The sequence below is a fragment of the Pinus tabuliformis genome, chromosome 9 (genome assembly GCF_031772625.1).
Source record: "Pinus tabuliformis cultivar Carrire ecotype Pingquan chromosome 9, CPIR1, whole genome shotgun sequence".
In the NCBI taxonomy this organism is placed as follows: Eukaryota; Viridiplantae; Streptophyta; class Pinopsida; order Pinales; family Pinaceae; genus Pinus; species Pinus tabuliformis.
The window spans coordinates 618,163,361-618,235,449 of NC_142307.1; positions in this window are offsets into that span (position 1 = coordinate 618,163,361).

The window sequence follows — 72,089 nt, forward strand, 5'->3', positions numbered from 1 at the left end:
AGTTGTAGCTCTCTGCAGGTTGCAGCCTGCGTACTGGTAAAGTCTGCTCCAGTACAAGACATTGTAAAGAGAAGTTTCTAATTAAAAAGAAGATAGAGACAAATTGCAGCAGGGGGTTTTCACCCACATTGGGTTTCCTCCTTATATCTTGTGTTCTTGTGTGTGACTGTCTTCTGCTCTGCTTCACTGTTTCTGGTACTGTTTATGTGCATCTGAATCACAGATTAATAACTGACATCTGAAAGATAATTCAAATTATAAGTCTAATTTATATACGCTGGTTTCTTTATCTGTAGTTGCGTATATATGCGGGTTGTTTTAACTGAAGTAGCGTATATCATCTGGAATTTAAAAAGGAAATATTTGGCTTAATAATACTGATTCACCCCCCCCCCTCTCAGTATTATTTCCAACAGAGTTCTAGGGCTCCATCTATCTAACCCCTTGCTCCGCCCTTCGGTACCTCCGCAAAGGGGTACAATTGACCTTCGCGTAGACCTAACCTATGGTTCAAGTACTTTTGCGTTGCTAATCAGCGTATATAATAAGTTTCCAAGTTATCATTAAGTGGTTAATTATCTTACTAAACAATCACAGTTAGCACCACGTAAACAAATATTATTACTTATGTTTGATTAACCAACGTAATTACATACATTCGCACATCACATGAGAATTATAAATTAAATTCATACACAATATGACAAGATGCATTAACAAGAAACAAAGACATAGAATTTGTAAAATACTTATGTTTATTGATATCTTCATATGATTACAGACTCTATATGCCCTACGCACACAGCTGCAGGGGTCCATGCACTCAACTACATACTTCCACCCTAGGCCTCTGCACACTCAGCTACAGAGCCTCTACCTACACTAAGACTCGAAACTTACACTTCCCTTCTTATCGCTCAAGAATTCTTCTACCACTATGACCCATCTCCCTTCTCAGAGCTTACTTATCTCTTTTTATACAATCCCATCGTTCGTGGACCATGTGTAGATCTTTTACAGCTGTCTTTACTTTACAAAATAAGGGCAGACAACCCTTTATGACTCATGACACCTTCGCGCTCCGCGACCACAAAATGAAAATTCCTTACAACTTTATCACAAAATTTGACCCAAAGCATGGGCTTTGAGCCCCAAAACTATCCTTGAGGGATCCCGTTCCCAACAGGTGTCCATGTCCATCCCATAGGAAACTAATGTTGGGCACAGATTGCATCAAGTAGGTACATGGACATATAGAATCTTGCTTGCTCATTCTTGGGCAGACTCCGAGAATTGGTCACATGCAATTTCAGCTGAGGATCCAAAATATCTGACCAACTGAATAGCCTTCCTTCATTTTCGAATAGATCCAAAAAACAACCCAATTCTACGGAATGATCTTTGCACACTTTTGACCATACAAGTAGCATGCAAAGATGATCAAGAGTTGGTAGGCATTTCTGATTGACTTAGTCTTATATAGCTGATTAGGTGTAGACCTAAAATTCAATGGCTCTTTCACCCAATGCTTCATGATGTATCTATTTTTCACATTGTTGTTGGGGGTATAGAAAAGTGCATCCATGTGGTTCATAGTTGTGGTAAGTGATATCTCTGATGATAGTTTTAAGTCCTAAAGGTAGAAACTTGTGTTCCACTGGCACTGCTCAGTGTCATCGTCTCCGGATTGGTATGTGAAACAATCCAGTGAATGATGTCCACACATGGGAAGGTGGGGTACTTGCATGCAACCTTATAAAATCCTAACTTGTGGATGTTGACACCAACCTACCAATCTTCTAGATCTTCCTTGAAGATGCCTGTGAAGATATCCTTAATTTCATGTCATGTTATATTCATTTCCTTATCTATGAACATTTGTGTGTCTGCATAGAATGGCAAGTTCATTGACACCTGTTCAACTACGTCCCTAGTGCTACTCTCAGCGGTATCCTTTGATCCAGCTCTCTTGGAATCCATGTTACTTGTACTGTTGAAAGTTTCTCAACAACTGTTGTACCTGGAGATAGAGAGGAAACTCATGGCATGCAAACATTAGCTTGAAACCAAAATCACTTCAGGGACAGACCAAGCAACAAACTGGGCAACTGTTGGGTAAGATTTCGCAATTCTAGGATTCAAAGTTGAGGGACTGTCAGCTGGATCTGCACATTGCATAGTCCCAACTTCCAATGAGAAGGTTTTGCTGACTAGAGCTACACAATGCACAGTTCAGTATGGCTCGTATTGGTTCGGACTGCGCATTACGCTATCCCAGCGGCCAAGCCTCTAGGATTGGCTCCTAGAACTGTGTAGTACGTAGTTGGAGCTAATCACTGGTAGCCTCTGCACAATTCCTCGAGCCAAGGTGGAGCCTTGAGATCCAAAAATGCGTAGTGCATTTTGGGAAGAGCTAGATCAGGCCAAGGAAGCCCTGATATTCCCAACGAAAACATGAAAATGAGCATATCTTAAAGTGTGAGTGATGGTTGGTGTAGATCTGACTGAATGTTGATGCATGAAATTGAAACAAGTGCAGGAATCAATCATACTAAGGAATAATGAATCCCATGGAGAGAGTCATCGAACGACAACCGCTAGTGAAAAAATGGGTTATGCATGCGACACTTAGGAAAGGCAATGCAAAACTTTAAAAAACACTTCTACAAGCTAAAACAAATGAAAACAACAGTGGTCATTCAATAAAACGGGTAAAAGAACACTCTCACAAGCCAAGGAAACAAAAGCAACAAAAAAACAATGTAAACTTTGAAACGGGAACTGATACAATTACCCATTTCGTAGAGGTAGCAAAAAAGTGACCCAATTTTTAAAAAGGGTGATGCAGAATGCACATATTTTTTTTAAGCATAGCTTTTGGCACTTTAAATTTTTTTTGTACATTAGTTTTTAGAATGTTAGTGATTTTCATGCTGATTTAAAAAAGTGGTGATTCTACATCAGGCCCTTTTCTAAAAGGCCTATTTTTTTACTTTAAATTTTTTAATGTATGAAATGTAAATAATTATTTTCTAAATTTAACAATTTCTGAAGTGGTCTTCTTCTTCATATTTTCTTGTTTTTATTTTATTTATTTTTTTTGTAGTGAGTTTTTTATTGTTTTGCATATTTAAAGAAGAAGGTCGATATTTTAAAGTTTTGATATTCTATATATTTATACATCGTTATTTAATCTTTCAATGCACATCAAATAATTGTCTCTAAAAAACAATATTTTTTAACACTTGAGATAAAAATCTTTTCAACACAAATATAACTAAAAAATTACTCATTTTGATAATTTTTTGCTAGAAATGACATGTCAAAATCAGAATTTTTATAGGAAACATTTAACAAAAAAATGGTTAAATAATAGTTTTTTTATGAATTTCATGTCAAAAAAATAATAATAATCACCGGTTTTTTCAAAAAATAATGATTAACATAAAAATTAATGCAAAAATCACATAATACAAATATTGAACACATAACAACATTAATTGAATGCTTATTCTTCTCATAAAATGTCAAAGTCAAAACATTGCAAGTATAACTAATTAATAGTTACAAAAAATGAGCTTCATTTCCAAACATAACTTAAATTTAATCAACAATATCATGTAATCCAAACTCTTCATCCTCTAGAGTTTCATCGTTGTCTTCTTCCACAATATTTTCTGCTTCATTTTGCTCATATTCCTCTTCTAATGGATGTTTGATGTCTGTGAATCTCCCAATGTATGCCTTTCCGATCATTCCATGTAATGGTGGTTGAGGTTCCTTTGCCATTTTTCTGCACGTGATTCACTAAAATCCTCTTTCTTCAACCCAATTTCTTGCATTGCATCTTGAAGAAATTGAAGAGCATTAATTCTTTGCTGAATAAAATTGCACTGTACTCGATCTTTTTCAATGGAAATGTAATTTCTTCCTTTTTGAAGGCAACATGCTAGTGTTGTACCTAATTATCAAGCACAAAAGAAATAATGAAGTAAATTAGTATAATGATTTATAAATTAAGAAAGAAGATATTGAAATTCAATTCCATATAATAAAACTTACTTGAGCCAGAAAATAAATCCAAAACCCATTCTCCTTCATTTGAACATATGTCTATAAGATATTTAATCAGTAACTGTGGTTTTTGATAAATGGTAACTATCTCTCCTTTTGCTTCTTTGTCTTCATATGTTAGTTTTCTCACAACAACATCATAAGCTAGTACTTGGTTATGACTCTTTCCAACTACCCGATTAAAAATCATAGACATATAGCTATCATCTTTTTCCCAACTATCAATATAGATGAACTCACAATCATTTATAAATGGTTGATATTCATGGTTAAGAATATTTGAATTTTTCCTGTAACATGAAGTAGTAAAAGTTCAATTAACTTGTACATAAATGAATTTTTTAACATTAATCAAATATACATTTTCAACGTCTTACCAAGTAAGTTGCACCCTTGAGTTTGTTTCCCCCTTGAAGATTGACAATAAAATTACCAATTGTGTGTCTGAATGAAATGTCACAAATCTCCATATGACGATGATGTGACTTCTAGAAATCCCACAACTACTTAACTAAGAGCTTGATAAGTATAAGGGTCACTATTGAACAAAAACTTAATTACGGAGGAAGGCAACACCAAAGGAAGGAAATCACGTAGAACTAGGGTTTGGAGTAGAATATTGGAGTTGGGTACCATGGAGGGGCGAGAAGGGGGGATTTCTACTCCCTCCTACAGTCATGTAGTCTCTAATCATTTCAAGAAGCCCATGGAAGTGGAAACCGGGTATACAGAAAGAGGAAAACAGGTAAACAGCAGAGCACAGAGTATGGCAGAAATGCAGGAGGAAGTCAGAAGGGAGAAATGTACAGAAGTAGACAGTCAAAAAGCTAACCCCATAATTCGGACAAGACCATGTAAACCCAAGGCTTCCATCACACCCCGAGTGGTGTTAAGTGACCCAGCCCTACAGGCGCACAGGGAGCACATGGACAGTTATGCAATGATTTGAAAATTCATGGGGTTATGGCCTTTGGAGAAGAACCTAAACACATGGATAAAGAACCATTGGAAACCTAAGGGAGATATAGATCTGCACCTTGGATCCATGGGTTTCTTCACTGTTTTGTTTACTAACCTCAAGGATAAGGACATAATATTTCAAGGAGGACCCTACTTCTATGCGGCTGCAGGTCTCTATATGCATCCTTGGGTGATGAACTTCGTCTCGGAGCGAAAAAAATTTACTTCAGTGCCGGTATGGAGAAGACTTTATTCCCTACCTCTAGATTATTAGCTGTCAGAATCACTAAAAGCCATAGGTGATAAGCTAGGGCATTTTATAAAAATATCAGAGGCCACACTACACAAGAAATATACCTCCTTTGCCAAAATATGCATGGAAATGGACCTTTCTGGGGCTTTGCCGGATGAAATAATTCTAGAATTTTTTGATGAAGATTGGGTGTAGGCGGTGGATTATGAGCATATATCATTCATATGCGCAAATTCCATGAACACGGGCACCTCTTCAGAGACTGTCCTTTAAATAAGATGGAGAGAAGTTTCAAAGCAACCTCAAGTAAAGAGACTGAAAGCTTTACCAAAGCAGGAGGCAAAGGAAAAGGAGGAAGAAAGAACCCAAAAAAAATCTATGAGGAAAAACAGCCTAGTCATAATAAGTTCAAGATATTAGAAGAAGAAGAAGGGGAGGAGAAAGCGAAACAAGTTTTGAAGGACAATCTAGTAGAGAAGGAAAAGGAGGACAGCATGGAGGATAGATTCGACCAAAATCAAAAAAAGGAGGATCAGCCCAGCACGATGGAACTTGATAGGGACCAAGAAATGACCTCAAGCAAAGTGGGAATGGAGGAACATGAACTGCAGGACATACTAGAAAGGGAACATCTCGATTTAGAAAAGTTCCTGGAGGAAGGAACTACCAAAGGAGTGGACTCGCTACCTCAAGAGTAACTTAACAGAGTACAATAGATCTTCCTCTGGAGAACTCATGCAAAGGGTTCAGGGGTAAAAATAAACCATGATAGTCAGGATAATGGAGGGGTCAAAACTATGGAAGCAACAAAGGGACAAGCTCCCAAGAATCTAGGAAGAAAAAGGGGAAGAAAAAGATAAAATGAGTTGATGATTGAATGTGGAAAACTCGTAATAAACTCAAGTAAGATGAAATACCTAACTAGTTACTCATTTAAAAATCTTTCTAAATGAAGCATACAACATGAAATATTAGGGGTCTAGGAAGTAAAAGGAAACAACGAAATCTCAGCAATAGAATGAAGGAAGAAAAACTAGATTTGGTTTTTATCCAGGAAACAAAATGTTTTATACATAAAATAAGAGAGATACACAGCAAGTGGCTTATTAAGTATGAATATCTAGAATTTAAAGCAGACAATGCAGCAGGAGGAATTCTTACAATGTGGAACCCTCAAAAACTTGGAATCCTAGATGCTGAAGCATCTAGAAACTACCTTTCAGTGGTCATCCAACCTTTGGGAGACAAGGAAGTTTATCTAATCACAAATTTCTATGGTCCTCAAAAGCTTGAAGATAAATTCAAGCTACTCGAGGAACTAAGAGAAAGACATATGGGTAGCCCATGGATTCCGGGAGGGGATTTTAATATGGTCAAATCTATTTCGGAAAAAAAAGGAGGGACTAGATCTCTAGGCAGAGATTCCATAGCTTATCAGAACTTCATTACCAACATGAAGCTAGTAGATACAGAAACCTCCAATGGTATCTTCACCTAGCACAATAAAAGGGGAGAGGCTGCTCAAGTGGCCTCTAAACTTGATAGATTCATTATCTTTGGTGACCTTATCCTCTCAGGCCTTGACTTGTCAACTATGATTCTCCCTTTTAGAGGCTCGGACAACTGGCCCATTTAATTAGAATCGTCCTTTATAGGAACGCCAAGAAATAGACCTTTTAGATTTGAAAATATTTGGCTTACCCACCTGAACTTCAACAGCAATATTGAAAAATGGTGGACAAAATATTTGAATGTTCAGGATACTAAAATGTTCCTTCTACAGTGGAGGCTAAAACACATCAAACTCGGGTTTAAAGATTGGAACAAGAATGAGTTTGGCAATATCTTCGAAGCAAAAAAAAATAGTTGAAGGAAATCTTCAGGAAATTAACCAGGAGCTTATCACAGAGGGTTTCACCAAGGAGGGTAAGAAGCAAGCTTATTCGCTTCATTAGGAATGGGAAGGCTTATGTAAGCAAGAGGAAATCTTCTGGAAACAGAAATCTAGAGTCCAATGGTTAAAGGAAGGAGACAGGAATACAAGGTTTTTTCAAAAATCTACAATGGATCACTGATCTCATAACAGGATTCTAAAACTGAAAGACACGCAAGGAAAACAACTCAATACCCATAAAGAAATAGAATATTCTTTGGTTAAACCTTTCCAAGTCATAGTAGAGGAGCCCCTCATAGATAGATCACATTTTATCAATGACTTCACTAAACACATTCCTAGGCTTGTGACAAGAGAGGATAATTATAATCTTAACAGGCCAATGAATGAACAAGAGGTTAGTGAAGTCATCAAAGAAATGAAAAATGGGAAATCTCCTGGCCCAGATGGTTTTAATGTTGACTTCTTCAAAGCTTGTAAGAACATAGTCAAGCAAGAAATTTTGGAGGTGGTAGAGGACTCAAGGAAAAACAAAATTGTTTTGAAAGCGCTCAACACCTCTTTCATACCCTTGATCCCAAAGCAAGAAAATGCTATGACACCAGATAGATTCAAACCCATAGCATTATTCAATGTGGTGTACAAAATCATCTCCAAAATAATTGCAAATAGGCTTAAGCCCCTTCTTCCAACTCTAGTGTCTGAGGAGCAAACGGGATATGTGGAAGGTAGACAAATTCTAAATAATATCATTCAAGCACACGAAGTGATCCACTCTTTGAAGAGTATTAAGTAGCCAAGCATGATAATACAACTTGATCTTGAAAAGGCTTATGACAAGCTTAGTTGGGATTACATAAGGGAAGTTCTAAAGGCTTATGGCTTTCACCATAATTGGATAAGATGGGTAATGGCCCTCGTCTCCACCTCAAGCTTTTCAATTCTGTTGAATGGCTCACCATCCAAAACCTTCAAGCCTATAAGAGGTCTCAGACAAGGAGATCTGCTCTCACCCTTCCTCTTTATTCTCATGATGGAAGGGCTAGGAAATGTAATTAAAGTTGCCAGAGTAGAATGAAAAATTCAGGGGCTCAAACTCACCATGAATTTGGATGCTTTGACTCATCAACAATTTGTGGACGATACCATGTTGTAGGGTACACCTACAGTCAAACAAGCTCTTTCCTTCCAACAAATTTTGAAATACTTTGCTTTGGCTGCAGGTACTGAGGTAAGCCTTACCAAATCAAAGATTTTCTTTTTTAATATTGATAATGCTATACAGAGAAACCTCACCAGAATTCTATGTTTTCAAAGAGAATTATTACCCTCCAAATATTTGGGAGTTCCTCTAACAGACATACCTCTAAGCAAGATAGTTTTGGAGCCTGTTATTAATAAACTTCAAGATAGAATTCAGAAATGGACAAGTAGGCCTTTGAATTTGGCAAGAAGACTAGTGCTTACAAAAGCCATCCTACAAATTGTTCCTATTTTCATTTTTTCATCACTTCCAGATCCTAAATAAGTGATGCAATGCATTAGAAATATTCAAAGAGATTTTCTTTGGGGCAGAGGGGAAGAGAAAAAGAAATGGGCTCTGGTAGCCTGGGAAAAGATCTGTAAACCTAAGACACGTGGAGGTTTGGGGCTAGATGATCCTGAAATTGTAAACAAAGTTCTAGGGGATAAAACTTGGTGGAGATGGCTTAAGGAATGAGATGCCCCTTGGGCCAAGGTTTGGAAACAGAAATATGCAAACAATTGGTAAGAAAGGGAGCTCATTAGAATGTCTGGAATAATCAAAGGCTCCCACATATGGAACAAAGCTTGGGAGAACAGAGCTATTGTTCAAAAACATAGTTTCTGGGAAATTAGAGATGGAAACCTTGCTTGGTTTTGGGAAGATAACTAGGAACAGGAACCAAAATTGCTGAGAGAAGAGTTTGACAATCTTAAGAATGATACCGATGACAAAGGGTTACAAAGGGTTAATGACTTCTGGGAGCATAACAGAAACGAAGGAAAATGGAGAGTATGGAAGAATCTGTTGTACAGTGAGGACTCTCCATTGAAGGCCTAGGCAGAAGCTCTCACAACTATCTTGGAATAGAAAAAGATTCTAATTTCAACTTCTTCTGACCAACTGAGATGGGGCAGAAACAATTAAGGTAACTTTAACCTTAAAGAGGCCAAGCGAATAGCCCTTGGGCTTGACTTTCCAAACCCTAATACAATCTGGAAGGACCTATGGAAGAATCAAAATTGGATGAAAATCAAACTGTTCATGTGGTTGGTGCAACACAAAAATATTTTAACTTGGGAAAACCTGAGGAAAAGAGGGGTAATTGGGCCATCAAGATGCCAGCGTTCCAAATTACAAGAAGAAACTATGGAACACCTTCTCAACCTATGCCCATTCACTTCTATCTTGTGGAATTGGGTAGCCTCAATCTTCAAACAGTTCGACAAGGACATTGGCAGCATCAAAAGCACATTGAGGAATTGGAGTAATTTCTCTACTAACGAGATTCTCAACAAAGCTTGGGAACTAGTTCCTGGCTTTCTAATTTGGGATCTATGGAATGAACGCAACAATAGAATCTTCAAGAACAGAAGTGATTCAGCCTAAAGCATTATGGATCAGATCATAGGATATATTAAAGAGATTGTTGGTAGTGTTATAAAAACCTCCCCTGAGAACCAACCTCAAGAACAGGATAGGCAGATTCTGATCCAGTTGGGCCTTCAAGGGCTCTTCCCCCAGGGAACAACCAAGAATGTAAGTCATATATTAGCTAATAAGGATCTCTGGCAACCCCCCCCCCCCCCGATATATGAAGTGCAATATTGATGGGACCTCAAAAGGAAACCCTGGCATTTCTAGATATGGAGGAGTAACAAGAGATGACCATGGATTAATAAAAACCATCTTTCACAGTCATCTGGGTAAAGCCACTAACAATATGGCAGAGCTCATGGCCCTAGAGTAATGCCTAAGAGTCTTAAAGGGCTCAAACTTACATAATACCATAATTGAAGCTGATTCTGAACTGATAATCAACTCAGTCAAGAAAATTTGCAATGGCTCAGTGCCAGACAAAGTTTCGAAAAACTAGAGATTACTGCAAATTTATCATCTTATTCAATCCCACCTGCGCACCATGAGAACCCTTAGGTTTACTCATGTATGAAGATTTGCCAACAGGTTAGAGGATATTATGGCTAATGAGGGTGTTCTATGTGCCAAAAGCAATAAAATATATGACTGGACAGAGACTCCTCAAGGACGTTTGAGGGATGAGTGCCACAAACAAGCATCAGCAGATAAAGAGATCAGCTAGAACAAAGGAAAAAAGCAAGATGATGTATAAGAAGGATGTTCTACTTGCTCAGAGGACCTTTAGTCATCATGAGGAAAAACTTGAGTAGGAGGTCAAAAGTGAACACAGGGGTTTACTCTGTTGATCATAATTCTATATTTATCAGTTTAACAGGTGGGAAACTATCTACATAGCAAGTCTGCAGTTTAGCAAGTGGGAAACTATTAATAGAACAAGTCTTCAAAGCCTTTTAATGTTTAGTGCCTAGAACTTCACTAAAGAGTGGGCAGGTCAGCATAATCACGAAATTATAATTCTTTTCGCATAGAAAACTGCTCAGTGGTTAACCCTCCATTTGGACCCGAAATGTATTTTAGACTGGACTCTATAAGACTTCAGGTCCGAAGGCGTAGTTAAGTTCCGCGCTAGTTGGAGACGATTTTTGTGTCCGCTTGCATCTGGTGCATTTCAGGCAGATAAAATTCCCAAAGGTTATCAATCCATTTAGACCCGATAAGGATTTTAATGATGTTTTATTATTTTTTCAAGTCCGTTTTTGGCATTATAGTGTGAGCATGTTGCTCACCTGATATTCACATGGTCCGTTAGATCTGTGGGGCATGATCAAATGGCCATGTTTGGGCCCGAGGCTTGGTTTGTTGGCTCAAAGCTTGGTTTGTGGGATCAAGGCTTGGGCTTGGGTTTAGCTTGGGCATTTGCGCCCTTTTTGTATATTATGTATCTTTTTTGAATTGAAATAGAAGGACCTACACTTGCTTTAGCAAAAAAAAAAAAGTATAAGGGTCACTATCATAGTCAATGTTTGGGATATTGAAACCATGGGGAATATCTGCAATAACTAGGGCATAATCCCTTTTAGGTATGAGTTTAGCAATGTCTTCACAGTCGCCTTGTATTATTGGATATTGAATAGTCTCAAGCCCATTCCAAATAAAATGAGTAAGAGTTGGATCAAGTTCAACATTCCTAAGACATTGCTTCTTCAGTCTTTCGATCTTAATTTTTTCAATAAAGGTTTTAAAACTATCTGGTGTTCCATTTACATCCTTCCTCATATTTAATAAAATAAACAAATAGATGTATAAGTTATAAAATAAAAATAGTATACATATGAATAAAAATGAATGTATAAATCAACATACCTTTTTAAATGCAAGATAACAAAAAGATTGTGTTGATGTAGAACTTGAATCTGGATAGTTGCATACAACATCATCCCAACTATATTCATTCAAAAATTTAACCATTTGTTCTTTTATTTTCATGTAAACTTTGTGATTGCATAGATAAAGTAAAAAAAGTTAATATAATGATATTTATAACAAATACTACTAAGAACAATATGTTATATTTAAAAGAAAATTATAATCTAGAAATAAGTAAAAATAATTCAACAAACTTACTTTTGAAATTCCTCTAACATTTCCTCCAATGATAATTCCCCTAACCTCACACGAGATAATATTTCTTTGACAAGTTTTTCATCCTTCACTCATTGCAATGCTCTCCAAGGTGTCATAGTCATATCTCTTGGAAGCTTCTTCATTTCAGGACCTGATTTACTGTTGCTGCATATCAATGGTTTAGACCTTTTGGCCTTCTAGTTTTTAATGGAAATGTTCTCCCACACGATAAAAATGTCATTAATCAATTCCCATATCTCTCTAGTTCTAAATGCCAACTGGAAAATGTTATCAATACCTCTGAATAAATCAGTATTTACTCTATTGCCTTTTGAATTGATTTTCTCCTCAATTTGATAGCCTATTTCCATACAACATTCCTTTCAGAAATCTACAGTAACATTTATCTTATCCCCACCACATTTTTCTTCAAATTCACTATGAATAAATCTAACCATTTGGATGAATGTCATAGACATCCTATATTCATTATCTGAATTATGATCCCATGCTACTAACTTTGCTTCTGTATATGATAAACCATCATAAATGATACATTTCATTGTTTCAAAATGTGGGTTATTGGGATAATCCTCCACCAATTGTATTTGAGCTTCTATAGAATGGTTACCCCCAGTAACATAATAATTGTATTCAAAACATTTTGACTTATCAAATGCTTCTATGTTGGGAACTTGAACTAGATCAACAACAAGCACATAATTAACCACATGAGCGTATGGATTGTGCCTCATCAATGTCTTCAAGTTGTGAACATGCAGGTGGTGTGGCTTTCTAATTTGAAATTTATATTGTTCTTCACTTTCCTTATATATTTGTCTCACATTAAGCTAAAATGTATGACCACCCTCAATTAAGTTTCTCTTTGTCAAGTTTTGTCGAATGACATTTTGTTTTGTTTTAATAATGCCATCCTCTAAATCAGCTCCTGGTGTAATGATTTCTCTGCTTTCTTTTGAAGTTTCACTATGATCTTCACTATTGGTAATGACTACTTGAGAATGTTCAACTTTACTTTTATTCCTCATAACATTCTCATCATTAACTAGAACAGATTTATTCTTGGGCATTGTTACTTTTGGTGTTTTACGACTCTTCTCCTTTCTAACATCAGTTCCAATGGCATCCTCAGTAACAATAACATATTCTTCAGTGTTAGTTTCAACTTCATCATCTTCCAAAGTAACATGTCTACCTTTGCTCGATCTGTCCACTAGAGGCATTTTTTTCTGATCCCTTGGATGTAGTTTTGTAGCATCATGAATTACTACCTTTTTGCTTGTTTTCCATGTCTTCTTTTGACACTGAGTAGAAACTGCTAACAACATTCATAATATCATGCTCTATGAAATGAATGCCTCCCAACATAATTGAAACACTTTCAACAAAATTCTGTCAAAAAAAATATCATATGTCAATAAAAACTAAGTTATAAAAATATAATGAGACAGTTACAATAACGCAAAATACAAATATAAATAACAATACTTACGATATTTTGTGTAATATCATTTACAATTTGTTTACAAAACTTTGTAGATACCTCTCTTGTGTCATACAATGAATATAATAACTGATATTTAATCCTTTCATGTGACTTGGGTGGTTTTGTAAGTATATAAACAACTTCATTGTCCGGTACCGAACACATGTCTATGACCTTTCCCAACACCTCATAAATTCCACTATCGTTAGGTATATCAGCATATAGATATATTTGCACATCTCCACTTTCTCTTTCTTTCACATACCATATATTTTCTAGAAGTTTCACTTCTTTTGATTTCTTCCAGTATGAAATCGTCTTCTTATCATTTGAGGCACTTGAAATATTTGTAGCTATCAGCTCAGGTTTGGTTCGTTCAACAGGGTTTTTTGATGATCCACCTTTAACAGTATTTGGTCCAGAAAGATTCACAAAAATATTCTTTGATGCCATTTTCTTGCAAAAAAAGACACATATATAAATCAATAAATTACAAAAAAATAATAACTTAAATTAACAAACAAAATGACAAATGATAATTAATTTGGTAAAACATAACAATTTAAAAAAAAAAAAAATACAGCCCCCTGCTGCCCCACCCCGGAAATCAGCATACCAAAGTGGGTAGAGAGTCAAGCACCAGCCCCCCTACCCCACCTTAGTGGCCCAACAGCCACCCCCCCAGCCCACTCCCATCCACCCCCCCACCCTAGCAGCCTAACGACTCGCCGCCCCGGCTAGCTGTTAGGCTACCAGGGTGGGGTGGGTGGCTAGGCAACTAGCCCCCCCACCCCTCCCCCATAGGCCCGTTGGGCCGTTGAGAGCATGATCGAGCCCACCACACCCACTGCGAACATAGTGGGTAAATCTGTATCATTGAAATTTTTAATTTCTAAAAAAAAAATCATTAAACTTATTTAATTTTAAAATTTTCACACAGGAAAAAAATAAACTAACCTTTCAAATGTGATAATCTTCTGTTGAATATGTTGTTGATAATAATGTAGTTGATCCAAAAATTCACTCCAAGTCTTTAACGAACCTCAAAAAACCTTGATGTGATGTGAGGAATTGTGATAATGAAATTTATTATATATCGGAAATTACCGAATTGTTTTACCGTACGGTTAATGTGGGACTAATTTGTTTTTATAAAAAAATTAGCATGTAAATTTTGCTATGTGATATAGGGAACTATGATAAAGCGAACATTACGGAATTGTTTTACAGCACGGAGAATGTGGGATTAATTTGTTTTAGGAGGTATAATAAAAATTTTAAAAAACATTCAATTGTCTAGTAAATATTATATAGTTTAAGTAATAAATTAATTTAGGTAAAATATTTAGCTTACAATTTTAATTTAAAATATTTATTTCATAAAATAATAATAATAATAATTAGTTAAAATTTTTCAATAAATTGTAAAAGAAAATTATGGAGAGAAATACAAGAAACAAATTTTTTGGAGGGAAAAATTTTGGCAAAAACTTTTGGAGGGAAACTTTGGAGGGAAATTTTCCTTCTTTAAGCTATATATTATCATTAGGAGAGTCTGCATGTGTAACATTCAACCGCTTTTGTTTGAAAGGCATGGATTCTTCTGATAGTGAAGTTTCACTTTGTGAAGCATCAACATCTTCATCACATAACAACTCTATTCATATTGACGAATATAACGGAAATTATTTCACTGTGAATAGATATTCAAATCTTCCACTTATTCCTAATCCTAAGGACTATGAGAGCAGCATTGATGAAATATGGGATGAATAATTTCAAATAAATAAAGAGTCACGATTTCCACTTAGTCCTAATCCTATGGATTAGGAGACCAGCAGTGATGAAGAGCATGACGAAGAATTTCAAAAGAATGGAGTGTCATGGTATCCACTTAGTCCTAATCCTATGGAATATGAGAGCAAAAGTGATGAAGAGCATGATGAAGAATTTCAAAAGAATGGAGTGTCACGATGTCCACTTAGTCCTAATCCTATGGACTATGACAGTAACAGTGATGAAGAGAATGATGAAGAATTTCAAAAGGATGGAGCGTCACGGTGTCCACTTAGTCCTAATCCTATGGACTATGACAACAGTAGCGATGAAGAGAATGATGAAGAATTTCAAAAGAATGGAGTGTCATGGTTTCCACTTAGTCCTAATCCTATGGACTATGAGAGCAACAGTGATGAAGAGCATGATGAAGAATTTAAAATGAATTGAGTGTCATAGTGTCCACTTATTCCTAATCCTATGGACTATGAAAGCAGCAGTGATAAAGAGCATGATGAAGAGTTTCAAAAGAATGAAGTGTCACGGTGTCCACTTAGTCCTAATTCTATGGACTATGAGAGTAGCAGTGATGAAGAGCATGATGAAGAATTTCAAATGAACGGAGTGTCACAGTGTCCACTTAGTCCTAATCTTATGGACTATGAAAGCAACAGTGATGAAGAACATGATGAAGAAATTGAAATGACTAGAGTGTCATGGTTACCACTTAGTCCTAATCCTATGGACTATGAGAGCAGCAGTGATGAAGACCATGATGAAGATTTTCAAATAAATAAAGAGTTGCAATTTCCACTTAGTCCTAATCCTAAGGACTATGAGATCAATAGTGATGAAGGATAGGATGAAGCACTTGATCCTAATCCTAAGGACTATGAGAGTAGCAGTGACAAAGGGCAAGATGTAGAATTTTCAATAAGTAAATAGTCACATTTTCGATGTAGTCCTAATCCTATGGACTATGAGAGAAGCACTGACAATGCACATGATGAAGAGTGTCCAATAAACATCGAGTCAAATTTTCCATTTAGTCCTAATTATAAGGACTATGACAATAGCATTGAAGAAGGGGAAGTTGAATAATATCCTCCAAGTCAGTATTTCAAAATCTCAAATGATCATAGTAAGGATAAAATTCCTTGGAATGATGATGAAAATTCGTATACAAATGATGATCCAATGATGGATATGTTGCTAGGAAATATTGTAACAAGGAGGAGCAGACATTTTCATATCAATCAAAGATGTTTTCATTATACAAGGGGTAGAGAAAAATATCTGACGAGAAGAAGTTCTATCAACTCTCTCATTTCAAGTGAATGTTGTCAAAAATATTGCTTGAAACATATGGATTTCAAGTTTGCATTAGGGAAAAGGAAGAGATATCTGTCAATGAATAAAATCATGCAAAATTAATATTTAGTGGGGTGCATGAAATCTACATTGTTAGGTTATGATTATCATATTGGGTCTTTATGTTACGGTCCCACCCTAACCCCCTTATTTATGTAATAGGATCAAGTCATAGTTATAGTCACGTAAAGAGTCAATAAAGCCCATATTAATAATTGTAAGTGGTTAACCCGCATTTAATGAAGGGACCACAGTTAGTTGCAAATGGGCTATGGTATTAGAGAGATGGTATTAGTAGGAACCATGGTATTTCCCCATGGTATTGCATGTATGAATCCTATATAAAGGATAGAGACTCCCCTCGAGGAGCATCATGTCTTATTTTGTAATTGAGCTCAGCTCTATTGGAGGTTGCCCCCTCGAAGAGGCAAGTGAACATTGCTTTCTGAATAATAAAATACTTGCTGTTGTTTCTCATTGTTCTATGTTCTAGGTATATTTCTTCGCATATTTCGTATTCTAGTATTGTCTTGCAGGTTAAGATCATAACAAGTGGTATCAGAGCGCTTTCCAGGGCCGATGGGATCTCCAATTTTTAACATAAAAAAAAATTCGCTAGAGACATGTTCCGGCATCTTTAAACCACGGGATCTGTCGTTGAGCACATAAACCTACGGATTTGGGGAGGCATGCACACAGGAAATACAAGAGGTGGTCACGCTTGTTGGACTCCCTTGTAACCCTTGTGGGTACCCCTTCGAGTAGTAGCACATTAGACAAAACCGCGCACGGATTATCTTCCAAGTACCCTCTGGGTATATTGGAAGCCCCTTAGCTCCCTTGAAACCTGGCCATAGATAAACCGTCGGTCGTCTTGCTACTACAATACACCGAGAACAACACTTGGATAGATTACTCAAGCATACGATAAGGTAGTTGGGTTGTACAACTAAGGATACATTTGATCCTCCTTGGTTAGTGCCTTGAAAAACTAGGCTGAGTACTATTGTCAAACCCTTATGTATATTGCGATCTGTAGCACCTGACACTCCTGGAGACCATAGTTCCTTTCTCTCTCTCTGCATCACACATAATCTTTGCCAGATCAGATCTTGTAAGTTGGGTTTTGTCACAGCAATAGCAATCAGTTCTGTCACTCAGATCTATCAGATCAGCCATTCAGATCTCTTAGATCCATCAGATCTGCCATCCAGATCTGAGTAGTTGTGTGGGTTCCTATACCTGGGCGTGATTTTCGCAAGACTTTTGGCAGCATTGAAATTTTTGGGATTCGGCTACTGCAGTATTCCTAAGCAAGGAGTAAAAATCCATTCGGAGTAAAAAAAATAAAAAATAAAATAAAAAGAGTCTGAGACACCCCCCCGGGGCGCTTATTGGTTACTTAGCCCATAAGAATCAGGATGACGAGCTGAGCAAGGTGGTACCATTCAATTGTTAGTGCCAAGAAATTCGGGCGGTCCCAAATTTCAAGTACATCAGGTCGGTGCATGGTACAAACTAGAGCTTAAGCTATGGTGAATGAGAGGATGGACAACCTTGAATCACAATTGAATGAGGTCGTGTCGCAACTGCAGAACTTAAATGCAAAACTCTCTAAGGGAAAGGTGGAGGCACGTGAGAAGGCATATATTGGCAATGAAAACAGTGAGGGTGAGTCTAGCCAGTCTCTTCACCTCTTTGGCACCCACCAACAATCCCATTCGCGACCACCCAAGCTAGACATGTATAAATTTGATGGCTCTCACCTAGCCGCATGCATAGCACAAATGGGGCAATATTTCACACTGAATTACATCCTGGATAATGCAACTCAACTTAGTGTGGGTATCATGTGTTAGTGCAGGTATCTTCATCCCTCCATCAGTGATCAAAATTCTCTTTTTGCATGCATTTTAGGTGTCTCATCCAATCAGATGCATTCCATTAGGTCATGGATCATCTGATGGTAGTGGTTCTTTATCAATTTCCCTCATGCTTTTCATCTGCTAGCCTATTTGCACATGTACAGATCATTTGTTGTCATTTTTTATTTCATTTCAGTTGCAAAAGTCATTTTAGGGTTTTCAAGTCTCATTAGGTCTAGGGTTTACCACCATGATCTTCAAAAGCTCAATAACAGGCCAGCAGTCACATGAGGATGTTCAATAAGTTCATAAAATCACAAATTTTACTCATGATTTTCTCCATAAAGGGTTTTTACCTCAAAACTCTGTTTTGAGGTGAAAACAGGGTTTTTCCATTTCTTGTACAAATTTTATGTAATTTTATCGTTTTCATATGTAATAAAGCATCATCTGCAGCCCTGGGTCACCTTGCCAAACTCCTACACTCCATCTCCTGCAAAAGAGACAAGAAAATCCAAGCATTAGTCCATCAAATGACAAAAAGAGAGCCAAATTGCAAAACAGAGTTTTTAAAGAATAAAGTGAAAAGGAAAACTTTAGAAAGTGGGTTTTCTAAATGAAAAATTAAAGTCAAAAGTATATAAAGGGACCATTTGTGTTGAAGACTTCATTTCTGCTAAAAGTGAGAGGGAATAAGAAGAAAATCGCATTTGAGGCAAAAAGAGGGAAATTGCAGCGAGTTTCTGAGATTTCTCTTGGCGTGGCACACCGGGCATAGGAATTACAAAGAAGCTTGAACGGGCGTGGCTCACCTGGGCGTTGGCGCAGTGCACCAGTCGACCAACTTCAAAACTCATCCAATCAACTTGCCAAAGCTCCAAATTTTTCTAATACCATCCCTTCAATGGCAAATATGGAAACAGATTCAACTTATGAAAGGGATGAGGAAACTGTGAGTGATTCCTCCCAAGAGATTCATGCACCAAGAAAACCACATAATGGAGGAAAACACATCCGGGAGAAGCCCACTACACTCAGAGTTATTGGCTTGTCCTCTTGCAGTAACATGTTTTAAACATTAGTCTTGCTACCAGTTTTGTGAGATGGTGGAGAGGGTGAAATACGACCATGAACTTGCTAGACTATTTATCCTTTATCTTCACAATGGCCAGGTGAACTTAGCAGGTGTTTCCTTCACTTTAACACCTGAAACTATAGCTAAAGCAATAGGTATTCCAAATGTGGGCGAATAGTGGAACAACAGACAGCTTGTGGGAAAAGAGCATTATGAGCCTTATATTAAGGCTAGTTATCAAAAGCAAATCTGTAGGGTCTTTCCTTTCAAATACCTACAGGACACTTATGCTCCACTCATGAAAATCATTATCAAATACTTCAGCTATGAAGGGATATTTTCTCGCTTGTACACTTATCATGTTAGATTATTGATGCATTTCACTAGAGTGAGGATGATGAACCTCTCCTATTTCATATGAAGAAATATTGAGAAAATGGGTACATTGGTGCAAAGAAAACCTCTTCATCAACAGTTCAACAACATTTATCACTTTTCATTGATCAAAATTTTTGTTTTTCATCAGCTGAGTTTGTTGAATGTTTCATGGGATACTTTCATTTCACATGAGGTTTTCAAAAGCCCTCAACTGACCCCATCAATATTTCAAGAGAAAGGAGGGCCTTCAAATCAGTAAGAGGTTCATAAGACTCAAACTACAGGTGTGCCAGTATTTTTCACTTATGAAAAAGGCATAAGGAGATTATTTGCAGCTGCCAAACGAGTACTATCTCCACCTGGGGTGGAAGGGGTCTCGTTTCCTTCATCAGACCATAGGCAAATGTTATCTTCACCCGGGGTGAAAGGGGCTTTCCCTTCTTCTTCAACAAAGGAAGTACAGGATAAAGGGAAGCAACCATTGCATGAGGAAGGGAATTTTGAAGGTTAGGAGAGAGATTTTATTTTGATTGAGGAGGAGGATACTGATTTGGGCTTCTAAAGCTCAAGACTTAAGGAGATCATCAAAGAACAAGAAGATGACATCCATGCCTTATCTCTTAACCTTGAAAGGGGTAAGTGGATTATTAATTACCTTGAGCAATGGAACAAGAAGTTGGAGGATAAACAGACAATTATGGAGCTACAAACCATAAGGGAAAACAAGCAAGCAGCAAAAAGGAGGAAAGTCAAATTGACACTGCTTGAGCAAGAGATTGATGCTGATCGAGAATCTTGGCTAGAGAGGGTAAATATGCACTTGGAGAAGCTGCTTGAGAAATCCAATAAGGAGAAAAAGATGTTGCGGCACATGGCTTATCACTATTTGGCACGAAACAAATTTGCAAAACAAGGATAAGGAGCCTAAAAGCCAAGTTGAGGAAGACTTTGAGGAGCAAGAAAGAGTAATATCAGCTCAAGATCTTGGCTAAAGCTTCATTGGCCCAGCATAGTACTTGATGCAGATCACTCATGCCAAATTTCAAGAAATTTGGCAAACTTTTTGGCAATTTTGAATTTTTCAAGGAAAAAACAGGTTTTTCCAGTAGGTGCATAGCGCCACCTGGCGCTCGCTTTTGATAGGGACCTCCTCTAGAGGAAAAATTTACATTTTTGGATTCCTTATGAAAAATTATGCATGCAAAGAAATTACTAGGAAATTTTGACAAGTTTTGGACCTCCAAAAGGGTCAAAAACACCTCAAAAATGCCCTCTCTGCCACTTTTTGGCCACACAGGAAGCAGTGTTGGGAGAACTGATTTTTGGAGGGGCAAATGGACACAAAATTAAAAAATTCCACTTGTCCTAGAAAGTAGATAGATAGACCTTTCCAACAAGCTAACTTGGAGAAAATTTTTTGAAGGAGAAGGCCTACAAATTCAGCTGGGAAAAAGCATTATGCACAGAAAAAGTGGCGCTACGCACAGGATGAAAAAGTGCCAATTTTGCTAAACAACTCTGTTTTTCGCCTAGTTTTCTTCTAGTTTGGATTTTTCTCTCTTATGGTCAAATTCAAGAGCTGACATGATGTAAATTGATGTAATTTGATGTAAAATGATAAAAATTGACTTGATAAGATAGATACATCAGTTATAGGTGGTTTGAAGTTGAATGAATCGGTTTCCTAGGTTTTAGAGGCAAGTTGTTCCACTACCTATTTTTGTGTTCCTAGTTTAGATATGGTTGAAACCACCCCTCTTCTCATGGATTCAACCCCTGATGGATAGCACAGCTATTTTGTAGGTCTATATGATGTGTTTTTTCAGTCATTTGTAAAGGTTTGACTCTTGTGAATGCTTTGAGCATTATTGTACATTCATCTCTCCAGTTTGTTAAGGAAATAGACCAGGGTTTGCAGTATTTTGTGGGATTCTTGTGGCAAGGTGATTTAGTATTGTTTCTCCTTCTGTGATTCAAGTTATCATTTGTTTATGTGTGCCATCATCTCTCTCTTTTCAGCTTAATTAAATGAATCAAGTATAAAGGTGGAATTCATTGATGTTGCAGTGCTCTACCTTAGGGTTTATTTGGTTTTACATGTTTTCAACTATTTGAAGAGGATTCATGATACTTTCATGCCCTCTCCAACTCCTAACTAGTCATAAAACTCTCCATTTCACTTATTTCAAAGTACTACAACATTTTCCTACCTCGCCCCATAGAAACCTCTGTAAGACTGGGTTCATTCCCCGAACCCAAAACTGCCTTTCACTTTTGATCCAGCAAACCAACATAAAACTCAATCAAACTCCTCTGAGCATATACCTAGCCTAAAATTAGTCTTTACATCAGTCATCTCAAGCCTCATTTGTTATATTTTCCTGAGATTGACAAGGAGAGAGCCCTCTCCCGACCTGGTAGGGATAGCTACCAAGTTAAGTGTAGTTTGATGTTACCCTAGACCTGCCTTTCTCAACCTGAGGTAGATTTAGGCCATAACATCATGTACTTGGACAATGAAAGATGGCAATGGTGGAAATGGCATCAACATTGCTATGGAAGGCCCTTGACTTGGGAGACATTCAAAAAAGCTCTTATGGATCGCTTTGACCATGAATCTGACTTTTTGGGCCATCTCACTAAGCTCCGACAAACAGGAACAGTGAACGAATATATTGCCACCTTTGACACCTTAGCTTTTTGCACTGGAGGTCTACACGATGAGTTCTACATGGAATGTTTTGCCAGTGGTCTCAAAGAAGCCATACAAGCCCATGTCTGACTGCACCACCCTAGCTCATGGTTGTATGCTTGCAGGATAACTCATGAAGTCAAACATGTTTTAGCGGCCCAGTCCACTCACCCAAATTTCATCGCCAAGGGTCGGGCCCCACAGGCTCAAAGCACTACCCAAACACTCAAGGTTCAAAAGGTGTCACCAGCAGAAATGGCAAAACGAAGAAAGCAAGGATTATGTTACTACTATGATGAGAAATACTCCCCCGGGCATAAATGCAAGGAGCCAAAATTCTTTCAAATTGATGCTAGTGATCACAGTTCATCGGAGGAAACCCCACCACTTGAGGAACCAGAGGAGGAAGAAGAGGACAACCAGTAGGACAATGTACCTGAAGAACCAGTTATCTCACTGCATGCTTTGGCAGGGATTTCTTCGCCCCAAACTCTCGAAATCGGAGGTTTTATTAAGCATCACCCAGTAGTAGTCTTGATTGATAGGGAAGTATACATAATTTTATCCATCAAAGAGTTGCGGAAGCAGTGCATTGTTTTTTCCAAGCAGTTTCTAAATTCTAGGTCCAAATTGCTGATGGGGGGAGAATGAAATGTGAAGGCCATTGTGAAAATGTCAAACTTCAAATGGGGGATTATCAGTTAAAGACCCACATGTTTGCCATACACATGGGAAGGTGCGACATTGTCATCGGTGCTGAATGGCTTCGCACACTTGACCTAATCATAATGGATTTCTAGGAGTTATATATGAGCTTTAAGCAGAGCAACTACACACATACCCTCCGCGGACTCTGGGCGGGAGCTCCCTTTATCATCAACTGACATCGGATGGAAAAATTGTTAAAAAAGGGCCACCATGGAGTTATAGCTCAATTTAATGCCATCCAGGCTTTCGAACCCAATTTTCTTCATATTCATCCTGAGATGCAACAGAACAACCATCTGCCAGTCTTTGACAAGCTTCATGAGCTTCCACCCTCGAGAGGGGAACATGATCATAGCATTACTTTGGTCCCAGGGGCCCAACCACCAAATGTGTGCCCATATAGATATCTATTCTCCCAAAAGAATGAAATAGAAAAAATAATCAAGGAACTCTTGGAAGCAGGCGTCATTCGTCCCAGCATTAGTCCTTATTCATCGCCAGTGGTCATGGTGCTCAAGAAATATGGGGAATGGCGTATGTGTCCAGACTTCAGGGCCCTTGATAAGTTGACAGTCAAAGATAAATTTCCCATCCCAATTGTCAATGATTTGCTGGATGAACTAAATGGGGCTCAATTATTTACTAAGCTCAACCTTCGCTCAGGCTACCACCAAATTCACATGAAAGAAGTAGACATTCCAAACTCATGAAGGCCATTATGAGTTCCTGGTCATGCCATTCGGTCTTTGTAATGCCCCATCCACTTTTCAGAGCCTTATGAACCACCTGCTCAAACCATATCTCAAAAAATTTGTCCTTGTTTTCTTTGATGACATCCTCATCTACAGTCGCACCTGGGCCACACATCTTCAGCATGTAGATCTGCTCTTGCAACTGCTCCACAAGCATAAAAATTATTTGTCAAGATTTCCAAGTTCTCTTTTGGCATGGAAGAATTTAAGTATTTGGGCCACATTGTGGGGCGTGAAGGTGTCAGGGTGGACCCCAAAAAGATCCAGGCAATGAAGGATTGGCCTGAACCTAAGACCTTGAAGAGCCTGAGAGGATTTTTGGGTCTCACATGCTACTATCGCAAATTTGTTTGCAATTATGGTCGCATTGCTAGGCCCCTCACTCAACTCCTCAAGAAAAATTCACTCCTATGGAATGATGAAGCATAACAAGCCTTTACAGCTCTCAAACATGCCATGTGTTCCACTCCAGTCTTAGCACTACCCAACTTCACCAAATCTTTTGTGACTGAATGTGATGCTTCAGGTACAGGTAGAGGGGCGGTCTTAATGTAGGAAGTTCGACCCTTGGCCTTCATGAGCCAACAACTAAGTGGGAAGAATCTGGGACAATCTACCTATGAGATGGAGATGATGGCCATCTTACATGTAGTAGATACCTGGTGACCATACTTATTGGGGCGACGTTTCCAAATCCACACAGACCATCAAAGCCTTAAATATTTTTTGGAGCAACGCCTATCCTCACCACAACAAAATAAATGGCTTGCCAAAATGCTGGGACATGATTATGAGATAATTTACAAGAAAGGGAACAAAAATATTGTAGCATATGTGTTATCCCACCAATTTGAGGAGGAAAGTACCCTGCTCGCAATTTCCCTTCCCATTCTAGAATGGATTGAAGAGGCTCACAAGGAATGGTTTTCACATCCCTGGCTCTCCTAACTCATTAATAAATTGCAGGCGGATCCAAATTCCACATCGGGCTACTTGTGGTAGGACGAGATTCTTCACTACAAGGATAGAGTCGTAATATCACCAATATACACCCTCAAAAGCTACATTTTGGTGGAGTTTCACTCATCTCCCACTGCAGGACATTCAGGCTTTCAGAAGATGTATGCTCACACTCGAAGATAATTTTTTTGGACAGGCATGAAAAAGGACATTCTTACTTTTGTAGCTGAATGCGACGTTTGTCAGTGCCACAAAGGAGAAACAGTCAAATCCCCAGGTACATTATAGCCATTTCCCATCCCAACCTCAATCTGGATAGAGATTTCTATCGATTTCATTACGGGTCTTCCAAAGTCAGGAAACAAGTCAGTCATCATGGTGGTTGTGGACAAACTTTCTAAGTATGCTCATTTTTGCGCCCTACCCCACCCTTTTACACCAACTTTGGTCGCTCAATATTTCATGGATCAGATCTTCAAATTGCATGGCATGCCCACTTCCATTGTGTCTGACCATGACCCGATCTTCACCAATAACTTTTGGCAGGAACTCTTCCGGCTACAAGGTACCCAGCTACAACTCAGTACTTTCTATCATCCACAAACTGATGGTCAAACTGAAGAAGTCAACAAATGTCCGGAGACCTACCTTAGGTGTTTCACTTCAAAAAAGAAACATCTCTGGGTACAGTGGTTACCTCTAGCCGAATGGTGGCATAACACCAACTATCATGCCACCACCAAAATGACTCTGTATGAAGCAATTTATGGTCAACTCCCTCCTTCCCCTACTTCTTATATCAAGGGATGCTCGAAGGTACAAGCAGTGGATCAACTCCTACAGAACCACACAACCATGTTGGCCCACCTTAGAGAGAATCTTCATCAAGTTCAAAACAGCATGAAGCAACAGGTAGATCAACATCGTTCAGAACACCAATTTCAAGAAGGGGATCAGGTATTTTTGAGGTTGCAACCATATAAGCAAACATCACTGAAAGAAAAGGGTTGTTAGAAACTATCTCCAAAATTCTATGGACCGTATCAAGTACTTCAGCACATTGGAGAAGTTGCCTACAAGCTAGCTTTTCCACCCACTACAAAAATCCATCTAGTCTTCCATGTCTCATGCCTCAAGGAAGTGATTGGGAACAATTGTAGAATTCAAACCAGTCTACCTGAACTGGATGAAGAAGGGTCAATCTGGCTCCAACCTGAACAGGTTCTTGACACATGAGAATGGCACCTGCATGGCCACATGATCAAGGAAGTCCTCGTCAAGTGGAAAGACACCTCTCCGGAAGATGCAACTTAGGAACCAGCCACTATTCTTCGGCAGTTTCTGCAGCTTCAGCCTTGAGGACAAGGCTATTCTTATGTGGTAGGGCATGTTAGGGTCCCACCCTAACCCCGTTATTTATGTAATAGGATCGAGTCATAGTTATAGTTAAGTAAAGAGTCAATAAAGCCCATATTAATAATTGTAAGTGGCTAACCCGCATTTAATTAAGGGACCACAGTTAGTTGCAAATGGGCCATGGTATTAGATAGATGGTATTAATAAGAACCACGGTATTGCCCCATGGTATTGCATATATGAATCCTATATAAAGGATAGAGACTCCCCTAGAGGAGCATCGTGTCTTATTCTGTAATTGAGCTCAGCTCTATTGGAGGTTGCCCCCTCGAAGAGGCAAGTGAACATTGCTTTCTAAATAATAAAATACTTGCTATTATTTCTCATTCTTCTATGTTCTGGGTATATTTCTTTGCATATTTGGTATTCTGGTATCGTCTTGTAGGTTAAGAGCATAACACTTTATTTATCTGTAGAAAGGCTTTCAAAATGTTTCATTCAATGGGTAATTTTCGTCTCCCAAGAATCAAAGAAATTTTGGAAAAAGATCCCACATTTTATTCATAAGTACGTCATAAACGACAGTTTGGGCCATTATCAAATACTGCAATGTCATGGATGAAAGATTTCTTTTCAAAGCATGGGGAGTGTATGCCAAATAGAGACACAATACAATTCCAGATAATTTCTCAAGATGAGAAATCTACAACTTATACAAAGAATATGCAGAAGGTGCTGAGGGACATGGTCGATTTATTACATATCAATATTTTGTGAAGGTATGGAAAAAAGAATTCAACAATGTTTGTATTCCTAAGAAGACAAGGATGGGGATTTGTAGTACATGTGCTTATTTTAAATAAAAAGGGGATAAATGTGAAGCGTTAGAAAGAGGTAAGCATTCATAACTTTAATTTTTAAAATTGTATAGTCATTAACTATGAAAACGTATTTCTTAATAACTTCATTTTATGTTTTGTAGATTCCATTGTCAAAGAATTTTAGGAGTATCGTGAACAACAAACAAGTGAAAGGAAAAGGTTGTACAAGCATCGAAAGAAGTGTTATGATAATCCAAATAAATATCTAGGTTTGATAATTGATGGTATGGACCATAAGAAAACACTTTTACCACATTTTGTTTGCACACCCAAAAAATTACAAGAGGAAAATTTTATTTAGTGTCACTTAGTCGGTTGTATGGTCTTCAATGGGAAAATGTTGCCAAGGGTGTACTTCACAGCTCCAAATATTCATAATGATGAAAATCTGAAAATAACCATAATTCATGATTTGCTTTCTCATTGGTCTGGTAATCTTCCTGAAGTTTTGTATCTAAAATTGGACAAGACTTGCCGTGAAAACAAAAATCAAATTGTTTTTGGATATCTAAACATGCTTGTTGAATTGAAAAATTTTCAAAAGGTAAAGGTTGGTTTCCTTCTTGTTGGGCACACTCATGACCATATTGATCAGATGTTCAGTCATTTTTCAGTCACATTGAGGAAGGATGTTGGGAGCTTTCCATCATTAATTGAATGTATTAAGAAATCATACATGCCCAAACCTACTTTTGATGTGTTGGAAGAAACTGTTGACATGCGAAGGTTATTTCTAGGATCATATGGTGAGGAGAAATGCATTGAACAACTTAATGACATTAGCTTCCAACATCAATTTCGTATCAAAAAAATTGATGGGAAAACACTAATATGGGGCAAGAAGTATTCAAATACTGCAGAATGGGCACCGTCATCAGGTTTGGAATTTTTCAAGTTCATTCCAGATCATCCAATATTTTCATCAAATATATTGTTATTACAATCAGTTGTTGAAGTTCATAATGCACGCACACAAAATAGAGATATAAATTATGCTGATTGTCTAAAAGAAATTAAAAAATGTATTAGATATACATATGAGTACTTTGATATTGTTGATTCAGTTTGGTGGGAGTCCTTTTTCAATAATCAAAGTGATATCATTTCAAGAACAAAAAATGAAGATATACCTTTGATAAATCCATTTATTTGGCCACAAAATGTGTTAAATGAACATAAGGAAAGAAACACTTTTGAACAACAACAATCTCAAGGTATTATTAATTCTTCACAGGCAAAGGAAAGAGAGATGTATATTGGTTCCAGAAGATCTCATGCACAATGTGAATCCATGGAAGACCTTTACAGGGGTTCAATACAGGATATTGAGGGTTGCATGATCACAGTGCTAGTAGATGTAGATCCCAATGGCTATCCATTCTGGATTGCTAAGGTTATATAGGTCATTACAAAAAAAGAAGATGTTACAGGTGTTGAAGTACATTGGTATGCCACAAATACACACCCCTTCAATGGTGTGTATAAGCCAGAGATGGTAGTTGATAAAAAAATTGGAGGAAAGAGAAAAAGAAAGGGTAGAAATATGAATCGTCACCGCAGAGTCCTCTTAAAATTCAAGGGTGTTGACATACATGTTTATGACTGCAATTTAACAAAGAGAGGAACTCTTCACTTCAATACAATAGAGATTCTGAAAAGGTTGTTATTAGAAGGAACAGTGTTGATATGGGAGTCTGTTGAAACCAATCATATATCAAGAAGAATTTTGAAACCTAAAATGGTGGGCATGCATGTGGACTCAGATGGGGCACTAGTTGATGAAAGAGAAGAATATGGAACATATTCATCTGCATCCAGTCATTCATCTGAAGACGTAAATTCTGATGGTGTGCAAGAAAATATGAGTGATTTTGAATAATTATCTAAGACAATTTATACAACTGATGTTTGCATCGTATGTTGAAATAAAAAATTTGATTTTCATATGGTGTTAAATCAGAATTTATGAGTCATTTTTATGTTGTTGGATTATATGTTTTAATTATGATGAATTTTATTGCTTAGAATATCTACAATGCAATAATAAATTAGAGATATAATGTATGTTTCATTCAATCTACAAATAATGACAGTTTGATCACTTTAGTCATGTAATTTGTTCATAATGTCATGGTTGTTTAATTTTATTCTTGAAAATTTTCCAAATTTTTTTGTATCTTTAATGTTATGGTTGAAAACGATTAGAATGTTAGCGATCTTTAGAGTCGTGTTATTATATGTTTAACAACATGGATGAAAACTAATATAATTTTAATGTGTTTCAGATCCCATTATTTTATCTATATCGTCATTACTAAAACATGTTGAAATTATACCTAGGAAAGAAAAATGTTATTCTACCAAAAACATTAGTGTGTTTTTTTCCTCAAAAACAGGGGTTCTTTTGCACATAAAAAATTGGTTTTACTGCCATTTTTTAGAAATGTTGAAAATTGACCCTAAAAAAAAAACCATCATTCCAGTATCAAGACTTTTCATTTTCAGGGTGTTTTTTGCACAATTTTTGCACAAAAAATTTGTTTTCACTACCATTTTTAAAACATGTTCAAAATTGACCCTAAAAAAAACCATCGTTCCATTCTACACACTTTTTTTCTTAGCACTATTTTTGATGTTTTTCGGGGTTTTTTGGCCAGAGTTCTTGTTTTGAGGTTATAGTTCCCGTTTCAAAGTTTACATCGTTAAAAGCAGCAAAAGGCTAGAAAAGTAATACTTACCTAGAAAAGTTGCTACGACTATGTCGAACGTTCTTAGATCTCCTCGGGAATGCTAGAGCTCCAATATCGAATGTGAAAATGAGCTCTGGTGGCACTCATTAAATAGATTTGATAGATTTAGGGTTTATGACGTGAAGGCCAAAAATCTTGGAAAAAGTGACACATAGTGGTAGTTTCAAAAAATAGCTCAAATGCAACTCCGACTACTAAAAATAGATCCCTATTTTTAGGGATGTGTTTTCACATTTTTCTTTTTTTCTTTTCTGAGAAAGGTTGCCATGCATGCACGGAGAAATTGCATAGTTCTGGGGAGAACCAGGCAGCTCACTGACACATGCATCGGGAAACTGCTAAGGGAATGCTTCTATGCAATTCATGGCTAAGTTTCTTTGGCTACCTCTCGCACTCTGCGTATTTTCCCAGTTGAAGACAACCTACCAACTAGGTCTACGCAATTCTAGAGCTGAAGCTCACTGTGGGCTTGAACTCTGCATTTCTAGAGAGCAAGGTTGGTTGCCCTCTACGATTGTGTAGATCATCAAGGTAGTGCTAGAACCGAATTACAACCAAGTCAAGAGGTCATCTTGTGGTTAGTCAATAATTAAAGTAAGCAAACACAAGTTGTAAAGAAAAATATAAAATTGAAATGAAAGCACAAGTACTTGGTTTGTGTAAGATAAGTTGTTGGGAATTTGGTAGGAAGGCTCCAAAACGAAGCGTAGGAAAAATTTTAAAGGGTGTTTGTAGATGATATTTTTGCTAAATGGAGCCATGGTTTGGATAGGCTCAAGGAATTCTTATCCCATATAAATAGCCTCTCTCAACACATAAAATTCACCATTGAAATTGAGAAAGACAACCAGCTCCCCTTCTTAGATGTCCTCCTCACCAAGAAAGATGGCAAGCTAAGCCACCAGGTCTTCAGAAAGAAAACGCACACTGACAGGTATCTTCATGCAAACTCCCACCACCATCCTAAGCAAAAAATGGGTGTCATCAAAACCCTAACCACGAGAGCCTCTAGAATCTCCGACCCAGAACATCTAGATGAAGAACTTGTCCATCTCCATGAAGTTTTTGTAAACAATGGCTATCAACATCACACCATCCGCAAAATAATTAAAGATTCCTTAACCAATAAACAAAACAAAAGGAAATCGTTTGAAAACCCTAGAATCTCCCTTCCCTATATCAAAGGAACCACTGACAAAATTGCCAAAGTTCTCGCTAAGCACAACATTATGGTAGCTTTCACCCCCCCTAACACCATAAAAAACATGCTTGAATCCGCGAAAGATGCAATTGACCCAAAAAATCACAAAGGCGTTTATTCGATTCCCTGTTCGTGCGGTAAAGTTTATATAGGGGAAACAGGGAGATCCTTTGGAGTAAGATTAAAAGAACACATTAGCGATATTACTAGAAATAGGTCTGATAAATCAGGTCTTGCAGAGCACGCTTGTTCCTCCTCTCACTATATATGCATGGAACAAGCTAAATTAATCCATAAGGAAGACCACTATTTAAAAAGAAGAATTAAAGAGGCAATTGAAATTGAAAAATCTTCTAATAATATGAATAGGGATGATGGTCTTAAACTAAGTAATACATGGAAACCTTTGCTGAATAAAATAAAGTAACTTTAATTTATACAAATTCTTCCTTGAGACAGCATTTACAGCTCATAATTTAAAAATTAAAATAAAATTAAAATAAATATATATATATATATATATATATATATATATATATATATATATATATATAAATTAATTAATTAATTAATTAAAATAAAATTTAAACTAAATTTAAAGTTAATTTAATTAATTAATTAATTAATTAAATTAATTGTATTTTAAATCTAGTTCAAATTAATTTTATTTTAATTTAGGTTAAATTAATTAAATTAATTAATTAATTTATTTATTTATTTAGTTAATTAAATTAATTAATTAATTAATTAATTAATTAAATTAATTTTATTTTAAATGTAGTTTAAATTAATTAATTAATTTATTAAAATAAAATCTAAACTAAATTTAAAGTTAATTTAATTAATTAATTAATTAAATTAATTTTATTTTAAATTTAGTTTAAATTAATTTTATTTTAATTTAGGTTAAATTAATTTTATTTTTAATTAAGTTTTAAATTTATTAACTAAAATTTATTAATTAAAATAAAAATTAAAAACAAATTAAAATTAACTTAATCAATTTATTAATAAATATATGAAAACCAAGCCGACCTCTCCAACCCTAAGTTATCTCTCTATCCTTCTATTAATAGGTTCACATTTTCTTGACTCTCTCTTCTCAAAATACAGATCTCATTTCCCTGATGATGGACTCACCTAGCTAGTCCGAAACGTCGGTTTCATAAATTGCTCACAGGTTTTTTCCATTAATCATAATAGGCTACAGCATTGTTTACACACTGGAAGAACTCTCTCTCTTTGCATGGACCTTGCCTTATGTAAAGAGAGTCTAACTCTTTCGAAAGTATTGTTCGATTCTTTGATCTTCATAGCTTATTCACTAGCTTGACTTAAAGATGTAGTCCCTACCATTCTCTTTTATCAATAGCACACATACCAAGCCAAGTCAACTGAGTTGTTTCGATTGGGGATGAGGGTTATATTGATACACAAGGAATATAGACTGCCAGAGTTTTAGTTGCATCTCTAGTGTTGCTCCGCTACCAGCAGGCCTGGACAGTACGCCGATGGAGTCACTTCAGGAACACAAGAATTGATATGCTACCAGCGAGCCTAGATAGTTTCCCGATGGAGTTACTTGCTTCACCTCCCTACGTAGGAAGCCTTTCTCTTCTTTTTCCTTTATTTTATTTTTTTCATTTTCATTTTTTTAAGGAACCGTGCATAGGAACTTATTTATTTCATGAGTCAGAAGAGGGATCCCAACTTATTGAAAGTAGGAGGGGTTGTCCCTTTAGAGAAGGATGTTTATATATACCTCTGACATAGTTGTTAAGGTTTTTTCCACTCACCTTACTCTACTTGAATAAGTTGACAAGGGTTAACCGAATATAGAAAACCAATTACAGTAAGCGGTACTAGTTAAAAGTGTAAGCGTTGTGATTTCACCAAGACTCACTCTGAAAAGAATGTATTTTCCATCAGCGTATCATCGACTAAAAGAAACACAAGATATTCATAAAGAGAGGGAACAGACAGATAACCAAATGTTTATAGTTGTACAAGTCCTCTTGTATTTCACCTTGCTTGTCTCAAGAAGCCAAACATAGTTTCATGGGAAGCTAATCCTACGAGTGCATAAAATAACAAACAAGAAAACAAAGGAAAACATGAAAGCAAATAAAAACAGGAAAGAAAACACCACTCCTACTCCTAAGTTAAACAATGCATTGGCCTATTCATATGAAGTGATATTTCCAATGCAGCCATCGATGCATTGGTTGGCCAATTTAAGTGAAGGCATGGTTGACAAGAAAGATATTCAAGAAAACTAGTAAGAAAGAAAGATAAAGCAATGAAAATTAACACACTAGAAGTTTGAATGCATCCATAGAAAATAAAAGAGTAAAATCACATGGAAGACACTCTACAGATGTATCATGGTGTTGTATCACACTGTGTGCAAATGACAAGCATGTACACTCTTTCGACCTTGAAAAACAAGAAAACATGCAAAAAGAAGAAAATTTTTGTTTCGCAACATGACTTGCTACATATGACTCCTCCAATGCATGAGTGATAGGATCATGTGATTTTGGTGGAGGATGTGAAATTTGTAAACTAGATTGATTTTCAATGCGAACAAGAGAGTGATGAGGAGCCTAGGGTGATTCAACAGATTTTTGATCGGAAGTGGAACTAACCTCAGGGCTGCGAGAACCTGACATAACCATTAGCTTGGGCTGAAGTGCCTCAACAGCTTGAGGGGTCTCCACTTCATCAGAATATGTATCATCAAATACTGGTGGCTTAGAAAGATCAATAGTAAGTGAATCAGAATCATGATCAAATGAATGAGTAAAAATATCACAACAGCCATGATTAGAAAATTCGATATGTGCATTAGCATCCTCATGATCTGACAAATCATATAAAGGGGTTGATGAGAAACATAATTTTTCACCCTCTGAATTTCCATAAATGAAAGATGAAATATTGGGTGGATTTGGAAATAAAGATTTGTCCTTTCCATAATCAAATGACAAAATGAAATCCTGTGTTTCTTGTGAATGATTGGAAGTAGAAACATTCAGGTATGAATTTTCACAAGATAAATCAGAAATATCAGAATCATTGGTGATGTCAGGATAAAGTAGATGAGGTGTGGATGAAAATAAGTCATCCTTCACTGTGACTTCTTCTTCATATTCCCACACATACTCATAAAAAATGATAGCACAGGTTGGTTTCTCAAAACAGACTCCATTGACAACTTGATCCTTGTGAACAACAAATGTGGAGTCTGGAATGGATGAATGCAACATAGTAAAATCTGGAGGATCATAGGAACCAGAGGATGGAGGTTGAGAGAATGAGATCACGTGACAACCATCGGGGTTGCATATCCAGAGCAGATGGGGTGGGAGGTGGTGATAGTTCAAAAAATTGGTTTGCAACTTCTCCCACCTCATCCTACAAAAATAAAGTCGTTTGATGACAAGAGGACAAAGAGTCACTCGTGACAGTGACCTTGTCCATATTAGATTTGGAATCTCTAACACTGAGTTATGCTAGGAGGTGTTCGAATGATTCTAACTCATGTGGATTTTTAGATACGTGAAGAAGATACTGAAATATTTCTCTGAGAAATTTCCAATCAACTTCATCTTCAGGGATTTGAAAAGAAATATTATAGAAGCATTCCCAAAATTGCACAATAGATTCATTAGGTGCTTTTTGTAACTCCAGAAATTTTTTTATTAAGTTCTTTACAGTCATAACGAAAGAAAGAATTACCTAAATCTTTGATCATGTGATTAAAATAGTGAATAGAGGTTGTGAGAAATGTGAGACACCATTGCTTAACACGCCTTTCTAACGTGCAAGTGAACAACCCACAGCCAATGTTGTCCGAGGGGACCTCATTCCTCTCATAGAAGCCCAAAAAGGAAACTGTGTGTCTTAACAAGGATATTCTGCCTTCTCCATTATATTTGAGTCATGACAGGTCATCGATGACATCCTTTGACACTTCGAAATCATGTGCATGAGAAAAACATGTCGGAGTTAAGATTTTGATGTAAGTCATGAATGATGTTTAGAGATTCAAAAAATACTTTGAGGGCTTAGATTATCATCTGGCCCTCCTTCTAGCACCAGAAATGTTGACAGTGTTGGATCCGACAACATATCAAGGGGATCCCCTCAGTAAGAAGTCCCAACTAGACCTCATATTGTTTGGAGTAGGAGTCCCAGCAGTGGGTGGTAATGTAGTGCCTTGACCATGGTAGTGCGCAAAGATAAGTATGATAAATTTGGGCAGAAGCAAGTGCGTGACCTTACAGCGAGTCAAGTGATATGCATGGGGGTTCTAACACACGAAGGGGAAAAGGAAGTGTGTCCCTTAGAATCCTATAATAGTACGCATCCTAAAAGGAAAACACAAGCGGAATGAGATCACAAGTTGGAAGTGGATTAGTCCAAAAACCAAAGTGACAAGTTAATCCAACAACACGCCTTCAACAAGATTCAGACAATTGCATACAAAATAGTTCATACACAAATGCGTAAGTTAAACAACATACATTACTAAAGAAACTAGAATAGTCCAATTACAATAACAACATATGCATGAAAACATGTTGCCTCAGTTTTATTATTAAGTGAAAATTCCATCCATACATATGCCATTGAAACCTACTAGCCCCAATAGTGGAACATTATAGTCAACACCATCTTCTTCTCCAAAAATGTGTACTCACTCTACATTGTGGAGAATCCAAGGCTCGTCACAATACTCCTAAGCCTTCTCTAAGCTAAAGCCTAGCCAAAAGCTTGGCTCCCAAAACCTTGTACTATGAGTTATGAGGTTATATATATAACAAATGGTGGGTTAACCCTTGACATTCCCCTTTAACTCTCATGACTCTTCAAATCCTTTACAAATAACTCTTTAATTTACATAGTGACCATTCACATTCCACTAATGACACTTGGAATTTCACTTACAATATATTTGCAAATTATAATACAATTTCCATATATACCCATGTGGGACAAAATGGGCTTGATTCATCCTAACAAGACAAACACCATCACTCAGAATCTTGGGGAAATACCAACTCGGAAACATCCTCTTGATGGTCTATGGTGACGAATTGATACCAAGCTTGGTATTGCATTATTGTGTCCCTGTATTGTTTGGTGATGTCTTTTTGGAAACGGACTCTTGCCTCCATGGATTATGGGTATATAGTTCTAGAACCTGTTTCCAACTCATCTTGAAGCGTGCACAAAATTGATCTGAGTGTGGTTGGACCACCAATGTACTTCTGCATGTTTTCTACGCTTAGATGCAAGTCTTCACTGGCAACCTCTCACATCAACTACTCCATGTACCTTTCGACCTCGAGCTGAAATCGAATCTTCTTAATGGATTGCATGAGGGATCCAATTTAAGGGATCATGTGTGTCCTCAGCATGACATCTAGACTCTTGAAAAACCATGCATAGGGAGCCTCAATGCTAGTGATAAGCGAAAGGAGTTGTTCATAGTTTCGAATAAAAATCCAGATTCGTGCTTTGTCTAGCTTTGCCTACTGCCTCATTATCTTCTTCAAGTAAAAAGGGGATCTGTTGTACCTCATTGTCCATTCCTGTACATGTGAAATAGTAGCATGTATATCTTTTAGAGTTTGGACAATCTTCATGCATCGTTGCTAAAAACCATACAGATGGACAATTGCCTTGTGCACAATGGTAAATCCATCATAAAGTTTTCTGCATGGTGGTCTCAAGAGTTGATACTTCAGAAAGTATTTCTTTTCTCATCTTTGCCAGAGCGGATCCTCTGGATTGTTCTATCCTCTTCCCAGTCTCTTGCAATTCCTTTTCCATCTGATCATTCTCTACTAATAAGAACTTGATAGTTGAGCTCGCGGTTTCTGCATAAGCCTTAGAGGCATCGCCATGGCAGCTGGATGTTTCCCAACATCTGACATAATCACCCTTTCCTCCATATGTCTAGCTGATGCGTGATCATCCGAGATATGATTTATCCACGCCTGTAAAATCCTTTGTTGTGACTCATCAAATGACAGATTGTACACATTCGTCACCGGATCATCATCAAGGAGAACAACCTCTCCTTTCTCGCTCGGGACTGGTTCTGATTCCAGAGGTGGTTGAGGTTGATGTGTGAACTAGGATGTTCTCAGCATGAGATGAGTATCTTGCTCCTGTTTCTCATGTTCCAACTCCATGTCCATTGCTTCAACCATTTGCTCAATTTGTTGAGAAAGTTCCCAAACCTGCACCTGCTCGCCCTCTTCTTCATTTTCTAGTTATTCTAACTCCTCCACCTATATAGGCATAGTTTTCTCTGTCATTGCACCTTTCCCTTCTTCCTATTCTCGTTTTTGCTTCTCCTCCCTCTCTCTCTTTCTTAGCTCCTACTCTTCTTTCAGCTTCTTCTCTGTTTCCTAAAACTTCCTTTATGCATCCTCCAACATTTTCTTCTCTCTCTTTCTTAGCTCCTACTCTTCTTTCAGCTTCTTCTCTGTTTCCTAAGACTTCCTTTATGCATCCTCCAACCTTTGCTTCTCTCTCTTCCTTCGTTCTACTCTCTTTATGTGATGTTTCCTATTTTCCTTTATTTCCAAATCTACTCTCTCAATGAGAGGATCTTCTCTGAACGTGTAGCTTTTCTCAGCCTCTGGGATATCAGTAATCTTCCTCTTGCCTTTGTCTTGCACCTATTTGCTGCTAACTGCTAATGTTATTGTTGCTTCCAGTGGTGCTACTGCCTATAGAGAAACTTTCCATTCTATAGCCATGTTGACTGGTTCACTGAGCCTAGATGAGTTGTAATAGTACCCCCAAGGATCTTCCTCTACCCAATGAGATGTCCCATGGATCCATAGATAATACACCTTTACACAGTGGTTCTTACATATGCAGTGGGGATCATACAGATTGTAGCACTTACTGCTGAACTCATACTTTTCTAAGTCATTGGCCTTGGTATCTGCATCCTTCAAGATCTATACCTCGTACAACCCAATCCACAAAGGAAGAGCAGGCCATGGTTCCTTCTTCCTCCTATGCAACCCTACCGATAACCTTATGGAGATGTGATATGCAACCTCTTGCATGACCAACTTATTCGTGGAAAACATGGGTAGCACATGCAGAGACTTTTCTCCACCAAAAATCCTACTGAAGGTGCCATAGGGTGAGGCATACCAATCTGCAATGTTAAGTAATGCCTATATCGCTTCTTGGGACATGGAAGGTGGATCCTTCTCAAATATCAACTTGTAAACCGGGATGATGAAATGGTCAGATAGCCTCACCATGACTCCTCAATAGCTGCACTTAGAAAGAAACTTGCAATAAATGTTCACATCATTCTCTGATGGTGTCCATATCCAACCCATTCTAGCAAAATGCTGTTAGGCACAAATTGTATCAAGTAGGTATGCAGACATATAGAATCTCTCTTGCTAATCCTTGGGTAGATTTTGGGCATTAGTCACATGCAGTTTCAACTGAAAATCCAACATATATGACCATTTGAATGGCCTTCCTTCATTTGGAAACTAATCCAGCACAACCACCAAATTCTGCAAAAAGGTCTTCGTGCTCTCTAAACCGTACAAGATAAATGCAAAGATGATCAAGAGTTGGTAGGCCTTTCTGATTGGCTTATTTTTGTAGACCTGATTAGGTGCCGACCTAAACTTCGACGACTCTTTCACCCAACACTTCATGATGTCTCTAGTGTTCAAATTGTTGTTGAGTGTATAGAAAAGTGCATCCATGTGGTTCACCGACTGTTCTAAGTGATACATCTGATGATATTTTTGTGTCTCGAAGGTAGAAAGTTGTGTTCCACTAGCACTACTTAGTGTTATCGTCTTGGGATCGGTATGTGAGACAATCCAGTGAATGATGTACGCTCATGGGAAGGTAGGGTACTTTCATGCAACCTTATAAAATCTTGACTTGTGGATGTTGGCATAGACCTACCAATCTTCTAGATCTTCCTTGAAGTTTCCTGCGAAGATATCCTTAATTTCCTGCCATGTTATCTTCATGTCCTTCTTTATGAACAGTTGTGTGTCTCCATAGACTAGCAAGTTCATTAACACATGTTCAACTTCATCCCAAGTGCTACTCTTGAGAATTGATCTGAATTTAAATAGGGATGCAACTAATTACAAATATAACCATAAATATAGAGATGCAACATAAATAACACTTCATTTCATTCATATCAAATAATGAGATATGCTTGCAACCAGAATGGAAATAAGACTAGCTGGGGCGACGATAACTTATCTCTAAGAAGAGATGTGGTGGTTACATGCCAATGAACTGAGTTACAATGAGGCTCAAGGGCCTTTTTATTATTGAACAGTAAGAGAAAACCCTAACCCGAGGAGATGTAACACCTAGAGTTTATGGGCCTCATTAGGGTTAGTTGGGCACTCAACTTCCTGAGGTTGTAACCTGGTCATATTATCTCTGTTTGATGTGCATGATACCTCGTTGGAAAGATATCTTCGAGGACTACAGCTAAAAACATTTTTTATTTTTAAATCACCAAACTTATTTCACCAAAAAAAAAATTGTTTAGGGCCTCAAAACGGCTATGGAAGTTCAAGGCCTGAAAAACTACGAAAGATAGTAAAATGTGCTACAATTAAGGAAACTGAAAAATAGTGAAATAAAAATGGCGAGGGTCCAAGTGGAATAGGTAAGTGGCCACCAATATCCACCTAGATCGATAATATCCTTTGATCCATCTCTCTTGGAAGCCATCTTACCTATACTGTTGAAAGCTGCTCAACACTGATGTACCTAGAGACAGAGAGGACACTCATGGCATGCAAATGTTAGCTTGAAACCAAAATAACTTTAGGGAAAGACCAAGAAACAAACTAGGAAACGGTTGGGCAATATTGCACAATTCTTGGTTTCAAAGGTGATGGAATGTTAGCTAGATCTATGCATTGCGCAATCCTAGCTGACAATGAGGAGGTGTTGCTGACTAGAATTGTGCAATGTGCAGTTCAGTCTAGCTTGTGCTAGCTGGGACTACGCATTGCATAATCTCAGTGGCCAACGTTGTGGTACTGGCTCTTGGAACTACATAATGCATAGTTGAAGCCAACCACTAGGAGCCTCTGCGCAATTCTTGGAGCCAAGGTAGAGATCGAGAAATGTGTAGTGCATGCCAGGAAGAGCTAGATTCGGGCCAAGGAAGCCTAGATCTACCCAAGCGCAACATGAAAACGAGTAGACCTTAATGTGTGAGTGATGGTTGGTGCAAATCTCAGTGAATGATGATGCATGCAATCAAAACAAATGTAGTAATCAGTCATACAAAAGAACAATGAAGAAAATGGAGAAAGTAGCGGCATAACAACCGTTAGTGCAAAACTGGGTTATACATGTGACACATAGGAAAGGAAATGAGAAACTTAAAACAAAACTTCTACAAGCTAAAACAAATCAAAACACTAGTGGTCATTCAATAAAACGGGTAAAACATTACTCTCGCAAGCCAAGGAAACAAAAGCGACAGAAAAAGAAGTAGAAGGCTAGAAAAGAAAGACTTACCTAGAAAAGCTATGATGATTGTGCCGAAGGTTCCTAGATCTCCTAGAGAATGTTAGAGCTCCAAGGTTGAATGTGAAAATGAGCTTTTGCGGTGCCCATTAAATAAATTTAATCAATTTAGGGTTTATGACGCAAAAGCCAAAAATCTAGGAAAAAGAAACACATGGCAGAAGTTTCCAAAAATAGCTCAAGTGTAATTTTGACTACTAAAACTAAATCCCTATTTTTAGGGATGTTGTTTCGCTTTATGTTTTTTTCTTTTTCAGGGAAGGATACCATGCATGCACAGATAAATTGTGTAGTTCCAGGGAGAACCGGGCAACTTACTAACACATGTATTAGGAAGCTATTGAGGGGATGCTTCTGTGAAGTTCATGGGTTAAGTGGCTCTGGCTTCGTCTCATGCTCTGCACAGTTTCCCAGCTGAAGATAGACTACCATCTGGGTCTATGTAATTTTGGAGCCAAAGCTCACTATGGGCTTGAACTGCTCATTTCCTGAGAGAAAGGATGTTTTCCCTCTAGGATTGAGCAGATCATCAAGGCAGTCTAGAACTAGATTTCAACCAAGTCAAGACGTCAGCTTGTGCTTAGACAAAAAAGCAAGTAAGAAAACACAAGTTGTAAAGCAAAAGGTAAAACTCAGATGAAAGCACAAGTACCTAGTGAATGTAAGATAAGCTGCTGGGAATTTAGTAGGGAGGCTCCAAAACGAAGTGTAGGAAAAATTTTGGAGGGTGGTTGTAGCCACTACAACAGGTGCCCTCTACTCTTCCAAATGGTGTTGACCTCAAAATTGTTGTTATTCTCTATAATCTCTCTGTGGTAGAGTTATATGAATATGCTCTCCAAGGATAAGGATCTTTTGTGCTATCAATTGGGACTAGATTTTTGGTGCAAGGACTAGAAGATCTCCTAAAGAAAAACATGTTGTTAATGATGAATTAATTGTAAATGAACTTCGGTGGGAAGTAAGCTCACCAAACATTGAAACAGATGAGCACACATTCCTTGTCAATGGAGAAAGAGAAAAGGATTTCTTAACATCACTAGATAAGGTTTTTGTGAACAATCAATTCTTGAACTAGGATTCATACCATCAGCTCAAAATGCACAACATTTCAACACAAACTTCACCATTTATAATGTAGGGAAATTTCCATGTAGTCGATTCACTTAGTATATGAATTCTACCACCCAACCATTTGGTGCCTACCACTCTACATTGATTGCACCTACTTTATGCGAGAAGAAATCCTCAAGCAATATTCCTTTTCTGGACATTGATCCTTTATTCCCAAACCAGGGATAATGAAGGGCACTATGAGAAAATACATATCCATACTACCAACACTTCCAGCTTTCTTGCTAAGATTATTGGCAATGGTAAATCAAATGAAGTACTTATTTCTAGTCCTGATATGGTTATAATGCAAAATTAGCTTAATATAGTTCCTAAGTAGAACAAGTCTAATTATTCTTGGAATATATAAATAAGCATGCTTATTTGATTCTATTGCTAGTTCCATTCAAGTCACATAATTCACTATACATTATGCTAACATGATGACTTTTTTTAGAGCAATAGGAGCCATATTTCTAGCTAGTGTAATGAAAATGATGATGCCAAACTTCCTTTCTTCCAAATGGAATTTCTAGGATATAATACCATTGATCCATATGCCTTTATGAATGAGTAGTTCCTGTCTTTTACCTTCTTCTTACGACAACCCCACATGATGTTGATTTGGGTGCTAAACAAATGATCTCTTTTGGGAAATAAGGCTAAATAGTGGGCCGCCAATTGTGAATTTGTGATGGCTATGAAGAAAATCCAACATGAAACCTATCAATCTCTGGTGGTAGCATGGTGCAAATCCTAAGCTAGAGACCCTAAGCCTTTGTAGAAAATTTATAGAATACTTATGACCCAATCTGCAAGACATTGTTCATCATTTAACAAGTAGACCATAACTTTTCAATCTATGCAACAAGTCATTCAAAGCATTGAAACATATTTATTGCAGTGAAGGTATTACTCTTAATAATTATGGAGGGTTTGAATAGTGCAAGAGTAGGAAGAGGGTCCTTTGTTTAGGATACTTGCTTTGATTGTGCAACGTAGTAGTCACATACTTCAGGAAAGATTTATTTTGTTTGGGTTAAAGCATGAAAATGGGTTACACTTTTCGACCAAATGTGACGATGAAATTTCAGTTTTTCCTCTTTTATCAAATTACAGCTCTCAAAATTCATATAAACTTTGTGAATTTTTATTTGGAGTAAAAACACAATATGTGAAAAATTACGTTGTTGTCATCATGATATTTTTTGAAAAAAAAAATAGTTTCGTATAATCTCTCAATTTTCCATTAAATGCAATATATGTCCTTGCAAATTTTAGCAAAACTTAAGAGGTATGTGTGTGTTCATGTAGCATAACTTAGTCTAATATATCTATATATATATATATATAGATATCTGTGTGTGTGTGTGAGAGAGAGAGAGAGAGATCTACACGAAGATAACTAAGTTTTTGGTATTAAAAAATTATCTTTTTATGCAAAAATATATTTTTTTATTATTTTTCGAATTTGGTGAAGTAATATTGAAATTGAATTTTGGAGACACATATGTTCACGTAAGATTTTTTTAGCTCTTTGAATAAACTGAAAAACAGGAGTACCCTTTTAAGAGGGCTTATAAACAAAGACAGTAACATTTTTTGAAAAAAAAATAATTGCGTATATTTTATTTTATTGATTTTTTTTTATCCCCTTTGTGACTATCCAAAACAATTTCAAGCATTATGTTTAAAAGAAATTAGATAAAAAATATAATATGAATTTGAAAATGTCAAACTCATATGCCATTGGATAGAGGGTTCCCTCCCAAATCGAACATGGTCAACTCTACCACTTAAGGACAAATTGTGCTTGGAGTCCACTAGGGTACAAAATGGTGTTGTAGATAAATTTGCAAAAGAGGAGCTAAAACTTTGTTTTTTAGGCCCTCAACAGCTCGATCGAGAACTTAAAATGCTCGATCGTGGGTTTAAGAAATCATCAATAGATCCTTTAATGTAGTTAAACAGAGGCTCAATCAAGGTTTTAAGAAACCCTTGATTGAGCCCTTAACGTGGTTAAGCAGAGGCTTGATGGAGCTATCATAATTATTTAAAAACAAACCTCTCAATACTTGTATTTAAGTGAATTATAAAATTTATTTATTCCATAAAGTAATTTTTATAAGTATTCAAATATATTCCAAACTCCAATTTTCCTTGATTATAAATCCAAATTTTATAATAATATATAGATAAATTTCTATATAAAAATAAATAAATAAATAACTTTGTTTTTTCAATTTTGAAATTCTTAAAAGTAATAATTTGTATATTTGTTTCGATTCTAAATATAGCATATTTTTATACTTAATCATTTTATGATTTTTTTATGTAGAAAATTTCAATAAAAATAAATCAAAAATAATAAATAAATAAAACAATAACAAACTAAAATAAACTAAATTTTATAATATTATTATTTTAAAAATAATTTCATAAGCACATTTAAATCTAGGTTACTCATATTCAAATTAGTCAAATAATATTTTAAAATTTATGATTTTCTTATGTTTTAATTATTTTAAAAATATATATTCCTAACCTAAGTGAGTGATGACAAAATTGAGTGCAATCACATTTTACACCTGCACATTTTTTTCCCTGAACAAGTGGATATATATATATATATATGAGGGAATCGTGTTTATTAATTTTATAAAATATATATTTCCAATAGTGTGAAATTCACCTCTTTGAGTTACACTTATTCTTATAAAAAATTGTAATATTTATCAAAATCAAATTGATAAATTTTCTTATGTTTAATCAATTTATTATTTAAATTATAACATTGAAAATTTAAATCATAGTAAAAACTAATTTTTAAGTTACTAAATTATAAATATAAGAATATTACAATTTCAGTTGCAATTGGGATAGAATTAATTTTCAAATCTATACACTAAAACACTAGAAATGTAATGAGAAATTAATCAATGCCATTGTTAATAACCTATTAAAATGTAATTAGTAATTAAATTTGGTTTTTTTTTTAACTATCAAATATTTACAATTTTAAAGTTTGCATATAATTTTAAAATTTTCAGCTTTAAGCCTCTATCGAGCTTTAGGGCTCAATCGAGCTCCTAACCTAAGTTCCACAGGAGCTCAATGTAGGGTTTGTTTAAATGTTCGACCGAGTTATTTTTAAGTGTCTCGAAAGCTTGAACAAGCACCTAAAGATTTCTTAATTGAGTGCTTGAAATTACTCGATCGAGCATTTATTTTTTCAGTAAAACATTCCCTTATTTCGCCAAAAAGTGTAACTTGGCTCCATGCTTTGACTTGTTTACATTAGAAATTGGCCACCTTCTAAAAATAGTTACTCCATACACCAAGAAGACTATGTACAAGAAGCACAAAATGAATATGGGCATGACATATGGCATTAGGAATTCTACAATCCAGCTAATGATCACTTTTACCTTGTTGGCATGAGTACATTCAAAGGTGTAGGTGTGAGGTAGATGATGGCTTATTAATTTTCCATTCCTTTCACCATTCAAAATATATTTTCTTAGCCATTTTCCCACATGTTGTCACCCATTCATTGTCATTCTTGCCCAGTTTTCCCATGAATGTTGCATAAAGAACCTAATAATGCAAGTATGTGAGTAAAAACTAGGTTTGGGGGTTGTTGAAAGAGAGGTTCTGTCATTGTTTCATGTCTATGGGATGATCTCATGTGGTGACCGCTAGGATCAAGCTTTGTTGTGTTATTTCTTATGTAAATTATAGAGTTCATCTCCTGTGATTACATGCTAGTATACTATGTATGTGGCTTCTATGTCATAATCATTGCTCTATTTTGATAGATACAATTACATAAAGGAAATATCACTTCATTTGTGAGTAAATGTTTGTATACATAAATTATGTAAAAATGATTACTTTAAAGAAGAAGAAAAACCATATCAATACACACTTTAAAAGAGAAGTCTATAAATCCATATGACATCACAGATCCAAATATACCATTTAACCTTATCCACATCACACACTCCTTACATCCTTCATGCAACATTATTTATTTATTTAAAACTTTCTCATTTCATAGAAGCGCTTTATCAAATCTATGTTTTTTTTTCCTTTTTATGTTTTTTCATCATAAGTTAGAATATTTACCTCAGAGAACTAGAGTTATCTTTGCACTACTTATAAACTCATTTCAATCTCAGTGATCGTTGCACTCCCATATGCACTTATTTCAATTTCAGCGGTCATTTTTATTTGTAATGAAAATTTAGTTAAGCGAAAAAATTTCATTTTTTAAATTATTTTTTTTCATTTTATTTCCAATCCTTTTAAAAATGAAACAATAGAAAAATTTAAAATTATTAATTTTATGTTATTAATTTTTTTCTTTTAAAACATTAAATTTATTTTTATATTTTATGATAAAACAATTTCCTCAAGATTATGTAATACATTTAGAAAGACAAAAAAATTCACATTATTAAAAATTAGTTTAGATTATGTTAAATTTGGATTTACCAAGCTCTTAGAGGGATCAAATCTCTTAAGGTGCAAACCTATTTTGGAGTGAGAAGAGATTTTGATCCCTGTCGTAATAGATCAAAGTTAAGATGGATCTAGGCTAGTATTATCTAAATTTCACATATGTATAATAAAAGTGTTCTCATTTTTCATTTTATTAAAACTTTGATTTAATCACTATGTAATATCCCCAAAATAGTTTTAGTAGTGAGGGTAGAGGGTTTATATATATCTCAAAAGTATAGCCTTTTTTCTTTTAGATTTAATTACAAAATGTCATTAAATTAAATTAAATTAAAATTAAATATTCATACAATATTTTGATTGTGAAATGAATTATGGTGTTTTGGCATGTGGTATTAGAAGCCATGGTATTTTAACAAAGCCTATTTACAAGTTAATAATATCCATGGTAAAGTGAGGATGAGTATTCATGTTTAAGAATCTTGTTGTAATGTAATTTTACTAAAAGTATTAAATTTGTATGCACGTATTAACTAACTTCACATATGGTTGAGAGAATGTATATTTCCACAGTTATTCATATTAAGTCATTCTTAGGGTCCCCCAGACCCTGATTTGTAATTGAAACTGAAGGTGGTTTACAAATTGCAAGTGAAATCTTATATGTGTTTTGGGTAATGGATCAAGTTACTAAACGCATAAACAAGTGATTTTTAAACACAATTAACAGTCAAACAAAGACAATAAACCATTTCAGAAACACATAACAACACAACATGATAAAGGAGTTCACCCCTCTCCTAGGCTACATCTTCTAGTCCATCTTCCAATGCAGGTCCTCTTTCATTATGCTCTAAAATATTTGTTTACATGAATTTGCAATTCTCAAATGAAAAAAAATGTCTACTATGGATCCAGAACCATCAAAAACCCCCATCTACATTCTTTTTACACCTCATTTGGCCAAAAATTAAGAAAGTTATGCCTGTTACAAGTTTTTCCCAAATTCCATAGCTAACCATCCTACAATTCGACCCAAATCTGGCTTGAGCACCCCAAACTCGGAACCGGCACGCAAATTTGGCATACAATCCCATCCGACGGGTGAAATTGTAAGATAGTTAAACTGTCCTCTAACGCACAGTTCCAAAAAATTAGGGTTGCATGGGGGCCACATGCCCAGGGCCGGGGCTAACCGCCCGCCCTTGTCGGCCGAGCCCCCAACGACTAGCGTGTGGTCATTTGGATGTGCATAGAACCTTTTTTAGCACTATTTTTCCGTGTTGAGTGCCACATTTCATGCAAGATCCCTTCTGTCTGTCAGAAAGGTCGTGTGACGACCACGTGGCCCAAGTATGGCCCCTATTGCAGGTGCCTAGGGGCTAGCCCCCAATGAAACCTATGATTCTTTTTTTGTGATAGGTCACGTGACACCGAGCTAGCCCCTTTACTTTTCCACTCGCGGTTATTTTCAGTGGTTATATGTGACTCAAGCCTGGATCTTCGGGGTTGGCCCCCCATTTAACATTGTCGAAGGTTCTGACTCCTAGTGCATTGAGTTGTGGATGTGACCATGGAGTTGAGGCTAAGCCCTAGCCCTTGGTCCCACCCCTTAGTTCCGAGGGCACGGGGACTAGGATTGGGGCTTAGCCTTTGCCCTTGGTCTCACCCTTTGGTTCTAAGGGTGTGGGGACAAGGGTTGGGGCTTAGCCCTGGCCCCATTCCAAGTGCGCCATGCGTTACACCTTAAATAAGTCTCCAATCCTTTTATGGTTAAGAAACATGAAGTGGTGCAATGGTAAAAGCATGTGGTTGTTTGGAAAAGGTTGCAGTTTTAAATTCAGTGGGGTGTTTCGACCCTCAATAAAAAATTGACCTATCATCGGAGGCCACATGACAACCTCCAATTGGCCCATGTGGCTCTCCCACATTGGTCAAACCTAAACACAGTCAATAACCCAATATATTAAAATAAATTATGAGCCAATCAATTTGATACAAATGGCGAAAACCCATTGTCCAATAAAATTTAAATTTTTGGATGAATTGAGAGTAGCCAAGTGGCAACCAATCACTGGCCCAAAATGTTTAGTCACCCTGCCAATTCTGCATTTTTTTCTTGTTTTGAAAATCGATCAGAACACGATATCGGGAGCATATGATATATGTTTTGAGTGAAATGAATTGCATTGGATTCAGATCGTTGAGATCTATCTAGTCATTTAGGTTTTGAGCTCTATCACACACTTTGAATTTTGAGCACAAAACTGATCCCCTATATCACTCCTACCCATTGGAATATTTTGGACCTCGAAAAGCTCATTTTCAATCAACAATTAGATGAGGGTATTGTTCCCTCACCCTTCCAACCTCAATCCATTTGGATTTGTTCATTTTTGTTGCTTTGAGATTCTCATGAAGGTACTTCATTTTTTAAGTCTTTCTCTTTCTGTCAAAGGTAGAACCTTGCTGCAATTCTTCAAGATGTTTAGAAGAGAAAAATTATGCTAAAGAAACTTGAATATTCTCTCCTTGAACTTCAATCAAAGAAGACATTTAATTTCAAGTTCACTTCCTCTTGAATATTGTAGTCATGATGATGCTTAGAATGTCTAGCCTTGTTTTTGGCTCGACTCTTAACCAAATGTGAATGCCATCGCCATGCACCATTCTTCCTCAAAGCCAAAACATTATGAAACCCGCAATAATATATTTTAGAACCAGTATCCTTTTTGTCAAATAGATTTTGCATCTGCTTTTTGACCCTTGCATTCTTTAACGCTTACATCTTGTTCATACCAATGTTCAACAATGATGCATCTTGCTGCAAATGAACTTCAAATTGTTTTCCTCTTTTAGGAGGCATGTTAGACTCCTGAAGCATATTATCACATGGATTAGCAACCTTAATGAAATATGATTTCAAACTTTATTCATTTCAATGAAATACTTTAGATTAATCAACATCTTTATGTTTAATCATCAACAATGTAAAATTTTGACTAGTAGTTACAAACCTCTTGGTTTGTCGAACATTCACAAGAGATAAATTCTTTTTCTTGCTATGTTCTCTAACAATGTACTCAATCCCATATTTAAAAAAGTGATACTTGTTCTCATTGCGATGAAAGATTGCTTTCCTGTTATAGAAGTATGGGCTTCCCAAAACAATCCCACAAATGTCAAGTGGTACCACATCAAGTTCTACTTCATCAATAAAATTTGCAATGATGGCAAATCTAAGTATGCATTTTATTGTCACTTGCAACTTGGCATTGTCACATACCCAACCCAAAGGATAAGGTTTAGGATGAGGAATGGTTTCCAAATTTAATTTCTTGACAATGTATTCTGAAATGAGGTTTTCTTGTGAACCACTATCAAACAAAGTATCTATCTTGTTATGTTTTGTGATGATTCTAATATGGAACAACTATATTCTTTCTCTTTCATTTTGGGTTTCAATGGGTTTGCTAAAAGAACTAGTACTTGCAATTGAATCCTTACCTTTCAATCCTACAACTATTATTTTTGTTTCATCTCCAGAATCATATCCTAGATATCGTTATGTAGTTGCAACAATATTTTATTTCTCCTTATTATTAAAATTTTTGGGTGTCATCTCAAGATGAAGTTTCTAATAGTGGTCTTCATCGTGGCCTTCTTTTGAACAATGTTTACATGTAATTTTTTCTTTTTCTTTCTTAACTGCAACATTTTTCTTATCCTTGCCTTTAAACTTCCCTTTTCCTTTTTCTCCAAACTTGAATGACTTCTCACTAGTTTCTTCAAAAAAAAATTTCCCTCTTGCCTCTAAATGTGTTTCCTATACACAAACTTCATCTAGTTTTGTAGGGTTAAACATGAGAATGGTATGTCTCAAGTAGCTATGTAATCCTCCAATGTATTTGAGCAAATTATCTTGAGAGGAAAAATCTATACCCAAAATCAAAGCTCTTTTCCTAAATTCTTGAGTATAAGATTGCACATTTTTTCCCCTTGGGTTGCCTAAAGTTTTGCCAATTCATGATAGTTTTTTGCACGTATGCCAATGGATAAAAATGCCTTCTTATTGCAAGAAAAAAATCATTCCAATAGGATAAAACCTTACCATGTTTCTTCATGTCTTCTTGAGTTTTGGCTTCCCACCAAATAAGTGTTGCACCTTCCAATCTAAAAGAAGCAAGTTGAATTTTGGTCTCATCATCCTTGATTCTTTGTATCCAACAAGACACTTCAATTGACGAACCCAATTATCTAATTTCTCAGCATCTACCTCAATTCAAAATTTATATCAAGCTTAAGCAAAGGAGTTTTACCATGTCCTTTTGGAGAATTTGGAAGTTTTTGTGAAAGGGTGGAAGAAGTAGAAGATGAGGATGGATATGAGGATGAGGATGATGGAGGTGAAGGTGGTGGCTTGTCACCATTCCCTCCATTCCCTTTTGGAGGCTTGTCTCCTTTTCCTCCATCTCCTTTTGGAGGTTTTGAGATCTCTCCATACAACCTTGCATTTCTCTCTTCATAAAGAACCTTTACCATTTCAAACATCTCAAAGAATGATTTTTTGAAAGTTCTTTCATCTTCAAACATCCCTTCAGGACCTTCTTCATGTGCTATGACTATTGAAGGTTGAGGTGTGTTTGTTCTCCTTGAAACAATTACAGATCTTGGCTCCACAAGTTCTCCTTCTTTTCTTTTAAGCTTCAACCTTGAAAGCATCAAAAAAACACTTGTAAACAAAATCAAACCTTCACAACAACTTGATTCTTTAATACCAAAACGATCTATAATTTAAATTGAAGGTGATATACAAATTGCAAGTGAAATTTTATATGTATTTTGGGTAATGTATCAAGTTACCAAACACATAAACAAGTGATTGTTAAACACAATTAACAGCCAAACAGATACATAAACCATTTCAAAAACACATAACATCAAAACATGATAAAGGAGTTCACCCCTCTCCTGGGCTACATCTCCTAGTCTAGCTTCCAATGCAAGGCCTCTTTCATTATGCTCAAAAATATGCTTTTACATAAATTTTCAATTCTCAAAATGCAAAAACAAATGTCTCCAATGGATCTAGAACTACCAAAAACCCTTATCTGGGTTCTTTATGCACCTCATTTGGCCAAAAAATGGGAAGGTTATGCATGTTACAAGTTTTTTCCAAATTCCATAGCTAACCATCCTACAATTCGACCCAAATCTAGCTTGGGTTCCCCAAACCCGAAACCAACGCACACAAATCTGGCCTACAATCCCACCCTACGGGAAAAATTATAAGACAGTTAAATTGTCCTCTAATGCCCAGTTCTTAAAAATTAAGGTCACATGGAGGCCATGTGCCCAAGGGTCGGGGCTAACCGCCCACCCCCACTGGTCGGGCCCCCAACGACTGGTGCGTGATCATTTGGATGTGCATAGAACTGTGTTTATCACATGTTTTCCTTCATTGGATGCCACATTTCATGCGAGGTCCCTTTTGTCTATTGGCAAAGATCGTGTGATGGCCATGTGGCCCAAAGCTGACCCTCGCTGCAAGTGCCTAAGGGTTGGTCCCCAAATAAACCTGCACTCGCAGTTTTGCGATGGGTCATGTGACCCCCGGTCTGGCCCTTTTACTTTTCCGCCCATGGTTCTTTGCATTGGTTATATGTGACTCAAGGTTGGCTCTTTGGGTTTGGCCCCTGTTATAGACATTTTTGTGCCTCGCGTCATGGAACATGGAATGTCAATAATTACAGGGATCCTCAGTCCCTAAACATGTTGTTCTTACCCCTAAAAGAACAAGGTCATCAAACAACAGCACTTCCAATCAGTTCTCCACCTGAAAACACTTCAAAACAGGCTTATTTTGGATCATGTCAGCTGCTTAACTGAGCTTCTGCGCTGTATTGCAACTGTCCCACTCTGTACCTGCGCTGGAAGTCAAAAACAATGAAGGCTACCTGCGCTGGGCGATATTGGCCAAGTGGCACAGTCATCCTGCAAGGTGTCAATTGCCCAGGAAGCTTCCAAAATGACACTTGGTTCATGAGATTCGCCCTGTGATGAGTAAGAGGTACTTGATCACCATGTGTAAGCAAGGATCTCCAAGTGGACACACGAACTGAAGATTAACTGAAGATGGAGAGGACACTAGTCAGCTATATGCCAGCCTCCAGCTGACTCATCCTTTCCTCTTCCCTCCTATATATAGAGCTCTTCTATGAGGTCTAGAGAGGCTGGAATTTTATGTAAAGCAAGGAGGTGCTGTTGGATTACAGTTAGAGCTATTGGGTGATTGTTTTACTAGAGGTGAAGAGGAGAGTTCTTGCTGCTGGGGAGGTGTTGCTGGATTGGAGCCATCATTGGTTGTAACCTTCTCAGAACCCTGTTACTTCTATCAATAAAGTTTTGCATGTTCTCCTATATACTTGTATTGCATTGATGTATTGTATTTACATGTATATTTGATTCACTCTAATCCATGCATCAGTTATGAGTACATGTATCTTGTAGTTTCCTCTCTTGTTTTGTGCAGGATCTGTGTGTAGCTGGACCGGCAAAGAGAGCAAGGAGCTGGGAACAAGAGACAAAGAGAGAGGATCAAGATCGACTAAGCGAAGGATACCAGGTTGGTTGATCATTTCTTCCCCCTCTCTGTACTTTCATAAAGGAAAACATCAAAGCTTTACTTTCAGTTGTTGCTAAAGACTATCACCTTTAGAGTAGGGATAGGGTCATCCGCATCGGATACTTTTCCCCACAACAAACTGGCGACTCTGCTGGGGAGCCTAGTATCTTGTTGGTGTTTGTAGTATTCTGCTATTCATTTCTTGAAGAAAAGAGTACCGAATCGAAAAGCTTTTGACTATATCAAAAGCGAAGTAGAGGGACTGCTACTCTTGCTCATTTGCTGAGCAAATTCAAGATTTGAAGAGCTTATCTACAAAAGACTCTTTACTCTTTGTGATAGATCTTCATCCTCTTGATCATCCCTTAGCCTGTACTTGACCTATAGCTTTTTATTTCATCAAAAACAGTGCATTTTTGAGCTTTTTATGACCCGAAAAACTTTGTAGACGAAACTCTCGTGAGTCAGTGCAGGCTGTACACAGGCAGCCTGCATTACAGCGCAGGTACTCCCTTCGGGAACTGCGCTGAGAGTGAAATTGGCAGACTAGAACCTGCGCTGGTCCAGTTAGCCCTTGTCTTGCTCAGTCTTCCTATTGTGTCTTGGCCCTGTTTGCACTTTTTTTTGGATGATTGCTTGCTGGTTATTGTACTTGCTGTAATCCACTTCTCCTTGACATTATTCCGCCTCAGTTGTGTGATGAAACTGTGAATGTTCTTTCAGTATTTCTTGTTTCAGTTACAGTTTCCCATTGTGAAAAGCGAACCAGTATAGTTGTGACCTCTTAGATCCTGAACTGTAAAAGTGTCTTTGTGATCTTTTGAGTTAGTTTTATTACTGTTCATGGCTGTTTGAGTTTGTTTGCTCTTCACTTTTATGGTTTGAATCTATACATTTCCTGTGTTTTTAAACAAGTCTATCATAAGGTGTCTTTTTGATTGTGGACAAGCTTGTTTATTTCTACTTGAAATTAGATTCAAAATCATACAACAGTTTCCTTTTTGTCTAGCATCAACATTAAGGATAACGAAAAGAAATACATGCATTGTGCATTTTGCATTTGACTGTATGCTTGACGATTTAGGAAGATGTGCATTTTAGTGTGTGTTCTTTGATCTGTGGAAAAAGTTGTGTCCTTCTTTTCCCTCAAGTAGATTAAGGTTTTCAAAGTTGAAAGATTGAAAAGATTTGCTTCTCATTCTTAGATTGCATATAGGAAGTTGTATATATACATCTCGTGGCGAACCTGAAAGGCAAACTGTTAAGAAAGATCAACATTAAAATAAACTCAATTTACATAACAACGCTTTGGAATTTAACGCAAACATCTAGAGGTCTAGGTATAGACGTGTTCCGGCGTCGTTAAACATAGTGACTGTCGATCTCTACGAAGGTGGGTGATTCCTCCTGAGAGTCGCTGGCACTAACACGGACTTGAGCTCCCGCGTACCGTCGCGTATATTGGGAGACCCCTATAGGCTTTTATCCTTTATCCTTAGGAAGCCGTGTCGGCCACCCTACTGATCGCGATGCAGTGAACACAGCATTCACGAAGATCGACCACCCGTACCGTAAAACGTATTCTGTGGTTTCGCGAAAGGTTTGGCACACCCTCTGCCTAGATCTCCAGAGCAGTTTCTTTTGGCCTTTTTCAAACTCTATAACTGAAAAAGTCCAACCGAGCATTTGTCACTTCGGGCTCGTTAATACATCGAAGGCGACTAGAGTCATCTTTAGCTTTTTCTCGACTCTTAAAACATGAAAAAGCAAGTTTGTGTCTAAAAGCGTCGTTAATAAAATTTATTTTAAAGCGGAACATAATCACCTGTTATTCCCACGTTGATCTTTCAGTTGAAAAGTATGGAGCCCACCAACCAAGGAAGTAACCTTGGCGGAAGTCCAAATCCCTTCTCCTCTTGGGGAGATGTTGGTGCGCCTCATATGGCTACATTGTCGCTTCCAGGATTGACAATCGGCCTTCCTGTATGGCTCTTTTCAACTAATGTAGTCCAGATCGCCACTAATCTTGAGCAGTCGAATCAACAGTCAGAACAATCTAGAACTACCCACCAGCCTTCCACTTCTTATGATACTTCCTCTGATCCTTCATCTTCGCGAGGTAGAGCCGGCAAAAGTCAGCCTCCCAAGGAGAAGAAGGAAAAGAAGAAGAAAGAAAAGAAGCAGAAGGAGCCTCTGGCGAAGGCGACTGGGGGCAAGCAGAAGAAAGCTGACAAAAACCCACACACTGCACCGACCGGGCCTAAATCGCCATGTGCCATTTGCAAAGGGATCCACTTCCATCGTGATTGTCCTTGTATTCCCCGGATACTAAGGGACTGGTCCCCAAGGTTGCACAATCCGGTAGTATCAACCTCTGGTTGTCAAGTTGATTGCATTCCGTCAACTAGCGAGAGTGAAGGACGAAGAAGGGGACCAAGATCACCCTGTCTATTGTGTGAAGGTCATCATGCCATCCACAAATATCCATTCTTAGATGAGGCCAAGAGAGTTTTGGAAGATCGCCTGGTGTCACCGGTGCGACTTCCACCTGGATATCAAAAACTCGCGCCTAATCCCTCGATAGTTGAAAAACCGGTTGAACCACTCAAGTGGTCAGCCGAAGTGTCGGTCATTGAGAATGAACCTACTGAATCTAGACTAGACGAAAGTCTAAAGGTCGATACGGCAGTTGGCCCGGTTCTTCCTTCAGAGGTTCTATCGTCCAATGACCCCGTCATTGAAGACCCGTCTTCAAATGACACCGTCGCCGAAGAGTCATCTTCATGCGACACCCTCACTGATGAGAACAAGGATGACACCATCCAGGTTCTTTTCATCAGCACCGACTCCGATGAGCATCAGGGCAATGCACCCATTCCTTTATCGCAGGAAGGAACATCATCAGAGTCATATCCGGCCGTATATTCGGTCCCACCGCCAAGCAACCTGGTTGTATCCTTTGATTGGAATCAACTAGGCAGACCCCGGTTACCAGCCAGTACCCCATTCAGAATCATTGTCCAGATCTATAGAATGATTATGGCTGGTACTATCATTGATGAAGGGGCATCTGTGAGTATCCTTTCCTCTGTTGCTTGGAAAGCACTGGGTTCCCCGGCGCTTTTACCTGAGTTGAGAAATCTCTCAGGTTTTGATAAAGGAACCAGTCGACCATTAGGGATCCTCCCCGATGTACCTGTTACATTGAAGGGGAAGACCGTCAGGATGAACGTGTTGGTAGTTCAAGGACCCTTGGATTATAACCTACTCCTTGGACGCGACTATATTTATTGCATGGGAGCGATAGTCTCCTCACTCTTTAGAGTAATGTGTTTTCCACACGAAGGAAGGGTGGTCAAGCTCGTAGACCAGCTTTCATTTCCGGGATCTCGCATCGCAAATAGTCAAATACCAATCCTAAATGGTCTGTTCACTCAAGATTCGCCTCCGCCCCCAGTCCTCCTTCCCGATGAGCGCGAGTAATTCGGAAAGAAAGACTAGGACCCAGGGGGCATGCACCCTGGTCTGCTTCGGGCAGAAGAAACTCCGGGTATAAGGAAGAATTTCCGCAGAAGAACATGACTAGTCCGTACCCCGTCCGAAGGAAGTGGGGTTGTTCTGGAATAATGATCTTTTGTTAAAGTTATGTGTTTGGGAATCATTCACCTTTTGTCTAAAAACTGGGCAATGCCCAAGTAGGAATTCCCTTATTGTAACAAGTAGTCACCATCTTTAAATTCAAGCCTCGCCCATCGAAACATATGTTTTGAAGGATAAGCAGGTGCAGTCAACTAAGAAGGAGACCGTATTGTTGTGACAGAGGGTAACCATCTTTGGACAACCCAATGATAGACACCGCCGAAGAAAGAGATTGATTTGCGGCAGCGAATAGAACCACTCTTCGGATAATAAGAAAGAGGCAAGCCTCCCTCAATAATACCAATGTTTTATCTTTGAGTAGTGTTCTTCTATTGTCATAAATAACTGTTTGTTAAAAGTGGGCCGACGGGAAGCCTGAGTACTGCGTAAGACCCCTTAAAAGTAACGAGAAGACAAGTATCGTTAGCATTAGATTAGCAAGATGACAAATAAATGTGAACACCCAAAGAAAAACAGAGGTAGGGGAGAGGAGGGGCAGCCTCGAAATTCTATCCTATACCTGGGGGCATGCAAACTTTCTGGAGTGCAAGCTAGGGGCGATTATTTATCTGGTTTTAAGATTAGCCGTTTCCAAACTTGCATGAAAGAAAGCCTGTGGGGCAGAAGTAAAATTTGCCAAAAGTGAGCACAGCTGTGGTAAGGCATAAGCTCTATAAAAATTGGTCCTTACGAGAGGCGTTCTTCATATGACTGGTATATCGAGCAGTTTTAGCATATAGTTCATGCTCGTTAAAAAATAAACGCAAATCCGAGCAGTTTTAAGCCTGAATTTAAGCTCGTTAAAAAATAGAAAAGTGTGAGCAAAAGTTTCCCCCAGAGTTCAAGCTCATGGAAAAAATGAACCGGTAAATAACCTTTTGAGATCGTAAATTCATCAGCCATAAGAACCTTGATCGTGTTTTCATCCATCACCTCCACTGTTCATTTGGCCGACCATTCGCTTCCATTTGTGTGTTTACCTCTTTTGAGAAACAGCTGCGAAGAGTGATTTCACCTAGCCATCCTTGTGACACTGCCGTGATTGGAAATTCCAACCTGTACCTGGAATCTGTAGCTATCCCTGTTTATCACTCGTTCCTCAAAAGACGAGTCTTCTTTCAGCTCTTTTCACTGACTCGTAAAATATGAAAAGTTTGCCGAGTTTTGGCCTTCCAGCTCGTTAAATGACCGGAACACTATCCCTCCTCTAAATTTTAATCTTTTTGGACTTGAGGGATTATTGCACAAAAGGATCGAGCGCTTGCCTGGTTCGGCTCGTTAAAAGTACCGAACAGCCATCCCTTCTGTATTGTTTTATATTTTTTTGGACTTAAGGGATTTGCTGACGAAAAAGGAATTATGGAGTTAACTTTTTGTACCTTTTCAGACTCTCTAAAAATGAAAAGGACCGAGTATTTCTTTGTCGTTAGACTCGTTAAAATGATTAAATAGCGACAAACTTGTCTTTAGACGAGAACGAGTTTCCCTATCGCTAGGCTCGTTAAATCATAGCGATGGGCTTGCCCGAAGGGCAGGTTATAGAACAAGCATATGTTATCCTCCTCAAGCTTGACAAAAATAAAGAGGTACTGGTCAGAAATGACTGGGGAAAAATTGGGAGAACATTCAAAGTTTAATGGTAGCAAGTCACTCTTGAACATGACACTTTTCCTCCGTATCACATCGGGTTGGGTTGTCTCATTCACCGGTCTCATCACCATGGTCCTCGCCACACCATCCACATTTGGGGTAATGCTACCGATCCATCGCATCAGTGTCGTTATATGTTCAAGAGGGGTCATTCTGAAAGTGTCAACCGTGTCCCATCCACTGCCATACATTGTCCTTCATCCATTCATGATCGCCACCCTGAATCATATGTCACAGTTTGTTTTCACCTCCACTAAAATCATTAGCTCCGTTCCGTGTCATTGATGTGGGATTCATTAAGGCCCTCCTTTGACGGATCGCTTCTTGTCGACTTCAACTCATTATCCAAGAAGTTGATCTAGGAACAACCCCATCAGTACTTTGAAGCTTGCATGCCTCAATGGCAAGTTTCTCACTTCCGGCGACAGGTATACATCAATGACCTTCGACCAGAAGATTTTGCGTGGCGTTCGACGCCAAGTCCTTTATTCACGCCACGTGAATTGTACTGCAGTACCTTGAAGGTCATCGTCATTATTGGTGATTCCTCTCGCGCTTGTTAACGGTTTTCATTATTGACCGGTAATCAAGCGATGTCTTTCCATGTTCGACTTCAACGCAATTCTCACATGGATCGATTTGTACTTAGAGTGAAGATCGAACGAGTTTGAAGACCCCGGATCTAGTTTCATCCATCCGGGCTGCGATATATATTCAGGAAATATAAAAGCATTTACCATGTACATCATTGCAGCAGATGATCATCCTACTCAAAGGATGATAATTTCAGCAGAAAATTATCAGTCTATCTTCAGACGATCGTCTGTCATATGTACCAAAATGTATTTATAAAAAGCTGAGCATGGGAATGCCCGCCTCAGCTAGATCATGAGAATAATGATGAATGAAAAATAATGTATTGTATTGTATTGTATTACAGGGCACTCTCTTCAGCACTGGAACGAACTTCGGATCCTCTAGATAAAGCATTTCACCCGATAAACGGCCTCATACTTTAGGGGGCAACTGTTATAGACATTTTTGTGCCTCGCGTCATGGAACATGGAATGTCAATAATTACAGGGATCCTCAGTCCCTAAACATGTTGTTCTTACCCCTAAAAGAACAAGGTCATCAAACAACAGCACTTCCAATCAGTTCTCCACCTGAAAACACTTCAAAACAGGCTTATTTTGGATCATGTCAGCTGCTTAACTGAGCTTCTGCGCTGTATTGCAACTGTCCCACTCTGTACCTGCGCTGGAAGTCAAAAACAATGAAGGCTACCTGCGCTGGGCGAGATTGGCCAAGTGGCACAGTCATCCTGCAAGGTGTCAATTGCCCAGGAAGCTTCCAAAATGACACTTGGTTCATGAGATTCGCCCTGTGATGAGTAAGAGGTACTTGATCACCATGTGTAAGCAAGGATCTCCAAGTGGACACACGAACTGAAGATTAACTGAAGATGGAGAGGACACTAGTCAGCTATATGCCAGCCTCCAGCTGACTCATCCTTTCCTCTTCCCTCCTATATATAGAGCTCTTCTATGAGGTCTAGAGAGGCTGGAATTTTATGTAAAGCAAGGAGGTGCTGTTGGATTACAGTTAGAGCTATTGGGTGATTGTTTTACTAGAGGTGAAGAGGAGAGTTCTTGCTGCTGGGGAGGTGCTGCTGGATTGGAGCCATCATTGGTTGTAACCTTCTCAGAACCCTGTTACTTCTATCAATAAAGTTTTGCATGTTCTCCTATATACTTGTATTGCATTGATGTATTGTATTTACATGTATATTTGATTCACTCTAATCCATGCATCAGTTATGAGTACATGTATCTTGTAGTTTCCTCTCTTGTTTTGTGCAGGATCTGTGTGTAGCTGGACCGGCAAAGAGAGCAAGGAGCTGGGAACAAGAGACAAAGAGAGAGGATCAAGATCGACTAAGCGAAGGATACCAGGTTGGTTGATCATTTCTTCCCCCTCTCTGTACTTTCATAAAGGAAAACATCAAAGCTTTACTTTCAGTTGTTGCTAAAGACTGTCACCTTTAGAGTAGGGATAGGGTCATCCGCATCGGATACTTTTCCCCACAACAGCCCCCTATTTAACTCCACTGAAGGTTCTAACTCTCAGTGCATTATATTGTGGCTATGACCATGGGGCTGGGGCTAAGCTCTGGCCCTTGGTCCCTCTCCTTGGTTCTAAGGGTGCGGGGACCAGGGCAAGGGCTTAGCCCCAACCCCATTCCAAATGCACCATCTGTTACACCTTAAATAAGTCAAATCCTTCTATGGTTAAGAAACATGAAGTGGCGCAGTGGTAAAGCCTTATGGTTTCTTGGCAGAGGTTGCAGTTTCAAATCTAGTGGGATACTTATGCCCTTAACAAAATTTTTACCTTTCACTGAAGGTCACATGGCAACCTTCGATTGGCCATGTGGCTCGCCCACATTGGTCCAACCCAAGCATAGTCAGCAACCCAATATATTAAAATAAATTATGAGTCAATCAATTTAAGACAAATGGCTAAAACCCATTGGCCAATAAAATTCGAATTTTTGGACCAATCAAGATTGGCCAAGTGGCAGCCTGCCACTAGCCCAAAATGTCCAGTCACCCTACCAATTCTGCATTTTTTTCCCTGTTTGACAAATCGATCAAAACATGATATCGGGAACATATGATATCAGTTTTGAGTGAAATGAGTTGCGTTGGATTTAGATCACTGAGATATATCCAGTTGCTCAAGTTTCGATCTATGTTCCACACTTTAAATTTTGAGCACTAAACTGATCCCTTGGATCAAACCCATTAGTTCCTACTCTGCCCCCTTGGTCTTAGTCATGGGGGCTTCACTGAATGAACCTCTGACATATCGCATGCATTCATGGAATACTAAAACATGCCCTAATTTGACTACATATTGGAAAATACCTCTAAAAATAACATTATTTAACCCCTAAGCAATATGAACCCAATACACCTACCTAATTTGAAAAACCCCTACTTTCACTTGATATTGTAGGTATCCATTTTTTGATTAACATTTTTATACCCTTTTATATTTTTTCATTAATTTTGAGCTCCATTTTTTATACCTGTCAATATAAAAGCCCTTTACCCCCTACATATCCCCTAATATATTATGTCATTTTTTCCCCAATATATATCCCCCAATATGAACCCACGTGGTATGTTATTGCTCCCCCAGTGAAGCCCTCGTGGTCTTAGTCTTTATCTGCGATTTTATCTTCTCCCTCCTTCCCTAACCCACCTCTTTCCTTTACTTTTATCTTTAGTAAAAAATATTTGTTTCTAATCTAATATATAACCTTATATGTTTCAAATGTTTTCACATTCTTCGTGTATTTCCTTCAATTTCAGGGACTGTTGGATTATTTATTGAATTTCTTTCTTGATAATTATTTCTATCAATATTTGTGTCTCTTAATTATTATTATTATCCTCAAAAAAATTAATTATAATCGCTACACCCAAACCCTCACCCCTCCCCCCTTTTAATTAATTTATCATTTATTTAAATCCATGGGCTTGCCCTTTTCTTGTAATTTTTTATATTAAATCATAATATAGTCCTCAATTTCCTTTTAATTCTTGTTTCTTATATTATTTATTTTTTTATTTAAATATGTTGCCTTGGGTCTTCTTTTAACATCTAATTATTTATTTAAATCTATTGACTTGACCCTTCCTTTAACAACTAATTATTCCATGTTTTTAGTCTTTCTCATTGAGCCTAATGGTTAAGAGCATGTGTTTCCTCCTAAGAGGTCACAAGTTCAAAACCAGAGAGGTAGAGTATGTATGCCTTTGTAGACTTAGCAGTCAAATCAACGGGTAGAGTATGTATGCCTTCGTAGACTTAGCAATCAAATTGCTACGTGGAGGTGGGTCCCTTGTCCCGCAAACAAGGGGGTCTCATACACCAATTTGGTGTCTAGCTTGGTCGTGACTGTTGGGCCATGAATACGACCACTTTGTAAAACTTATTTCATCCATTTTTACTCTTCTCTATTATATCATCTATTATAATTTATCATTTAAATCCATTTTATAAATGATTTATGCTCTTATGGATGAATATTATTTATTCTCCTTTATTTCTAATAAATTGATGATTATGCATAATTTTATCAATGATAGTTTTAATAAATTAGTTGTACCATTATTCACCATTTTTAGCCTCCAAGATAATTTCCAGATTGAAGATTTGATCATTAAAAGTGCCAACTCAGAAATTCGTTGGAATAAGAAGTGACGGTTTTTCGGTTGAGATTCTGAGCAAATGAAGCAGAATTTGGAAAATCCGGAACATGGGTTTTGTCCAGAACGGGCCCAATTAACTTTCTAAGAGAACGGTTTGCCCAAATTCGGCTTGTACTGAGAGAAACGCAGGGTTCTTTGAGCACGATTTTCTCAGATTTGTTGTTGCGGCCGTCCTCGAAATCTCAGCTGCAAAGCCAAATTCGTCTTGCTCTTGTTGAAAGCTGGATGGAAATATATCTTCTTGTTTATCAATTGGTTGGAAACAATCTAATTTTGTAATAGAAATCATGTTGTACTTATCTTGATTGTAACTGCTCTCTGGTCTCTCTTTATTTAAATCACAACAGAGATCAGAGAGGGGGGGATTTCAGGGTGATTTCAGAGGGATTCGAATGATGGAATTGAGGATGAATTAAAGATTCAGAATTGAGGATGGCAGAGAGAATGGATAATGGATGAGAGATTGAGAGATTTCTTGTTGTAATCCACTGTAACTCTGCTTTGATATTTTAATATAAATCTAGTTGCCATTTCATCTTTGATCCTGAAGTAACCCAGCAGCATCCGCTGGCGGCTAAGGGCCCAGCCTCCGGTGGAGTACGCTGCTGTTGTATTATATCTTTATGCTTCATGTGTGGTTTGATTTCTTTCTTTTACTCTATTCAGTAATCTGATGCACTTTACTGTTTTACATATCAGCGCTGTTATATATATTTGATTGGATACTATTGTTATTTTCAACAGGAATGCTATGTTATCATTTTAACCTTGTATCACATTTCTATTCCGTTTGATAATTGATATAACATTGTTGTTCCTTACAGATTGACATTTGATTACAAATTAACCGTGCTGTATGTTCCTAATCCGGTACAACTGTATGATGTATTCTTAAATTGTGACTGTTGTTTATTTGGGATTGTTGTTCTTTTACAATTGTTGTTACTTTATAACTGTGATTCATGCATATTGTATCGAAGCTCAGATTACTATCCCTTTTAATGATAAGTGTGTTGCGTGCTTGATTTGGATTGTTGTACATTCATATTTGATTGCTGTTCCATTTACTGCTATTCCATTTTAGACTTGCTGTTCCATTTCCTATTTGTTGTTCCATTTTACTTTCTGCCGTTCCATTTACTTGCATTTTCTGCTTTGGTGTGAGAGAAGGTCTAAGGCTGTAGTGAGCCTCAGCAGTCGCTGCCTAGCTCCCAGACCTGTGGTCCATGCTCTGATTTCCTTTCCATCAGTTTCTAGAGGGATGGGTTATTGCTACCGAACCTTCGACTGATGCAATGCTTGGTGTGATTTACCCTTTTGAAGTAGTTAAGTTGTAGACATGCACCCATTTACTTTGTTGTTCATTTCTATTGATTAATTGCACTAGTTTGCTTTTAAAGAGTTTTCCTAGTTTACTTTCAATGGCAGCTTTAGTTCAAGTTCGATTTCCTTTTGATTGCTTTAAAGCAAGACTGTCAACTGTAGAGAACATTGGTTATTGCTTCCTCGTTCCCAGATTGATTGTCTTGTTCCAGTTTGATTTCAATTGCATCAATATCCAGAGGAATGAGTTATTGCTACTGTATCCTCAATTGATGTTTGCTGAGTGAATAGTTGGATTTCAGAGCATTTGAGTTTATGTTGTTGTTAGATTTCTTTTTCAAGCTTTCATTTACTTTTGAATTTTAAGCACTATACTACAAAACATTACTCTTGAGTAAATAGCCGCCTCAGACTGAGTACACTCTTGAAATAAAAAGTCGTCCCTGGGTTGATAATTAATGTGAAGGTAATTAGGAGTTTAAAAGACACCTTTTTATCGCTCCACATTTTGGCGCCGTTGTCGGGGAGAGTGTAGCCATTTCTAAAGAGTAGTGTGAATCTGATGAGTGCCTGTTAGGGAAGAGTTGGATCTTAAAAACGGAAGGTAAGAACCTGCATGCGGAGCATGTAAAAGCCCTGCTCCACTGTCCGCTTTCCTAACAGATTTGTTGTTGCTTTGTTGGGTAGAAATAGATGTTTGAATTTTTGTGTGAATGAATTAAAAGAAAAAAATAGAAATTTTGAAAAACAAATCACATGATTTCACTCAAGTGGTGATGTAAGCACCACCCATTTCACTAACCAATTGACAGGAACATTTGAAGAAGGAGCCTCGAATAAACACATGAAGAACATCTTCTACTATGGTAAGAAATGGCTTACGTTTCTACTTTTGAATTTCCTATCAAAGATCTAGGAGGAGTGACACAAATGCACATAATTCCCCCATCTTTACCAAATTTTCATGGTTTAGAAAATGAAGATCCAGATACATTCTTATTTGAGTTCAAAATACTTTGTAGAGGATATGATTATTGTACTAATGATCAAAGATTGAAAGTGTTTCCTCTTACTCTAAAAGGAGCAGCTCTCCGATGGTTCATGAGCCTAGGTGGGAATTGCATCCAATCATGGGAGGACATGAAGAACATATTCTTGAAGAAGTACCAAGACTATTGCAAATCCAATGAAGATATTTTTGGTATGATACAAGGGGAAGATGAAAGTTTGGAGGAATGTGTAGATCGATTTCATTATAACCTTCAAAAATCAAAATATAAGCATTTGGAGAAAGAGATCTTAAAAACACTCATTCTTAGAGGAATTAAAGATAAATTTTTAGAACTTTTAAATCTGATAGGAAAAGGTGATGTTTTTCAGTTGTCATATGATGATGTTTGTGAATTGTGCATAAGGTATTCAAGAGGAATCTCTAAGGCTGGTAAGAATTCTAGAGAAGTTTGTTCCTTATTTTCTAAATCTGCTACAAGAATAGGAAACATAAGAGCTGAAATCAATGCTTTATTTGAAAATCTTAAAGTTGATTTTATTAGCTCTCTAAATGAAAAATTGGACGTTTTGCAGGTTCATAAAAATGAAGAATTTGATGAAGTGTTTTGCCCTCATGACCGAAAGGAGCATCTCATAGATACTCACTCTTCCTTATCTAGGATGGAAGTGGCATATAAAAGAGATGGGAAAGCTACAACAAGGCCTATAGGTATGGTTCAAAACACTGTTTCTCCATTGTCATACTTGCATAATCCATTATGGAATGCTAATGTGTTAGGGCAGCCATGTCAATTTCAATATAACCACCAATCTTGTTTACAAGTTGGGCATGGTTCATCTTATGATGGCATGACTACTCTCCCTCATCTTGTAGCACAAACACATTCTCCATATTCTCCACCAGCTCTTCCACAACATCCTGCTTGCATATCAAATTTATCCACTCAACCCAACCAACCACATCATCACAATGCTCCATTCCTTACACATTTTCCTGCTCAACTAATTCCACACCCTCACCATAATAAGCCAGTACAACATGCTTACAATGTTGAACTTCCAAATTTACCCACCCTTCCCACCCATTCTATCTCACATGCACCATTAGAGAAAACTTACAATGAGATTCAGAATGTTTCAAATTCAAAAATTGTAGAAGCTATGGAAGAAAATGAGGTTTCTTATAGTATGTGTCTACAAGCTATTTTAAAAGCTCAAGAACTTCATGATCTGATGGATATGAGAAATCAAGAAAGTAACGGATACATTGAAGATTGGTTTCACTCAATCATTTGTTTGCAACATCACTCTATGCTTCAACAATTTTTGATATCATTTTTTCAAGGGAAGTTGGCTTCTCATACGCTAATTTTCATTAATATGCATTTTTCAAATTTGGGTATGTGTATACATGAAGCCTTATTTCGAAAATGGCTCCACTGGAAGTACTCATATACGTAGTAATATTCATCTTTCAATCAAAGTAGGTTAGTGAAAAAATAAAATAAATAAGGGAATAAATAAATGCATTTTGTTTTTCCATGTAAAACTAGTTTTTTTGTTGCAACATGTTATGCAAATCAACATCGGCGATAATTCTTTTAATAATTTGTGTATGTAGATGAATCATAATGGAAATAATAAGTTCTACAAACACTCATTTTCATTTTTATCACCAATTTAAAAAAATGCTTGAATTTCATTTTTTTTGGCTTGCGGGCTTGATGAACTTTCTGGAAAAACAGTCGGGACAGCCATGTTTTGAGAGACCAAAAGTGAATATTTTTAAAACCTGTTTCTACCCCAAGTAGCCCTTGATGTCTACTTTCTAACCAAATTTGAATTACTCAATTTGGATTTAAAACGAAAAAGTTAGAACCAAAACATTGACAGGGTGTCTAGCGGGCAGCTCAGGAATAGAGTTGGGACAGTCAGTTTTTGGAGGCCTAAATGACCATATTTTTAAAACCTGTTTCTATGGTCGATTCGCCTATGAATCTAGTTTACAATGCAATTTGAATCACTCATTTTTGATATCGTATGGGGAAGTAGGGAGGTAAAGTCAATTATTATTATTATTATTATTATTATTATTATTATTATTATTATCCAATTTATCACAAACGAGTGATGTGAATTAAATGAAAAAGGAAGTAAAGTCAATTATTAATATTATTTTCTTAGCCCTCCTTTGTGACCATAGTTGTTTTTGGTCTTGGTATACATGAGTTCTAGTGTGTCTCTAACATTTTCATTCAAGAATTACTCCAGTGCCCTTGACAGGTTCTATAATCAATGTAGCAATCATCTATAGGCCTTCTTTCAATATGGGCTTATCCAAGTTATGTACTATATTTGTTACAAAGTCTTCTTCAATTTTTCCTAGGAAATGAGAGCAGCAATGGTGTAGATCGTTTATAAGCAGCACAAATGGTAGTGGTAAATCAAAATTTTTATGATTGATATAATATCACACTGCCTTCACCTAACTGTCATTGGCATATGAACCATTGTTTGACAAAAGACTCCTCAAACCATTAGCAGATCATTCACCTTGGAGTAGTGTGTGTTAGAGAGATCATGAATTGTAGTCAGTGCAAGAGTAGTGGGAAATGTGACCTTTTTAGCCTTGTGACTTTTCTATAAAAATATAGACCGATAGTGAATGCCATGAAGATTGGAAAGATCCACATATCTTTAAAATATCTCCTTGTTATTTCCCTAATTCCATATCCATTGGTAAGAAGTTCAGGAAAAATAACATAATAGTATAAATACATAGCCAACTTGTTATGTCAATGTGGGGACATTATTTTCTTTTGGATGAAGCACATTCAAAAGCCAATCCAATCTGAATTTATTAATTGTGACGGTGTTGCTCACATATGGTGTTGGTATTGCTCCCCAAAGATTAAATTTTTGTTTAAAGCAAGTGGCTTGACAATAACACCTCGGTCATTATCTGATCTAGGTGGATATTGGTGCCCAATCACCTATTCCACTTGGACCCCTACCATTGTTTCTTTAAGTTTTTCAATTTCCTTAATTGTAGCACAGTTTACTATTTTTGGCAGTTTTTCGAGTCCTCAACTTCCGGAGCCATTTTGAGGCCCTAAACGACGTTTTTTTGGAAAATCACCGGAGCTGAATATAATTGATCAACTTGCTATTCATTGTTAGCAGTTTTAGTCCTTAGATAGATCTTTCTAACAAGGTATCATGTGCATCAAATGGAGATCGTATGCCAAAGTTACGACCCCAGGAAGTTTATGTACCAATTTACCCCAACGAGGCCCATAGTTTGGTGTTTCATCTTCTAGGGTTAGGTTTTTGGATGTTTGGAGTTTTCCATTGTTTCTCAATGATAAATAGGCCTTCAAGCCTCATCGTAACACATTTCAGAGGCATGTAGCCACAACATCTCTTCTTAGAGATAAGCTACCATCGCCCGAGCTAGTCTTATTTCCATTCATTCTGTAAGCTTATTTCAATGCCTGATATTAATGAAATGAAGTGTTATTTATGTTGCATCTCAATATTTATGGATATATTCGTAATTTTTTGCGTTCCTGTTTAAATTTAGATCATTATATTTTGCATTTCTAGTTGCCTGGGGCTACCGATCCTCTTCTTTTTCACATAATGTTTTGTTGCACAGGAAATCTCCAACTTAGTCTTTTGTGCTTCTTCCAATTTTAGAGACTAGAAGGCCTATAAAAGATTGCTACATTGATTATAGTAGTGTGTGTTAGAAATTTCATGAATTGTAGCCAGTGCAAGAGTAGTGGGAAACAAGTTCAACTTATTTAGGTAGGTTTCCCTCTATGTAAACAAATTCAGAATGTGGGTATCCCAATTTTCTCAATTTAAAAATAGTGGTTTGGTGCACTGTTGCAACTGTATTTAGTGTCTCACGCAGAAGAGAACCATGACAGACAGATTAATATAGCTTTCCTAAGTTCTCTTGGCATCAAGAAGAGATTGACCATGAAAATGACAAATGGATTTGGAATATGTGAATTTGCTTTTTACAAAGAGATCTATTTACAAAGGACTGATAGATAAAAGGATACTCTTCCACCAGACGGGGATGAAAAATATAAGTACCATTAAAAATCAATTATCTCCATTGCATTTAGTACTAGTGTGGATGCATAACATATTTTGACACAAAAGAGGTTGAAGATTAACACTCAAAGGTTGAATAGTAGAGCTACCCATGACAACTTGCTTTGTATCTATAACTGTGAATGTAATGTGTGTGCAGGTTTTTTGAATGAGAATGATTTTATCATAATAAAATGAAAGAAACTATTGCTTCATTTAGTTTAGAGTGGACGAATAACATATTTGACATGGTAGAGGTAGAAGATTAACACAAAGGTCGGACATTCGAGCTACCTATGACAACTTTCTTTGTATATATAGGTAATTTAGACTGTAATGTGTGTGCAGGTTGAATGAAGGTGAGTGATTTCGATGAGCCAATGATCACAAGATCAATAGAAATCTATCTCATCATATGGCTTGAAATTTCTTCTTCGATGCTAAAATTGGCATCTCATTTGATGTTACCATTCTATAATTGAAGGCTTGAAAAGGCTTAAAAATATTTCAGGTCTACAATCTTCTAAAAATGAAAGTGTGTCTCCTTTAGGCTTCAAAGGCCTCAAGCTAACTTGATGGTGTTGGTGTGTTGTGTGTGACTAATAAAGAGGAATTATTTATTATAATTGCGTTTCTCCTTCCTTGTACATACCCAATATAACTTTTTTGAGTGGCACCAACTACTCTATTGAATTTCATTTTGTTTCTTTCCTATGAACGAAATGAGTTATGTGAAAGAAAGGATTCCAGCACAAAAGTGTGTTATTTTATGCTTTCTACCAGGTCTTGCAGGATATTGATAGGTAAAATTGCATGTTTTCGTGGATATTTGTATAGAATTCACTGAAAACAGTTGGACAATGAGGGAGGAAGATTGGATTATAGGAAATATACCCTACATATTTGTTGTCTCTTCATGCCTGCCACGATAATGGCTTTTCTTCAGTGGGATTCCATTTTGGAAATAAAGGTGCAATATTTCAATTATATGAATCTCAATTGTGCAATCATTATGTAATTATTCAATTAAGTTGAATTTTTGAAACTTAATGAAATGAGAAATAGCCCCTAAATATATTTAAAAGAGGCAATGATCTGTCAAATGAATATCACAACTCAATACTAATCTCCGATAAAATTTAATAAATTCCTCTTTAGATATTTTGATAGAGTTTATTCTTACTTAGGAACGTTCCTCTTTTTTTATCTCATAAAACATGAATAATTTAACTCAATAAATTCAAGAATAGTCAAAAAGAGAAATGTTATCATAGCTGCAAGCCACAAAAAGAAACCAGATACCGGTAACAACCTGTAATAAAAAAAGGGTCACTGTTGCATGGGTAATGCTTACTGAAAAAGGAAATATCCTTTCGTAGAAGAAAATGAAAACAACCAATGTTACATTTACTACAAGTGTGGATGCATAACATATTTTGACACAAAAGAGGTTGAATATTAACATTGAAAGGTTGAATATTTGAGCTACCTGATGAGCCCCAAATTTGGTAACATTTTGGGCTCATTTGGCCTAACTACCCTTGCTCAACCCTTCATTTTTCATAACTTATGCATCATTTTTTAGTATATTTATGTCATTTGTACGAATAAGGGCAGTCACTATTCCTAGGTGGCTAATACGTGCTCATTTCAGGTTTTTTGACATTTAATGGAGCAAAACCACGCAGATGAGGGCTAGGAGACAGCCAAGATGGGATTGAGATTTTGTAGGAAGGTTGTCCACAGCATTGAATGGCCTTCCTCGTGATCTTCACCCCCAACTCCGAGCTCTGACAGCCACCACCACCAAGTTAGAAGGCAGCCAAATGGATTTTGACGAAGCAGCAGTTCACTCCTAGTTTGGTCAGCCAAGCCCCACTGATTTAGGAGGCCAACTTGGGGCCTCGATATGTATAAATGATAGGGCTTTGGCCTTCAAAAAGGACTTTTGAAACCTTGTTGCACATTCTGGATTACGAGCTGCTAGCTCTATTTTGCTCTTTTGTAGCCATTATTGGCATGTTATTAGACTTATGATTATTATATTTTAATGGAAAGCAGGCAGATTTGAGTTCAGTTCTGAGTTCTTAAAGGAGCCATAGCTCTCGGGGTTGGGCCCAACCTGAGAGCCTAAGGCCTCCTTCCTTTGTATTGTTATTTTCCTTTCAGCATTATGTTTTTTTCCTTTTCATGCATTCAAACACAGTTTGCTGAGTTAGATTTCTTGGTGTGATTAAGTAGGACATTGGTAGAAGATAGAGTTGCTTTAGCTGTTTAGAATAAATTGAAGAGATTGGAGTTGATAAGAGTTCTAGAAAGGGGTTGCTTGCACACTCATTTTCACCTCTTTCTAGGGGCTAGAATTGTAGACAGTGCCACCCACCAAAAACATTGATTTCCAAATTCATGCAATCTTTGATGCAATATTTTCGTTTATAGAAGTGTCCATGCGTTCAGATCTTGTGGAATGATTCTTTGCTTCAGTACCATGCATGATTTTCCTTAGAAATAACGTTGTTGTTCTTTGGTTTTATTAAACAGTTAGAATAGGTTAATGATATTTCGGTTATGTGCAGGACGTGGATGATTTGTTTCGTTTACACTGTGCAGTACTACTCCCTCACTCTCTTATCCTTCTAAGCCGTGCCTAGGCCAACTACTCATCTCCCAATTAGACCCCTTGTCTCTCAACTATTCTATTACCCTCGTTATTCTACCTTCTTCGGCCTTCCATTCCTTCTACCCTCTTCAAGACAACCTAGCTTAGCACACCCCCTCTTCATCTCATCTCTCTGTCACTGAGTCACTACAAACTCCTCCCCTACCTCCCTATCCATCCATGCAACCTCTTCCACTCACCCATCACCTTAAAATCCGATTATAGAACATCCTGTAGGAATTACTGAACTTCCTGTAGAAATTCTGAACATCCTGTAGAACCCCTGCAGACTTCCTGTAGAAGCTCATGAACATGGTTGCTTGGCATCCAAACTTTGTGAAACTCTCTGAAAGGATTTTAGGGACCCCTTAGACCCTCTCTAAGCCTTCATGACCTCTTCCAAGCATTTCTCCCCCTTGATCTACCCTTGCACAGT